The sequence below is a fragment of the Myxocyprinus asiaticus genome, chromosome 32, assembly GCF_019703515.2.
Source record: "Myxocyprinus asiaticus isolate MX2 ecotype Aquarium Trade chromosome 32, UBuf_Myxa_2, whole genome shotgun sequence".
In the NCBI taxonomy this organism is placed as follows: domain Eukaryota; kingdom Metazoa; phylum Chordata; class Actinopteri; order Cypriniformes; family Catostomidae; genus Myxocyprinus; species Myxocyprinus asiaticus.
Genome location: NC_059375.1, coordinates 4,123,782 through 4,195,870, shown reverse-complemented (window position 1 = coordinate 4,195,870; position 72,089 = coordinate 4,123,782). Strand labels below are relative to the sequence as shown.

General features: G+C 38.4%; 1 protein-coding gene across 2 annotated transcripts; it reads left to right on the top strand.

Moving 5' to 3' along the window:
* Positions 1-29,560: 29,560 nt before the first annotated feature.
* On the top strand, positions 29,561-70,156 carry LOC127422987 (mediator of RNA polymerase II transcription subunit 1-like). 2 transcript variants are annotated; one of them, XM_051666945.1, is made up of 16 exons: positions 29,561-29,861; positions 30,374-30,480; positions 30,564-30,642; positions 31,125-31,179; positions 35,075-35,207; positions 35,338-35,366; positions 41,205-41,276; positions 41,374-41,448; positions 45,430-45,593; positions 45,690-45,801; positions 45,909-46,033; positions 46,319-46,443; positions 48,652-48,853; positions 53,394-53,489; positions 53,601-53,706; positions 64,935-70,156. In XM_051666945.1, exons 1-16 carry the CDS (start codon positions 29,762-29,764, stop codon positions 68,680-68,682), a joined length of 5,328 nt encoding a protein of 1,775 aa, XP_051522905.1. In that variant the 5' UTR covers positions 29,561-29,761; the 3' UTR covers positions 68,683-70,156. The 2 variants fall into 2 exon arrangements, with proteins under 2 accessions (XP_051522905.1, XP_051522904.1); XM_051666944.1 differs by having other exon boundaries at positions 53,391-53,489.
* The last annotated feature ends 1,933 nt before the right edge of the window (positions 70,157-72,089 follow it).

Genomic DNA, 72,089 nt, shown 5'->3' with positions numbered 1-72,089 from the left:
TCCAAGGGCCTGAAAAGGGAAGAACAGAGGACAAATTAAAACTCTTGGCCCATGCCTAGACAATGACTTGTGGGGTTGTACCAGTAACCTTCAAGGCAACTTGGACAATTACAACAGCTAAAATCTTCACCAGTTAAAACATATGACTCTGTCCTTCAAACCAGTTTTAGAAACAAATATAAAAGCTTAGGTATTGGCAGCTTGATGCCATATCCAATCATGAGTCCATACCTTAAAATGGCTCCAAAAACTACAATACAGTTGTGCATTTGCGACTTAATGTCATTAAATGACAAACTCAAGACAATCTTAAACCCACCCAATACAATGTTTCAAGAAACCACCATGACACAGCTAAGACATTGGCTACACAATCAATCCTGACCCCTATTTCACGGTGTTTCCAAGAAAATACAGTACAGTTAAACATTGGTAGCTTGACGCCATAACCAGTGACAAACATTAAGTGTAGCTTGACCCTTCAACCCCGAACGTTTCAAGACACAACTGTGGTATAGTGAAGGCATTGGCTGTTTAATGACAAAGCCAATCCTGACCTCATACACAGTGTTCAAGAAAATTTGCTCTGGGACGTAGACACAAGTGAAATACGCATATACAAAGCAAGGCACATAAACCACCCTCAATAAAAATGATAAGATGATATGGGTAAAGAATAGCACAGACTCTTAGTTTAATGGGTTTCCCACCCAAACAAGGACTCTACAGTATAATGTGAACCAGTCTGTACAACACTACCTTTTAATGCTCCTGCAGGGCTACATCAACTAGAGAGCACCAGTGACTGGCAAAATCCTTTTGCACCCCCCATCTACTTTATATACCAGTAATACCCATCTACTTACTCTAGGTGGAGCTGGGGTCCGGTATCACAACTGGTGACTTGACACAATCTTTCATTATCGGCCATAACTACAGGCCTCAATAAAACTTACCAACAGGTGGGGAGCAATGCAGAGGAGGCCACCAACGGACACAAGGGGACCAAAAAAGTAATCTCCCATCCAAAACCATACACTGCTGTTTTGCTTCCAGTGCCTACAGAAAAAAAAATATTATTTACCCACACAATACAGTGAATCTGATCTAAATTTATCGAGTACAAACACACACAAAAAAATGAATACCCACGTCTCAGCCTAATGGTGGATCCTGCCGACAACGCCAGATTGTGGTGGAGTGGCATGAAGAGTTTCTAAATTAGATAATATGAATAATTCCAACTACGCCACCCTGGGAATTTCACCCAGGGAATATACACAGATTTGGAATTAAATCCATGAGCAAAAAGGTCACACAGGTCCATTTCCATCAATGAAAGGCAAGAGACGTGGATACCACTACAAAATTATATTCCATTTTTATTTGTCACACAATAAAAACAGTAAAAACATTGAAAAAAAAACTGTGGCACTGAAGTTTTGGAACTGCTGGAATTCACATCCAATAACAATCACTAATAACATACTCAAATACACTCTTTGACACCCATACAACACTAAACTAAACAGAGTTGAGGCTTACCAGAGGCTTACATTAGCAGGGAGCAACTAATTGCAGAGGTTATCTGTCCTGTAAAACACCACAAATCACACGTGCATTTAAGTGCCTAAGAATGATATGGTGATGAGCACAGCACAGCACGTAGTGAAGAAAAACCTCCACCAGGTACAGAATGGATGCCAGTCTCCCTGCCCCAAGAACTCAGCTCCTGCAATGAATGAACAAAAACAAAAATCAAATTAACATTCAAATACAAGCAGTTGGAATGAGAATGATACAATGATGGGCTGAGAAACCCTCAAAACAGGGCCAGACACAAATCAATAACAAGCACAATGTGGAGGTGAGTGCATCTGGGGGAGTAAAGACATCCACCTGAGATGAATTGTGACTAATTACCATTTCTATGTTCACAGTGAGAGTCGGGGAAGATAAATGATGGCCCAGTCCACAGAAAGAGAGAGAGAGAAGAGTGATATACCAGAGACTGTGTATTTGTGATCAGAAACTTTTTATGATTATTGCTGAAAAGCTGGACTTTGTTTCAATTTATGCTGAAAAGCAGTCTTTTGTTTGATATACGCTGGAAAGCGATTTCTGTTTTATTTTAATAAAATCTGACTTACTTGGATTGTGGAAACTGGCTCCCGCTTTCTCTTTTATCTGCCCGACAACAAATCTTTGTTACAAACAGTTTAGTACCCACACAAAAGTTTGCATATATCCGTGCAATCGGATTTCAGAATCACTCGAAGAAAGGCAATCACAGTCAAGACCAAATTCATTTGACACCCTTAAAAGAAAACCCAAGTATACCAGATTGTATGAACAGCTGACATCCAGGGCGATGAACAGTGATAAACCTCTGAGATGAAAACACAATCCCACCAGGATTGAAAATGCACTATTGTAGCACATGTTAGGACTCGGCCCACTCTCCATAAACAAACAAGAAGAAAACAAACCAAACAGAAACAAAACAGAAACGGAACAGAACAGAACAAAACGCTGGTTAAGAATGTAACCATGGTTCTATGACTGAGTGGAAGACCGCCAGAAACAATACTGAAAGCACTAGTGGAAAACTCTTGCACTTGCGCTTTGACCGAGAATTGAATCAGAGTGTTGTCTCTATATGATCTCTAGATCATTCTCGCGAATGGTCTTCCACTCAGTCATAGAACCACGGTTACATTCGTAACCAGCGTTCTATTTTTTTGTTTCGTTCCAGAATGCCAAAGGCAGTACTGAAAGCACTAGTGGAAGTCGAATACCTACGCAGGCATGAGGAATCCCCTTGCAATGTATTAATGCAGGTAGTGAGTACTGCAGCATACACTGCTGGCATGGGAGACACATTCAATCTGTAGAAATGAGAAAAAGTGCAGGCTGAAGCCCATGTTGCTGCTGCACAAATTTCAGAAAGAAATACACCTCTGAGCACTGCCCAAGATGTTGAGTGTAGCACATGTAGAGTGACAGTGAATAGATGAGGGGACAGGATGCCCTGAAGACTCATATACATGAGAAATTGCCTGCGTCACCTAGTATGCTAGTCTCTGCTTGGAGAGCGCAATCCCTTTGATTGCATCACCAAAACAAACAAACATTTGGTCAGTATTGTGCCAGGCTGCTGTTCTATCAATGTAAACCCTCAAAGACCTACCTGGACATAGCTCAACCCGCATATCAGCCTGACCTTGTGGCAAAGCAGCCAACACAATGGGCTGGTTCATAAATTGTGGAGACATTGTCATGGGTAAAAATGCTGCATTGGGCCACAATGAAACATTATTGAAATCAGGCCCCCAATGCAAACAGGGAGCACTCACTGATAATGCATGGAGCTCACTCACACGCTTCGCTGTTGTAATGACCAAGAGGAATGCAGTCTTCAAAGACAGCCATTAAAGAGAGTCCATTATAGGCTCAAATGGTGCTTGACATAAGGAATTGAGCACCACACTCAAGTCCCACATTGGGCTTCGCACACCCTGTGGAGGGCACAGATGATTAGCCCCTTTCTCCATATCATCTGCACCACCTCCGGATGTAGTCTCCAATCTCCCTGTAACACCCGTGAGAGAGCGTCCGTGGCATGGTTGAGTCGACCGGACAAGTACGCCACTCGAATGCAAAGAAGGTTTGCTTGAGCCCATATCAGGAGATTGTGAGCTACTTGAAGTGTGCTCCGTGACATTGTGCCCACCTGATGTTTGATGTAGAAAACCATTGCCACATTGTCTGTGTGCAACAAGACATGCTGTGTGATTTTGACTCTTGCATATTTGTCCCTGTGACTAGGAGGAGGGCGTGGTGGGGCTGTGATAGAGCACGGCCGTCCGCCAGGGGCTGGAGGACTCGCTGCCTTCCGCCGGGGGAGGCGCGATCTGGCATCCACCAGAGGGCAGAGGAGTGGTTAAGGACCGGGTGACAGCGCATCCGGGAGCCGGCGAGCAAGTTCTTCTCTCTCTCCTCTCTCTCTGTGTGTCTCTGCTCGCCCTTTCCCTCTCCCCATGCCTCCCCTCAGCTGACAGAACGGCCGGAAGGACAGCGTCTCCCCTCCAGAGATGGTGGGGGGAGTTAGTCAGACCAGTGGTGCCCCGGCCTGAATCTGGCGGAGGAGGAGTGTGATGAGGAGGAGGGCATGGCCGGGCCATGATGGAGCACGGCTGGCGCTGAATCAGCTGATCAGCGGGAGAGCAAGATAAAGGGGCGGCCGGAGACGCCGGTTCGAGAGAGAGAGAGAGAGACGCACACGACCGTATTGCTTGTTTGTTTATGTAGGTTTTAAGTTAATTTATATCATTAAAGTTTATATTGACTGTTCAGCCAGTTCCCGCCTCCTCCTTGCCTGTCCTTATACTGTTACAGTCCCACACTGGACACAGCTGCTTCTGAATGAGCCACCATTGGAATGGTCTCAGCCATAGCAATCCCAGTGGCACCGCTGCTGTTGCTGCTATGAACTTTCCTAAGAGCCTCATTAAAGTAATGTAGTATTGAGTTTGGCCCACCCGAAGATGCTTCACCACTGTCAGAATTGAACAGCTGGATCTCCATAAAACAGCCCACAGTCGACCTTACCATGTCAGTGCTCCTGTCTGCGCTTGTCTGCAGAGATGGGGGGGGCGACGATGGGGGCCTTGGTGTCGCATGTGAGACTGATGCCCCTGTAGTAAGGTACCACCAAATCTGGCTGGAGGAGGTGGAGATTGGGGGTTCCAATGGCGAAACTGACGAGGAGGCTTAAATGTAGTTTTTGCACCAGCATTCTGATAGCGAGCAACAGAGGTCACTGTAGGTGCCCTGGGGCCTGAAGCTGTCCCTACATGACAGGAACAAGTCTCAAGTAACAAGTATGTGCGCCAAAGGATTAGAAATACAACCAAGACATTCTGTAGAGTTGTATGCCCATGACAGAAATTCTTCTGTGAGTCTGCACTCGGCGTTGGGGCAGTGCATGTTCTCATGGAGTGCCTCATCAGAAGACCCACTGCCTCTGGGTCCTGCATCACAGCCAGTGTGCGGGCCAGTTGATCAGGACATGTGGCATTTGATGAACTCTGTAATGCAGGTACCAATACTGATGTAAAGTCACAGCACTAAGGCATCATAAAGGAGGCTCTTTGTGTACAATGCAGAAAAATATTCTCAGAGCCCACTGCTGGTTGTGGGGGTCCAGATTAATATGAGCAAGCATCACTTTCAACGTTCCCTCTAAGGACGTTACCACTGAAGCTGACCCACCCGATTTCTCAGACACATTATCACTGTCAGAGCGGTGTGACTGGGCCACAGGCAGACTTTCACCAATCACTGAGGTTGCAACTGGATTTGCGCCAAAAGTGAGTCAGAGGCCACTTACTTTGCATCTAACTCCTGTTCTGCATGCATTGCTGGGGACAATGGCATGCATGATTCAGGCTCCACTTTGTCCTGTGCCTCTGTTGTAGGCTGAGCTCTAGCCAGGTGCGGCAGTAAAAAGTTCTACGGCAGAAGACAGCTGTTCCACTTTGTCATGCTGAAGTGTTTGCTTATGCTTACGATCAACCATGTGGATGCTCGAAGAAAGCAGAAAATCCTCTGCACAGGATTCCAGACCTGCCAGTCCCATTCGATGCTGTAAGAGGCATTATGGAGCACTCAGGGCATGGGTCAGACATGGCCTCTTTAAGATGGTCCACATGAAGACAAGCAGGTCACAGATTCTGTCCATCCATGATATCCAACACATTAGGGCATGTAGTACATCTAGGTGTATCCATACAGACTTCAATACTCACCTAAGAGCAATCCAATGAAAATTAATCCAGCAGTCATTAACGAGACTCATTTAAGTTTCAAGTCCAGCGTGAAACAACTGTTTTTTACCAAACACTTAAAATACCTGGGTATTATGATTCTCCTCATGGGAAACATCCTTTGATTCACTGCAAGTAAACTTTCACTGACCAACACAAGCCATGAGGACTCAGCTAAACAGTTAACAGGAAGTAATGCTCGGATGGCCTATGTGATACCAGAAAGAGGGCGGGGTTGAAGGCAATGCATCCCCAGGTGGCTGACAAGATCTTTTAAATAGACTGGCTGTGACACTGATTGGCAATCGATCACATTGTTAATTTAAAAACAGAGAAGTGACAGCCTATTCTGCTACAATCTACCCCCTGCTTTTGAATCGTCACCACCTACGAAGAACCATAGAAAAGACACAAGGAGACTCTCCAAAGCCTGAAAGGGGCAAAGAAAGCGCTGGACAGAACTAAAACCTTTAGGCACCAGCCTAAAAGGAAAACATGAAGGGTTTCAGACACAAAAGCCAGCAAGTTAACATTACAAACCAGTTTTCTAAAAATATTGGCTGCTTGATGCTACCAGAATGATGATAATCCTGAACCCACTCTGTAAAATATTTAAATGAACAGCTATTATACAGCTAATGTATTGGCTGATTGTTCGCCAAAACCAATCCTGACCTCATATCTCACAATGTCCAAAGAAACTACAGTTAGATGCAATAACCAAGCATACGGGCTGAGGCTTACCAGCAACAAGGGCAGGGTAGCAAGGGACTCAATGAGTCCCAAAGAAACACCATTCACATGTGCACGCACACAAACACACACACACACACTCACACATAAAGATGAATTCAGGTGATGAACACGGCATACAGTAAAGGGTAGAACACCACCAATATAAAAAAAGAGCTAGCCTCCCTGCTTTTGGCACTGGACAATACCAGTTAACACAACAACAATGCCAAACTGCCAGACAGAAAGATGCCCATTAGGATCAAATTAATCTTACATAGGCCTAACACAGCGCAAACAGCTAGGACTCAGTACACAAGCACAAACAGGACAGAAATAGATCCAGCAAACACCCCAAATGGAGGCCACAGTACTGTTAGGGGATATACTGAATGAATGAACAAGTCAAAATGTAATGGGATGTACAAATAAAATCCAAGTGAATAAATAAAAAACAGTTTCAGGAGATTGCCAAGTTTGAAGCAATATGTTCTAGTAAAAGCAAAACAATGACATGCTTCAATCAAAGCAAAACTCAGTTGCAAACAAACATGCTAAGATTAGCACACATCTACATAGAGACAATGGCTGTTTCTCAATGTGCATTCATTTGTGTTCTTACATTCTCGTGGACTCGTTCTACGTCATCACCCACTGCCAAAGTTCGATTCCAATCTTCAAGAATGCAAGTATCGAGAACGCAGGAAATTACCCGGATGTGCCCTTGAAATCGAGGATGCATTGGATGGTGACTTGTGGGCAAGAACTCAGTACTATGGTGGTAGATGAAGGACATTTATCGTTTCGTTTTTCCTCAAGAGTTTCCCATTGTAAGCTCACAAAAGTCTGACAGCTCTGTCAACATTTGTTGTTTTTTGGGGGATCTTTTTAATACAGTAATAAACATGGAGAAAACAGGTGTTTACAGACTTTATTCTTTTAATGTGTCACTAGTACTGCAAAACCTCACTGGTGTGATGATATTAATGCTGTCACTGGTGTGATAATGCCAGTAGTTCAAATGTGCTGTGATGGTTAATTGCACAACAGGACGATCGCAGCACATCTCAAAGCCTGCAATATATACGCAAAAATACGTCCAGGGTTGGGAGGGTTACTTTTGAAATTTACTCCACTACAGATTACAGAATACATGCTGTAAAATGTAATTTGTAACGTGTTCTGTTAGATTACTCAAGGTCAGTAACGTATTCTAAATACTTTGGATTACTTCTTCAGCACTGGTAGATTTTTTCACTTGTTTTGACTATAAAAACTCTGACAGTACAGTAAGACAAAATACACATGTTAAAATACATTCTCTGAAAAACCTAAATATCTTATGTAGTGTTGTTTCTAAAACAAGATAAATCAAACTGATCTTGTTTTAAGGATTTTTAGATATTTTTACAGGAAAACAATAAAAAAATTGTCAAGAATACAATATTTGCCTTAATATCAAAAGTCTTACTAGAAAAAAATAAATTATGATTCAACATGAATTTTCTTGATAAAAAAATATGATCGTGTCTGGTAACATGTGCATGTAAAATGGCTAGAAATAGCATTTTAGCTTAGCGTAAACTGACAATTTACACAAGGTTTATTTCTATTTCTTCTGCTCCAAACTTACTTCAAACTTACTTCTCCGTCTGCTCGTATGAATGTAACACATCATAAGAAAGTGTTTCACTGCTGTTCAAATACACTTTGGATCACATCATTTATATGTATAAATGTTTTCCATCGGAAAGGACTAAATATTAAATGAAACAAATGACAATAAAATGCAAAGTAATCTCTTCAGTAATCTAAATACTTTTTGAATGTAACTGTACTCTAAATACCAATTATTTAAATTGTAACTGTAGTGGAATACAGTTAATTATATTTTGTATTTTAAATAGTAATCCCATTACTTGTATTTCGTTACTCCCCAACCCTGTCTACGTCCTCCTGTCCTTCCGAGTTCACTCTTCCACAGTAGTTTGGCAAGAAGGGTCTTCATAAGAACACAAGTCTGTTCTCTGCATTCTTTGAATTGAGAAAAACCCAATAGTTTGCACACTAGCCAAACTGCTAACTGCAAGCTAGTGAATGACACATACATTTCTGGTGGTAATGTCCAGCCCTTGGTCAACCAATCAATGCAACAAAAGAGGTGTGTCACAAATAAGGACTACAGGAAGATGACAGCCTGTTCTGCTACAATATTATTATCATGGTTATTAGTAGTAGTAGTAGTAGAAGTAACTGGGTGAATTGCATGACACAGTTTGTCATAAGATGTCAACATAGCAGCGCCCAGAAGGGGGTGACCTGCTCAGTGTAAAATTAAACAGCTTTTATTAAACTACTGACATGACTGGAATCTTCATCTAATGAGAGTGTACATCATTTTAAACATATTTATAAAAAGTGATATTTATGTGTTTATTTTTTTAAACAGTGACAAGCTGTAATCAAACTGACACCTGAAACACAACCGTATTTTCGGCAGACCTGTGCTGTGTAAACTGAACCACACCGGACAACTAGTTGTCAATCACGTCATATAATGCGAGAGCCACGCTGCACATGCGGATGTCTCTTGTTTTTCATGTGGGGCCATAATCAGACTCATTTATTAAATAACAGTGTATCAGTTGTGATAAAACTTTCCATTGTTATGGAAGTCGTCATCTTAAATATTTACTTTATTCACTGTCACACACGCTTAATGTCCACCCATTCTTCCTTCGTCTTCCTTTGTAAATAAAACATTGCAAAAAACAAATAATATTATATTAAAAATGTTACAATATATTGTCTACTTACTTTCCTGCAACAATAAAACAAATACTTTAAAATATTTATTCTTGTATTGAGCCAAGAGGTCAGCGTGTGACGTTTCGATCTTCTATTGGTCACAGGTCCTCTAGTCGTACGAATTCACAGTTCAGAGTTCACCAAGCTTGAACTTTGTTACACAGCGTCATACTAAATTTCTTCACATGAGCTTGCGTTTCTGGTCTCCCTGTTCTGATGCATTTGAATGGGAGTGAATGTTTTTTTTTTTGGTTTTTATTTGGCACCATTCTGAGTAAATTCTAGAGACTGTTGTGTGTGAAAATCCCAGGAGGTCAGCATTTACAGAAATACTCAAACCAGCCTGTCTGGCTCCAAAAATCATGCCATGGTCGAAATCACTGAGGTCACATTTTTTTTCCCATTCTGATGGTTGATGTGAACATTAACTGAAGCTCCTGACCTGTATCTGCATGATTTTATGCATTGCACTTCTGCCACATGATTGGCTGATTAGATAATCGCATGAATAAGTAGATGTACAGGTGTACCTAATAAAGTGGACGGTGAGTGTATTTTGCACATCCATAAATAATATTTTTTTTCATATCTACATCCCATTTTATCATTGGTTGTGTAATCTCTTTGATAGGTGAAAATGTAAAAATCTAAATATAACAAAATATTCCAAATGTATATTACATGTCTTGAATATGTTTTGAAAATTTTACACTGTCTGGGCATTTTTATATCCATTTTATGATAGATATACTGTATGTGCTGGGTCGTTAAAAAAAATTCCTATAACGTGACAACTGCTTCTAAACAGACATTTACAACACCACAAAAATGCTGATTTAGAAATGTTGTGGTATCTTAACAAAGAATAAATGGCATAGGCAAAGTGTTAGAAGAGAAATCATTCATCTTACTGATACTCCATCAATCAGCAGAGAGCTTTATTTAAGATCTGGACTGAAACCAAAAGCACAGATTTACCCCCTTTATCTCTGGCAATGGAATACTAGCGCATTACACAAAAAACATTTCAAACAGAATTACGCTGCATTGTTGTCACATGACCATATTATGTTCATGTTTAAAGTGCAATATGTAACAATTTTCATGTAATATTCGCCTTTTTTTTTGCCAATGTGTGAACAGCTTGTAACGCAACTTAAAAAATTAACCCTTCCCGGACTTCCTAGGTTGCCTATTAAAGCCTGTAGACTGATTTTCATGCGAAGGGAGCGGGTTGTATTTGCCAGGAAAATCCAAAGGATGTGACGTTTATGCGTGCTCCCGAGGATATAATACGCACGCATATTATACAGTAATAGCTTCTCTTCCACTATTCAACAGCGACAACAAACTGCAACACTAGGTAACGTTATCTTAGAGATGGAATCCAGCAAACGGCCGGCTCCCAGCACAACACCAACTCCTACACAAACTCAGAGTAAGCCAAAAAAAAAACGTAAAAAAAAAAAAAAAACATTTATCTACTGAATCCAGTCTGGCTAAGTGGAAACGTGATCGTGGTTGTAGGGCTTTACTGGTTGTTTAGATCAGTGTTACTATCAGAAATAATTGGTAATTATTTCTTTAGTTATTAATTAATATTTAAATTAATTAATTGAATCTAACTCATTAAAACCTCATATGGGGCTCCAGTAAATGTAGTGCACTACGTTTAGGAGAAAGTTTGGTTATTAGCAATAATTAATAATTATCAAAGACAATTATCAATTATTAAAATCAATAGAACATTGATGAGAATCAATGTTAGCTTTTTTTAATCCTTTAAATCAACAATTATCAAAGATAATCGTTAATTGTTAACATCGATGAAACATTAATTAAAATTAACACTAGCTTATTAATCATTCAAATTCAATCAAAGATAATTATCAATTATCAAAAATCAATAGAATATGAATAAGAATTAACATTGACAGGGCACCACCCTGAAATCAGGGACTAATAACCAGATAGTATAACAGTCTCAATATTAGATTGTTTTCTTAGGAAAATCGACATCCGAAGAATATCGATTTTCGGGAAAAAAACAATGAATGAAGGCTTTAATCCGAGCACTGACATCCCGTCAGCATGACACAGGTGTATGCAAAACAAACCAAAACACTTCTCTTTGTAATATAAACAAAGTTTATTTATGCAGTAATATCAATTAATAATTAGTACAATGCAGTCAATAAACTTCCGACTTACAACTACAAACTAAACTACAAACATAATGATAAGATTAGATACGGAAATCAAAATAATCCTATAACACTAGAGGGTGTGTGTGTGTGTGTGGTTAGTACGAGAGAGAGAGAGAGAGAATTTAGTGACAGCCCTAAAGCCGATTTCGCGATCGTGGGAGAGAAAGCAGCTGTTAGTTTATCGCTCAGAGACATGGTGGATGGCTCGTAACAGTCCTGCGTTCTTTGACTCTTTAATGGATGAACTCAGTTTGCCGGTCTCACCCACGATGGTGAAAATGCACAACAGTCCAATTTGGTTGGACCACAATACAGCAAAACAAATTTGTGATAATTAATACCCTGAGTATTAATAATGAGCAGACATGGTGGTCCATAAACTGTACAAGCAAAAACCTTGAAACACAAGAATAACACACTATAATGTTCTATCTCTGCCCAGACGTAAACCTCTTGCTTGAATCGCATGAGGATGAAGAGTGTGTGTTCATCCGTCCTTTAATTCCGACCCAGTTCCTTGAGGCTCGGGTGATGACGGGAGGCCATTTCCTTGCTCTGTCAGCGGGCGTACGGCTGACTGTTTCTCGGCGGGCTGGCGGAGAAATCAGAAATATCGACTTGATTGAAGATGGAAGGGAAATCTTGTATCTCTTCACTTCTGTAGGCAAATGGATGAAGATGCGAATTGCTCGGCGGTCTCCTTCGGATCTCGTTAGAGTGTTCGGTGGAACACAGAGTAATCTCAACTCGTCCAGCGAGATGGAGATTGTATGGCCACAGTTTCAAGTCGGATGTTACTTCCTTGTGCCACAAGGTTGCACCTGAGAGCAGCGATGAGCTACATCTATACTCGACGAACAAAGTTGCTGGAAGCAAATCCCGGAAGCATTTCAGAGGTATTTCTACTCCTGATGATGTCATGGTTTGAGGGACATTCTGTTGTGTGCCTCATCCAATAGGAGTTGAGAGTTCGATCCTTTAGTGAGCAAGACTTCATGGGATTTGTAGTCTGTTTTGGACTACCTTTGTTTGATTTTGGCATGATTTTTATCAGTATAATTTATGACCTGGTATGTGGGGGCCTGAGTTAGGTTTTTACGACTGTGTTAGGCCTGCCTTTGTCTTCTATCTGAATACATGAGGCCCAACATGGTCGAGCGAGAACTAGAGTGAACATCAGCAGGACATTTGATTCCTGGAGGGACCTTCGTTCGGTTTTGGGGATCAAAACCGACCCTGAATTGGCGTTCTTCTTACTGGACAGGTAAGCTTACATAACTGCAAAGCATGTGAAATATAGTGCCATAAGGATTGATCTGTGTGATTTTAGCTAAACTACAATAACACATGAAATGAATGCTAGACAATGTTCAAGATAATGCAGAAAGACCCATTCATTAGTGTAACGTAACTTGGTTATACAGAAAATATATACATTCTGTTATATAAAACAATAGCGCATGGATATATCAAAATGACAGTTGTGATGGATTCACATCAATACTGAATTGTGTCAACATATTTATAATGTACAGTCTATTTTATAAACAGCTACTGTCATCATCCACCAAATTTAGCTAACAGCTATTGATAAAGCTGGCTAGCTAGCTAACGCCGACATAGGCTATCGTATAAATGCAGTCAATGTATCATGCAAAGAAAAGTGATTACTTCAAACTACAGTCTCGCATAGTCAGACCTATATCCACACTTTGTTTTGCCCTGTTCCAGCACTGGAGAGTCAAATATAATATACAGTCTCAAAGTTTGTAGTAAAACAATCATAACTGTGTCATTTGAATTATGCTACCTCATCTGTCAGCATGATGCTGGTGAATCACATTGTCTCTTTGTACGTTACGTCATTGTTTTGAGTGATGCTTGCATCCCTATGGAGTGTGTGCACGAGTGCGAGCACGAGCAACAGGTAGCTGGCTGCAGTTCACTTAATGGCCACAGGTATCATTAATAACAGGGTTTCTGAATCTTACATACTGCACATTTAATTAACCAAGTGGCATCCAGTTGTCATCTCAGAAATAAAAATGATTATTTTGCATTTTTTATCTAATTTGGTGTCAAATGTAGTAACCTTTGTCAAGAAAAAGATGTTAAAAAACATGACTGATATTATATAATATAATATTATATAATTCTGGTTAATATTGTGATATTAATTCTGGTCATATTTGGAAATGGAAGATCAACTCAAGTGCATTACATTGTGGGATACAGTATTCTACACAGTGTTCTGGTTGTATACTGCACATTTTGTAAAATGTCTTAGATCTGGGTATTTTATATATACAGAAAATTCACATACTGAACACATTATACATAAGCCTACAATACACTGCAGAAATTATTATAAGATAGTATGCTATTTTTAATATAGCATAAAGCTATTTTTCAATTGTACCATTTTCAGAGGTGCTGGTATCATACGAAATTGTTTCGTAACCTATGTATCTTGATGAGCATCTTCTTGATGTATTGAGCTTTTACAAACAACACATGTATTCAATTCAATCTATAAATAGCTTTCAATACTATTACATGAGACATATAAATGTATAGAGGGAGAGATAACTGGCATGCAACTTTGGCAATTCAGAATGCTCAGAAGATAAATAAAATATCTTGTTCCTGTTATGTGATGTGCAACATGACCAGGCTGTTAAAATTTGCAATTTGGCTGACAAGCTTAATTCACACCAAGAGCAAATATTCATGGTGAAAAAGACTTTTAACTAAAACACTGCATTCCTGGACCTCTTCACACCAGAGACAAAAATGTATCTGACGACAGGCAAAAAAGCCCACCTACCAATAAGATATGAGCTTTTGGGTCATGTCTCTGGAATCAGCTTTACAGTGCAGGGGCGGATCTATGAGGGTGGCATGGGGTGACAACTGTCACCCTAAGAATAAGCATTGCCACCCCATCTGCCACCCCAGCATTTGGTATCCCAATGTATAAAATATGTCTGGGCATTTTTTAGATCCATTTCTGATAGATATATGTGCCGAGTCGTTAAAGAAAATTCCTGCTTCTAAACAGATATTTACAACACCACAAAAACGCTGATTTAGAAATGTTGTGGCATCTTAACAAAGAATAAATGGCATAGGCAAAGTGTTAGAAGAGAAATCATTCATCTTACTGATACTCCATCAATCAGCAGAGAGCTTTATTTAAGATCTGGACTGAAACCAAAAGCACAGATTTACCCCCTTTATCTCTGGCAATGGAATACTAGAGCATTACACAATAAACATTTCAAACAGAATTATGCTGCATTGTCACATGACCTTATTATGTTCATGTTTAATTAAGCAAGTGACATCCAGTTATCATCTCAGAAATAAAAATAATTATTTTGCATTTTTAATCCAATTTTGTGTAAAATGTTGTAACTTTTGTCAAGAAAAAGATGTTGCAATAAAGCTTGGTATCTTAATCCAGAAGAACTATGCATAGGGCACTTATTTTGGTGTTGCAAAGTCCCCATGCCACCCCATAAATCATTTTCTAGATCCGCCCGTTACAGTGATTGATTTTGTTGGTCTCTGAATACAAGTAACATAAAAGTCAGTGGTAACAAGCAAGCAGAGCAAAAAGAAGTGAAAGCAACTGCTAACTAAATTGGAATGTGTTTAATAAATATTTATACTATACCTATAGCTCCATTTTAACGGCTGTACTACTATAACAGTGCATTTCTATTATTGTCACTTTACCGTATTGCATTGAACCAAGTGGCATCTGTATTATAAAATCAGGTGAATAACCTGAGTGCTTTATCATAGGGCTGCACGATTATTTATAATGTAATCGTGATTATTAATTTCAATTAATATAATTTTTTTATTAGTATTTGGTTTAGGGCAACTGCATGCCATATTCTTTATTTACACCACACATCCCAAACAAGATAAGAACTGTGTTCATTTTAAGGGAAGATGTCACGAGGAATCCAATTTTCCTTGATATTTTGACATATAAGAAGTCTTTCAACTATAAAAACATACATACTGTAAATTTCAGAACTCAATACTTAATCTCCAATGTAATAAAAGCATTTATTGAAACCAAGCTGCAAAAATGCCTTGCTCTCTACTTTCGCAACTACTCTACATCACTAGGAGTACATCAATTCATGACCGCCTTTACAGCGAAAAAACATCAACGTCTACTTAAAATCATCTCACCCTTGGCCCCGCCCACTTGTGTTTTAGTTCATACTCAGAGAGAGAGCAGGCCTCACTATGCTTGAACACCAAAGGGGACCCATCTGGACTATTTTGGATTATTTTGGGGTATATTCATGCACTAGGCAGACATCTTTGATCGCTTGATACATATCTCATGCTGCTTTTAAAAGATGCAGTGTTAAGTTACAACTCTGAAGAGGAGACTCCATTCGGTTTTATTCAGCTGCTGTCTCTTGCTGTTTTGAGCACAAAGGCGCCAAGTTCTTTCATCCATCTGCACTATTTTTAATTGTTGGTGTATGAAAACCTGCGCTGGAAGGACGTGTTTGACTGTTTTGATATGTTTCCAGTCTAGTTCACATCATTTTTTGGACTATGTATGTGTGTCAAGTGGATGTGTCTTCATCTGATTTTTTTGTCTTCATCGGATTGTGTTTTTTGACTTTTATTGAAGGATGGGGCAGTTAAAAACACTTGGATTCGATGCAAAACAGTAAGTAAACTGTTTCATTCATGAATATTTCAAATATCATGACTGTTTGATAGTTTATGGTGCTGAGTGTTAACAGTTGTGCATGAGTGAACAGTTTAATATATTCTAATGCAATGTGTTGTGTGATGTGAGGTATGTTATGTGTAAACCCTTAAATTTAGATTTATAATGTTGTGGGGTTGTTCATTCTCTTCTGATTGAGTTTAAAAATGGCTGATTTTGAGGGGCTGCACACTGTTAGCCAATCATAACAGTGGGCATTTACGTTGAAGTTTTAAGGAGGCGCTGAGGCCAAAACCGAGCGTTTCAGTCATAAGGGCAGAGACAGGATGGAAAATGATCATATATTACTGAATTATGACTGTTTTGGTCCAAACAAAACGTAATCACATTATCAGTGGACATCAGGGAAGATAATAAAATAATAAAACAAAATAATAATAATAAAAAAGAGCATTTTATGGCATATTTAAGACATAAAACATGCATTAGGCTGTGCTAAACTCACTCTTTAGGACAGTTACTGACAGCCATATGGAATCTGTGAATGCAGAATTCCGCAGAATTGGAACATGCATCATGTGCAAATTTCCACACATTCCTGCACCTTGTAGGTTTGTTAATTAAATATTTGAGCTAATTTAATAATACTTTCAGCAGCCATAAATATTGTACTCTCAACTCAGTTTAACACATTTGTCCATGTGTTAACAACTGAGTTCAAAATCAGCACAGAAAATGTTTGTGCCAGGGTCAGAATTTGAGGTGGGGTCAGGGCATCAAATACCACTAAAAAAAAGACAAAAATGCTAATCAGAACTATGTAAATTAATGTATTAAATTTAAGTATTTAAAATTAAATGATGACACACATTACATATACTGTATATATATTTTTAGAACAATAAATGCCCTCATAAAATTAAACATGCCCCTGAAAATCAAATCCAGGGCAATTATTGCCCCTTGATTTTTTTGACATTGGTCTGGGCTTAGACTGACCTAAGCACTCTGATTCATCATTGCACAAAGGACATGTCTCTGATTGGTTACAATACTCAATGTTGCAATAAACAAAACAGAAAAAAAAAAACACACATATTGTAAATAAAACATTTAGACACCACTGAAAGGGAATTCTGTAGTTGACACTTTTCTCAGTTAGTTTGTTGTGGCAGCCATTAATTGTAATCTCAATTATTTTTTCAATACATTGTACAGCCCTAAAGTAGTTTTTCATTTCATTCTGGTTGTGAACTTTTATGAGATAATAGCAAGGCTTTTGCACAGCTCTTTTCAGTTAGTGTTGCAAAAGTTCAGAGTAGAACAGAAAATAATTTCTGAAGGTATCTGGCATAAAGATGAGAATATAATGAGAAATAAGGCTTTAGAGTCAGGTTGCACATGCATAAGCAGTTGAAGGTTTGCACATGTGTTTATATACTCTAGAGAATTTGAGCGTCAGGGGTTTGTGCACTTGACAGGTGGCCAAATTGAAGGTCTGTCAGAGAGAGAGAGAGAGAGAGAGTGTGTGTGTGTGTGTGTGTGTATGTGTGAGTAAGAGAGAGAGATAGACAGATAGCGAGAGAGAGAGAGAGAGAGAGAGAGAGAGAGAGAGAGAGAGAGAAGGCAAGAGAGAGAAAGACTGAGATAGAGGAATGAGTGTGAGAAACAGTAAATGGCCTTGTTCACTGTACATTCAATTACCGATTGGTCCATATTCTGGTTAAAGTCAAAATGAAATAACAATTGATTCTATTTACATTTTCAATACAATTTCATGGTCTTCTTGTGCACAGTTCATTGGTGCACATTGTTCCAAAGAAAAACTGTTTGTCATCTTTCATCACAGTATAATTACTTGATCCACCTCTAAAACGACTTTCCTTTTCCTGATTTCACCAATCTCTCTTATTTTTTCCACCCCTTCCCTCCAACCACCTGACATACAGTGACCACTTTTCACCATCCAGTCAGTTCCCCTTGGATGTAGTCAAGTCCCACCCTGTAAGTCCCTTTTCTCATTGAATATTCTGTTTCACTTGGAAATATGTCACATTATGGTGGTAAAACATTAGTGGGTGTAAAATTAGTATATTGAAGTTGTATCATCATTTTCTTTAAGGAGCAGGTAACAGTTTAAGTCTGAAGATATTTTCTGAAACTTGCCCTCTGCCGAAGCTCTTTAAACTTATTTCACCTCCATATATTCAAATCTGGCTCATCAAAGTCACGGCAGATTATGTGACACCAATGTCATTTAGTATCATTGAGGTCAATTTCGGTTGCAGGACATTGCAATGCCATTGCTAAGGTTTTCTGGGTGGCTTTAGTGTGTTGCTATGTGGTTGCTAAGGTGTTCTGAGTGGTTGTTAGCATGTGGCTTGCTAGGGTGTTGTTGGTGGGTACTCTGTCATTGCTGTGTCATTTTATACAAATACAATTTGTAGTAAAATCTGACAAGTCAGATTCATCAGTTGTGCTTCATCTCAGAACACGCTAAATAACACTGTTTCTAGGGTGTTGTGAATGGTTGCCAGTATTTTTCAATGCGGTTGCTTAGGAGTTTTGATAATACTTTACATTAATGTTCCCTTTGTTTAGGGTTTGTAAAGGGATTCATTAATATGCAATAACTCATTTACAAATGCATCATAAATCATAGATATTTGGTTATACCAACATGAATAAAAAGGGCGACTGTTATGTAATAGTGAGCCATTTTACCTCATATGTTATAAATGCTTAATAACACTTATGTAACATTAGTAACCTAATAAAATGTACCTTAATGTAAAGTGGACACATATGAAAGAGTTGCCAACATTAAAAACCTGTAAATAAAAGTTCAAAATGGTTAAATTGTTATCAGGCTTTATTATATGATCTATTGTCTTGTTAGCAGGTCCCAGGGTCAGATTGGGTGTCGTGAGAGTCTGGACTTTTCCCATTGGGCTGGAGGGCCAGTGGGCCACTAGCAGGCCGATGCACATTATGATATAAAATAAATAAATTAAAATGAACCAATTAAACAAATAAATCTTTAAAATATTTTATTATTGCTGTACAATATAATAGAAGACAATATATCTGTTCAGTGGGACGCAAGAATCCTGAAATTCTCAAGTGGGTATACAGTAGCTGCACATGGGTTTGGAGCTCCCTCTCCTTTTTGGAGCACTGCCTGCAGCTATATCCTTCTCAAAATTCCCAGTAAAATTGTTTCCCCCAATCCAAACCTGTCTGTTATCCTGCTGGCAAATGATGGAACTAAAAGAATGCTTCTCCATTGACAGCCCTTCAAAAGTAGCCCTGTTTTCTGACAAAATAAAAACATTTCCAAGGAAGATTTGAATTGCAATTATTTCATTACATTGTAGTACATCTTTTTCCAGGGACATTGTTTTTGAAGGGCTTTAAAAAGTGTAAAATGAACTTATATTTTATTTCCAAACTGTCGCCATTGATGAGAGATTGATCATATGACACCTGATAGATGGCACCCTTCAGATTGCCATTGAAAGGAATAGTAATGAATATCTCTCTCCAAATAGTTTAGAGCTCATTGAAGGACAGTGCCAGAAGAAGTAAGTCAATACATTACAGTAATTAATACCTAAACACTAAGTGGACTGAAACCAAATGACATAATCCCTCCTTTTAATCTCACAATAATAATGTATTTTTGCTGCAATGTGACATAAATCATGAATTAGGGCATTTTATGTTTTTTTTTATTAATGTAAGTATAAATAATTTTGTTTATTAAGCATTTATAACATGTAAGTTAAAACGCTCACTATTTGGCAAGTGTCTCACATTTTATTTCACAGATTCTTGAGATAAGGGACAAAACCTGTCCTACTTACAAAAGTCCTCTTTATGTTAACAAATCAAGAAATTCATAATAATAAAAATACTGAAAAAGATACATCTAAAGGAAATATGTATGCTCAGGGCATTTATTACTTATATTTTTAAACAATTTCATTAGATTTTTTTTAAATACTTGGAAGCACATGTAAATTAACCTGTCCTCAGCAAGAGGTCACAATGTTAAACTGCCAAACAAAGTGTTTAAAAATGCAACAAAATCATAAATATAAATATCAACTGAAAGTTAGGAATCTGTGAGATATCAAACAATACATAAAGTACATTTCTAATGAGATTTTCCATAAACAAACTGTCTTTCAAAGTTGTGTCCTCACTTTGTGTCAGATTTTTTAATAATCCTGAATAAATCAGACAATGTCATGGTCGGCTATAACTCTGAGTACATCTTTCCTACTTCCTGCTCATGGTAGATGCAACAGTTGGACGCATGGTCTGGTAAGTTTTATATTTTTATATATTTCAAAGAAGAATGTTTAAGTCCCTGCGGTCACAGCTTTAACATGTCAACACCATCATAACATTGTGATCATTTCTGTTTAGACTTGCAGAATCATTTTGGCATTTTAGTTTAGGTTATAGAGGCAGCTTCAACTGAGGAAAAAACTAAAAGATGGAAAAATATTTAATTTTTGTCAACTCCATCAGAATAATGTGAAAACTAAAAAATAATTATAGAATGTATTTTATCACTGAACACAATTATTAGATAATTAAAGACTTTACACTCTTGTTGGATGTATCAAATTAAAATAGCATGCTTTTAGTGTGACTGACGGAGTTGACCGATATTACAGTAAGACGTAAATTATAAAGTGAATAAATGTCAATTTTCAGAAAGAAACATTTTTATAAAAACCTGTTCCCTTACATGGTTCGAGGATCAAGAATCAGTGATTTATATTGTTATAACTGCATATCAATGATTTATAATGCATTTGTTAACAAGGACTAAAATGGTAACAAATTACCAACTGGTAACCGGTTAGAACAAAGTAAAAGAACGGTTAATAACATAATATTTAAAATGACAGCACTCTGTTGGTGATATACCAGTTGCAGTGTTGCCTCTCGCAATAGAAACCAGGGACCTCGTCTGGCAAAATGAGCTCAAAAATAAGGGACTTGTCTCACCCAAAATAAGCGAGAAATAAGCAATGAAACTTTTTCCTGTGTGGGGGAATTATCAGCATAGAAATCATAGCAAGCTTATAAAATAACATCTTCTCAATTAATGTATTATTAATATGAAATATATCCCCAAAAATATTTCACATATTTCCAGCACACATACACCCACTGTATGGACACGTTTGAACAAATTTCACCTTATGCGAGTCAAATTATTTTTATAGTTTGCACAGAACATGTTCATCTGGAGTTAATAAAGACCTGAACCAACTTTATACTGCTTTAATAACCAACACTGGGGTAAAACAGAAGTGTGTGTGCCCAACACACACATTGCTCTTGATTCTTCAGCTTTAATAAGCCATATGAAACTGAACATTATCACAAAGTAAGGCCTAAGTAAATAAAAATAACTGTATGACCCCTGAAACTCTTTCCTCACTGCCTTTGAATTTGAAATTCAGGCATATGGTGTACAGAAACTGAACTTTCATAACCTGAAAGGTTTACCCTCATTATACTGTATCTTTCCTTACCATTAGAGCAATCATGTGTACTACTTTTTTATTATTTAATGACAGCAGGTACTCGATTCATGTTATCCCAGCATGATTTGAGAATGTTCCAAAAAGAATCTTGTGGGCTTCAATGGAAACAATGAAAGCAGACCTTTTGTATGAAGTTAATATGGTCAATGTCACAAATTTGTTTATTTGATTAGTGACCTAGAAAAAGCACAGAATCTTAAACATTTTCTAATTTTGCATCCAAAATGTTCTTTTCTTTGAGGAATGAATACATATTTACTGTATATTTAGGTCACTTGTGATGTCCTCAAAAGAATGTATGTGTCCTTAAGGTGATAGTTCACCCAAAAATGCTCACACTCATGCCATCCCAGATGGGCTTGACTTTCTTATTCTGAACAAAAATGAAGATTTTTAGAATATCTCAGCTCTGTAGGTCCATACAATGCAAGTGGACAGTGCCCAGAACATTGAAGCCGCAAAAAGCACATAAAGGCAGCATAAAAGTAATCTATAAGACTCCAGTGGTTAAATCCATATTTTCAGAAGTGATATGATAGGTGTGGGTGAGAAAAAGATCAATATTTAATCCTTTTTACTATAAATCTCCACTTTGACCAGCCCTACTATGCACGTTTATGAGAGGACTGACAAATTCTTTTTCTTTTTTTTTTTTGGCAATTCAAAAAATCTAGGTATAAAGTAAAGGAAAATAATGAATAAATCATATTTTCACAACAGCCCAGTAGGTGGTAATATGCACAAAAAATGTGAATTGGCAAACAAACAAAAGAAGTCCTCTCTTGAACACGCATAGGAGGGCTGGTCAAAGTGGAGATTTATAGTTAAAAAGGACTCCAATTTTAATCTGTTTCTCACTCACACCTATAATATCGCTTCTGAAGATATAGATTTAACCACTGGAGTCTTATGGATTACTTATATGATGCCTTTTGTGCTTTTTGGGCCTTCAAAATTTTGGTCACGATTCACTTGCATTGTATGGACTTACAGAGCTGAACTATTCTTCTAAAAATCTTTGTTTGTGTTCTGCAGAAGAAAGGAAGTCATATATATCTGGGATGGCATGAGGGTGAGAATTTTCATTTTTGTGTGAACTATCCCTTTATGTGGAAATACATTTTAAAAACCCAGTAAAACTCTGGCAGCATTAAATCTGTATTTATGCATCATACTGTATCTAACAATAATTCAGTGAAGACTTGGAAACATTGCTATGTGAGTGCTATTGGTAGGTGGTTGTTAGGAGGTTACTTAATGGCCCAAGTCCCAATAGCCCACCCCAAAGTCTCTATGATATTCTGATGTCAAGATATATGTCAGGTGCAAATGGAACTTTTTTTTTTTTTTCCCATTTTATCTTCTGCCAGGTGAAAACCATCAACAAACTTTCCTCAACAACCACATGATTTGAGGCATCATGTCCATAGCACAAACAGTGCAAGGGTTAGGGGCTTGTTCAAATTACTTAGAGCAATAGTAATAGTAATGCTTGACTTATAGTTAACACTACTAAAGAGAGGGAGAGCGAGAGAGAGAGAGAGAGAGAGAGAGAGAGAGAGAGAGAGAGAGAGGTAAGGGGGCAGGGAGACAGAGCAGCACTCAGCAGCTGTCGACCTAATTCCACTAACAGAGTACTTGTGGTCTGATTAAGGAAGCGCTCTGACCTCTAATTTACTCATGACACCAGTTAATGCTGTATATCTCAATCACACACACACACCGCAGGCCTGATCAACAGAGATCCGTTCTCTAGACGGACAGGAACCATGGTGTCCGGACACAATCCGCCGTCTGACGTTGCCGACACATTGCATGCCGTGCCTAGCAGGGATGTTTGGAGCAGACCGCAGTTCTCTCTGTCTCTCGCTACCTCTCTCGGCTTTGTCCTAACTGTATAGTCTTGTGTTTCTCTTGTGTTTGCACTCCTCTCTTTTATTTTTTTGTCATTTTCTTATCTTTTTTAATGGAGAATGGTGTGAATGTTGTATGCAAATGAGATGGTTATTACCCCACTGCTCATCAAGCAGTGCGTAGGAGACATTAATAGGCTGATGAATATGCATGTGAATTTGTTAATTAAGTTAATTATTCTGCTGAAAATGCATTCGTCTTCTAAGGACATCTTCTCCAGCATCCCAACCTGCTTCTCTCATTAGTCATGCGATATTTCTCAGGGAGCGTGTGTGTGCGTGTGTGTGTGTGTGTGTGTGTGTGTGAGAGAGAGAGAGAGAGAGAGAGAGAGAGAGAGAGAGAGAGAGAGAGAGAGAGAGAGAGAGAGAGAGAGCATATTTGGGTGTGAAGAGATTGCAGTTTTGAATTTGAGAAGGTGCGTAATTATTAAATAATAATTACCTAATAAAAATAACTGTAAAAGTTTTAAAATAAATAAGTCATTTTTATTTGTATACTGATATTCACAATAGACATAACTTCAAAGTAGATTCAAAGAAAATCATGCGTTCTTGTCTTAAATGTCTTTAAGCCTCCAGTAAGCAAGCCAAAGGCCTCTGTGGCAAGGAAAACTCCATAAGAAAATCAATTACTTATTATAATAATTACTAATAATTAATTAATGAAATAAGTATGTAATAATTAAATAAGTTGTATATACAGTATATACACACTCACTGAGCAATTTCTTAAGAACACTATGGTCCTAAAATAGCCCAACGTGGTCTTCTGATGTTGAAGCCCATCTGTCTCGATGTTCAATGTGTTGTGCATTCTGAGATGCTGTTCTGCTCACTGCAATTGCACAGAGTGGTTATCTGAGTTACCATAGCCTTTCTGTCAGCTCAAACCAGTCTGGCCATTCTCCGTTAATCTCTATCATCAACAAGGTGTTTCCATCCTCAGAACTGCCCCTCACTGGATGTTTTTTGTTTTTGGCACCATTCTGAGTCAATTCTAGAGACTGTTGTGTGTGAAAACAATCATGCCACGGTCCAAATCACTGAGATCAAATTTTTTCCCCATTCTGATGGTTGATGTGAACATTAACTGAAGCTCCTGACCCGTATCTGCATGATTTTATGCATTGCACTGCTGCTACTTCATTGGCTGATTAGATAATCACATGAATAAGTAGGTGTACAGGTGTTCCTAATAAAGTGCTCAGTGAGTGTGTGTGTGTGTGTGTATATATATATATATATATATATATATATACTGTATATAAAGGGGTTGGGAAGTAACGGAATACATGTAACAGGATTACGTATTTAAAATAAAAAATATAAGTAACTGTATTCCACTACAGTTACAATTTAAATCATTAGTAATTAGAATTACATTCAAAAATTATTTTGATTACTGAAGAGATTACTTTGCATTTTATTGTCATTTGTTTCATTTAATATTTAGTCCTTTCAGATGAAAAACATTTATCCGTACAGGAGGAGCTTTTGAACAGCAGTGAATCACTGTGTTTCATTCATACGAGCTTAACAGAGTAGCTTGATCTTGTTTCTACAGCTTATCAAAATAAAGTTAGAAACACTTTGACAGATGAAACATAAATCCAATTAATACACGATTACATGCCTTGTCAATGTTTTTTATGTGGTTAGGGTATTTTTTTACAAGAAATTCTAATCAATATAGTCTTATTATCATATAGAAAGCTACAAATAATATATTTTCTGCCTCATTCTATGAACAGAATCCACATACGATCAGAAAAAGATGTGGGTTGTAAACACTCTGTGGAGTTTTGAAGTTTGGAGCAGCAAAAATAGTTAACCTTGTGTAAACTGTCATGTGAACATACAGCTTTATGCTGTACACTTGCCTTTACATACATCTGTTATCAGGTGTGATTATATTTTATAATGAATTCTATGATGAAAATGCATGTCGGAGCATAACTTTTTTCTCTAGTAAGACCTTTGATATAAGGGCAAAGATCTTATTCTTAATGCGAATTTAAATGTTGTTTTCCTGTGAAAAATATCTAAAAATTCTTAAAACAAGATACATTTACTTGAGTAGCAAAACTGCATGAGATATTTTGGCATTTTTCAGAGAATGTATTTTTACAGTGAAGTGTATTTTCTTACTTTATTTACTTGTTTATAGTCAAAAGTAGTGAAAAAATCTGCCAGTGCTCAAGAAGTAATCCAACGTATTTAGATTACGTTACTGACCTTGAGTAATCCAATGGAATACGTTACAAATTACATTTTACAGCATGTAATTTGTAATCTGTAGTGGAATAGTTTTAAAAGTAACCTTCCCAACCCTGTGTATATATGTATGTATACTGTACTGTATTTATTTGATGAAATCTCTGAATAGTGATATGCATTATAAGTGTCAATATTAGTGTTGTATACAATTCAGGTACCTCTAAAAATGTGCTTCATGTGGTAATGAAGCAAAACCAAAAATATAATTTAATTTGGCTTAATCTCCATATGAATCAATTTGACTACATTAGGTGCACCAACCAAAGTAAATCTGACAAATCAGAGCAGGTTTAAATAGCTATATAAGGTAACAACTGCACATTTTCACTCTTTCTGCTATACCCTCCTGAAATGTGTTTTTGGCTTGTGGTTTTTCTCTGCCGCTATCTCTCTTACCGGTTATCTCCTCCTAATTGTTTATTAAAACCCCCTTAAATGAACTTTTTGTGCCAACTTTTTAACACATTAATTAATTGTTGTAGCCAATTAAGTACCGTTGTGCAAATGAGCCTCAGCATAAATAGTCCTGTAAGGCTGCCCATAACCCCCATCAACCCCCCTCCCCTTCATCACACACACACACACACACATTTGTGGATCCTCCTATTCCAAGGACACATTAACACATTACTTTCCCACTTTAGATTAGTTTCCCAGTTGTCCGATCTAAAGGAGTAGTGAGATGCCATGGTAACTTGTGACTGTGTTAGAAAAGTGGATTCAGTATGTAAGCCTTTGTTAAAAAAAATATACAACTCTTTACCCCACATGTACAATTTTATTCAAGAGCAAAATGGCACTGTGAAAAATTTTGATAATTAAAATATCACTAATAAAATTCCCTTAACAGAAACAAACAGACCTTCAAACAATATCATTTAAACAAATCTAATCATCCTATAAATTATCCCAATTCTAAATGACATATGACATTCAGAGCTCAGTTAATAAACTGACATTTCAATTCTGCTCTAAAATACAAAAAAGGTGCACACTCTACATTAGTCATACATGAGTAATAACTGAGTAATAACAGTGACATTTACTAACTACACATTGACCCTTTTTTCATTGTAATCCAAAGTGAGAAAAATACAAGCGGAAGCAATTAATGCAAATAAGAGCTGCTAGTGATTAGTCATACTTGTTTTTACACATTGCTATTATTATTATATTCTAATATAATTACACGTCATATGTATAACATGAACACTGTAATGTAAAGTATTATCAAAAATCAGATGTTTTAGACATAACAATTTATACAATACATGTTATTTTAATTTTAAGTCGTATAAGCCTTTATCGTAGTCTTTGGTAAATGGTAAGTAAATATATGTTATTATGAATGTGTTATGAACAAAGTAATGTGGAATGTAATAATCATGAGCAAAGAGTCCAAAGTCATAGTGTATACCGAAAAAATGTGTATGTGTGTGTGTTTGGGGTGATAAGATTATTATTAATTAACATGTACCATTCGATATATAGAAAACTTATGAATATAATTTGACATCAGGTATGTACTTTCCTCATGCATAATGATTTATGTATTCAATATCAATATCACAGATCCAATCAACAAACGTGAAGTTCAGCACTGAAATGAATCAATGAAATGCACTTCAAACATATGAGTCTGACTTGGCCATATAGTGACTGGGAAAACAGAATTTAAGAAGAATATTCACAGACATCCAGTAAGCATTCAAATTCTGAAAATGTATCACACCTCTCACAGAAATTGAAACACTTAGAGTACAACTAAATAAGACTAGATTGTGAGATAATCAAAGACATATCAATACCTGAGCAAAAATGGCGTCTAAAAGCTATGAACAACCACAGTGAAGCAGACTCAGAACCAAAATGGTGGATCATTGACGATCTTAATGACACAGAACCAGAATAAGGGTAGATTCTCTTTTGTGCCTGACTGTATAACAGGGGGGCAGAAGAAGGTTCTTTACTGGCATCTAATGCCCCCCTCTACTGTCCCACTGCCAAAGGGGGTCCCTGCTGGCATGGCAGGGTGAAGTAGTGCCTGATTGATGGCACGGCTTAGGTCTGCCTGTGTGCCCATGTGCCACGTGCCCCTCTGTCTTTATCACTGACATATCTGTACTTATAGCAAAGCATTGCCCAGCAACTCTTTATAGACACATTTTAAAAATACACACACACACACATTTAAGATGGTCACAGGTACAATTTCTCCCTTTTCTTTCTTTCTTTCTTTTTTAAAAAACACACTTAAAAAGACAAAGAATGTACATTTTTTAATCAAAGAGGTTTTCTTGCATCTTTCTCTGTATTTTATTTCCATGATCACCTGAAATTGTGTGATTCGGTGTGTAATTAAACCATGCAAACTCTTGATCAGAAGGCACCCTCTGGTGTTATAATCGTGTTATTACTGTACAATAAACTTCAGAGTGCATATATTGAGAGAACTCTTTAAATTATCAAAATCGTGTGTATTGACTTGAAATAAAAAATGTAGTAGCCTAATGTTGCAATATCACAGTACAGTGAAGGTTTCAGATGTAAATACCATGGTAATTACCATACTAAATGATTAACATATTCATCCACCATGTCCATGCTATTTACATGGTACTCCGAGGAACCTCAAAGAATACTATTAAATTACCAAGGTACAGAAAACAGGACAATTACAATGGTACCATGTCCAAAAATATGGTAATACCATGGTACTTTTTGATAGGGTTTGACTTTTTAGTCAGTGGCTTATTAATAATAAACAATTCAAATTATTTGGTTTTACAAAACTAATCACTTGGAGTCAAACGGAGACACTTGTGTAAGTCATCAATACTTGAGTTAATATGGGAAAATCGGTTTTAGAGACTGGGGGAGAATATTTGGGTTTCTGAGAAAGGGATTTTGTTTGTTAAGATTGAGAGCTTTATTATTTAATTCTACTGTTTTCAGTTTAATAAAAATCGTTTTTCTTCTTTTCAACTTTTATTGAAATTCGAAAAATTGAAATGAACATCTTAGTAATATTTAGGCCTATAGTACAAATACAATATAAATCAAAGCCTAAATACAAATCATAGCCTAAATAAAATACGTAAACATTATAAAGACTAAGTATTATTAATAATGTTAATACAATAATTATTTTACAAATAAATAGTGGACATTTAGCAGATATTGTTAAGCTAAGAAGTCAAATACATTATGAAATAAAAAAACAGATACAAAACTATGTCCATACATATCAAATGTATGTGAAATGAGAGTTATATTATTAATCTATGAATGCTACATTCACAAAATGAGAACAGCAAAAAAAGCCTTTGTATAACTGTATGTTGCTATACAAACTAACATATGAAAGGTACAAAATAACTGAACCTCAACTCGTTAAGACTATTTTACTTATTAATTAAGGCTTCTTGGTTTTTCTGTTTTTAAGTGTGTGTGTGTGTGTGTGTGTGCGTGCGTGCGTGCGTGTACGCGCGCGCGGAGTCGCGGACAGATGACGTCAGCAGACACCCAATCCAATCGTCTCTCATTGTGCCGAAGCTGCAGATAGTTTCAGCGGTTTAAAGTCCCTTTTATTGGCGGTCTGTGTTTATGGAGGCTGAACTCTGTATCATGACAGAAGTCTGATGTAAATATCAGTGTTTCTAGCGTCTCTCTGTGTTGTTGAGGTATTTTAAGGTCTTGTTTGTAAGAGCGGAAGATGGCGGCGGTGTCTGTGCGGAGCAGCAGTCCAGGCGCGGAGTCCACTCTCAGCGGCACAGCAGCGACCACAGAGCGGCTGCGAGCGGAGGAGGGATCTGGTACAACACACATATCGCTCTATTCTCTTATATTCATTTCTTTTACCCGAGTAGAGCGTTATAGACTATTATACATTCGTTCTTTCCTGGGTGTGTACACAAAAAGTACCATGGTAGTATCATGCATTCTGCACATGGATCATGACAGTACCGTGGTTTTTGGACATGTACTATCATGGTAATAAATGTGGTAGTACTATAGTAATAATTTTTTTGGAACATATACTATGTTTTTGCACATGATGCCATGGTAACTATTTTATTTAATAAAATTAAACATTTAAACGTAAAACATTTTTTTTCACCATATATAATAAACAGTATAATTCAGTACAATATAATAAAACAGACACAATAGCTTTGCCTCGAAACGTATTAGGCATTATATGGACGTTCCAAATCAGCTGCATTCTGAGTCAAATGTTGACTTGTCAGTTTCTTCTGCTAAATTCAATGAAGCTGTTCCATCTTCCCACATTAAACTGAATTGTCATTATTTTTGTTTGTGACAGAGGCAGAGAAAAAGAGTCGTGTAACTGCACTACTGGAGAGACTTCATGCCAAACACAACTCATCACGATCCTGGCAGGAGACTAGTAAAGTGGTCCGGCAGGCGATGGTAAGACCCTCAAACAGGATCTGTGTTCTGGAGAGATCGTTAGATGTTTTTGGTACATGCTTTTATTAATCTTGTCTGTTCAGGAGAAGCGTGGTGTGACGAATACAGCTGGACATCAACTGGTGCTCAACTGTTTAGAGACATTGCAGAGAGCACTGAAAGGTACATTGTTTAATCTATACATTTCGCTCTAGATATAGTTCAAATATATGTAATCTATAAATATAGAATTAATGCATAATATGTGATTGCTAAACAATAAGCATAAATATAATATAATTAATTTCAGATAAATTGGAAGTAGATAAAAATATATTAGCTAGTCATGGGCAATATACAGTTGAAGTCAGAAATGTACATTCACTTAGGTTGAAGTCATTAAAACTCATTTTTTAACCACTCCACAGATTTCACATTAGCAAACTATAGTTTTGGCAAGTCGTTTAAGACATATACTTTGCCCATGACACGAATAATTTTTCCAACAAATGTTTACAGACAAATTGTTTCCGAGTTGTAAATATTCATCATCACCCAGCCCTAGTTATAAGCATATAAACATTAATGTTATGATACAAGGAACTAAACTAACTACTGTAAATGTTGAATATCTATTTCTCTTGCAACATGTCTCTGTTCTTCAGTGTCCTCGCTGTCATCAATGACAGATCGTCTGGAGTCCATCGCTCGCCAGAACATGTAAGATTACACTTGACTCAACTCTCACACCTTGACTAAACTTAGAGCTTGAGTCTGTCTACATCGGACACATCAAAATGTACTTTCTAAATGATGCGCAGCAAACATGGACCAATCAGCTGTAAACTCAAGGCAATATGTGAACAACAGTTAAATGGGTGAACAATCTGTATCCTACTTTATTTTCAAGGGAAATCCATATTGGATATTGTTTTTTACATAATTATTAATATAATTATTATTGCAATAACTATGTATAGATACGATTAGAAAAAAAAGATGTTTTAAATAGCAGAGAAATAACAAGCGGACGAAACCAGAAAATGCCTTGAGATAAAACCATGAATGATGTCTTAAGGTGTGGTAACGCTGCATGTCGTGACCGCATTACCACCTCGGGTGTGCATTATTTTTCAATAATTCAATGGTCCATCGGCAGTTATTGCATATATATATATATATATACACACACACACACTGCTGGTCAAAATTTTGGAATAATGTACAGATTTTGCTCTTATGGAAAGAAATTGGTACTTTTATTCACCAAAGTGGCATTCAACTGATCACAGTGTATAATCAGGACATTAATAACATTAATGAAACTACTTCAAAGAGTTCTCATCAAAAAATCCTCCATGTGCAGCAATGACAGCTTTGCAGATCCTTGGCATTCTAGCTGTCAGTTTGTCCAGATACTCAGGTGACATTTCACCCCACACTTCCTGTAGCACTTGCCATAGATGTGACTGTCTTGTCGGGCACTTCTCACACACCTTACAGTCTAACTGATCCCACAAAAGCTCAATGGGGTTAAGATCCAGAACACTCTTTTCCATTTATCTGTTGTCCAATGTCTGTGTTTCTATGCCCACTCTAACCTTTTCTTTTTGTTTTTCTGTTTCAAAAGTGGCTTTTTCTTTGCAATTCTTCCCATAAGGCCTGCACCCCTGAGTCTTCTCTTTACTGTTGTACATGAAACTGGTGTTGAGCGGGTAGAATTCAATGAAGCTGTCAGCTGAGGACATATGAGGCGTCTATTTCTCAAACTAGAGACTCTGATGTACTTATCCTCTTGTTTAGTTGTACATCTGGCCTTCCACATCTCTTTCTGCCTTGTTAGAGTCAGTTGTCCTTTGTCTCTGAAGACTGTAGTGTACACATTTGTATGAAATCTTCAGTTTATTGGCAATTTCAAGCATTGTATATAGCCTTCATTCCTCAAAACAATGATTGACTGATGAGTTTCTAGAGAAAGCTGTTTCTTTTTTGCCATTTTTGGCCTAATATTGACCTTAAGACATGCCAGTCTATTGCATACTGTAGCAACTCAATAACTAACACAAAGACAATGTTAAGTTTAATTTAATGAACCAAATATCTTTCAACTGTGTTTAATATAATGGCAAGTGATTTTCTAGTACCAAATGATCAATTTAGCATGATTACTCAAGGATAAGGTGTTGTAGTGATGGCTGCTGGAAATGGGGCCTGTCTAGATTTGACCAAAAATGACTTTTTTCAAATAGTGATGGTGCTGTTTTTTACATCAGTAATGTCTTGACTATACTTTGTGATCAGTTGAATTAAAGTACCAATTTCTTCTGAAACAGCAAAATCTGTACATTATTCCAAACTTTTGGCCGCCAGTGTGTGTATACTGTATATATATATCTATATATCTATATATATATCTATATATATATATATATATATATATATATACAGTTGTGCTCAAAAGTTTGCATACCCTTGGAGAATTGGTAATATATGTACCATTTTTAAAGAAAACATGATTGAGCAGGTAAAACACATTTATTTTATTTCTTATGGGATTCATATTCAACTGTAGGTTATAACAGAATGGCACAATCATAAAACAAAACATGGCAACAAAGAAAAAAATGAAATGACCCCTGTTCAAAAGTCTGCATACCCTTAGTTCTTAATACTGTGTAATGCCCCCTTTAGCATCAATGACAGCATGCAGTCTTTTGTAATAGTTGTCTATGAGGCCCCAAATTCTTGCAGATGGTATAGCTGCCCATTCGTCTTGGTAAATGCCTCCAGGTCATGCAAAGTCTTTGGTCGTCTTGCATGAACTGCAAGTTTGAGATCTCCCCAGAGTGACTCGATGATATTAAGGTCAGGAGACTGTAATGGCCACTCCAGAACCTTCAACTTTTTCTGCTGTAACCACTGGAGGGTCAACTTGACCTTGTGCTTAGGGTCATTGTCGTGCTGGAAAGTCCAAGAGCGTCCCATGCGCAGCTTTCGTGCAGAAGAATGCAAACTGTCTGCCAGTATTTTCTGATAACATGCTGCATTCATCTTGCCATCAATTTTCACAAGATTCCCCGTGCCTTTAGAGCTCACACACCCCCAAAACATCAGTGAGCCACCACCATGCTTCACAGTGGGGATGGTATTCTTTTCACTGTAGGCCTTGTTGACCCCTCTCCAAACATAGCGCTTATGGTTGTGACCATAAAGCTCTATTTTGGTCTCATCACTCCAAATTACAGTGTGCCAGAAGCTGTGAGGCGTGTCAAGGTGTTGTCGGGCATATTGTAACTGGGCGTTTTTGTGGCATTGGCGCAGTAAAGGCTTCTTTCTGGCAACTCGACCATGCAGCTCATTTTTGTTCAAGTATCGTCATATTGTGCTCCTTGAAACAACCACACCGTCTTTTTCCAGAGCAGCCTGTATTTCTCCTGAGGTTACCTGTGGGTTTTTCTTTGTATCCCGAACAATTCTTCTGGCAGTTGTGGCTGAAATCTTTCTTGGTCTACCTGACCTTGGCTTGGTATTAAGAGATCCCCGAATTTTCCACTTCTTAATAAGTGATTGAACAGTACTGACTGGCATTTTCAAGGCTTTGGGTATCTTTTTATATCCTTTTCCATCTTTATAAAGTTCCATTACCTTGTTACGCAGGTCTTTTGACAGTTCTTTTCTGCTCCCCATGGCTCAGTATCTAGCCTGCTCAGTGCATCCACGTGAGAGCTAACACACTCATTGACTATTTATACACAGACACTAATTTGAATTTAAAAAGCCACAGGTGTGGGAAATTAACCTTTAATTGCCATTTAAACCTGTGTGTGTCACCTTGTGTGTCTGTAACAAGGCCAAACATTCAAGGGTATGTAAACTTTTCATCAGGGCCATTTGGGTGATTTCTGTTATGATTATGATATAAAAAGGAGTCAAACAACTATGTGATAATAAATGGCTTCATATGATCACTATCCTTAAATAAAAATGTTTTGCATGATCAGTCATATTTTCAAAATCAATGCCAAAATTTCACAATTTCTGCCAGGGTATGCAAACTTTTGAGCACAACTGTTTATATATATATATATATATATATATATATATATATATATATATATATATATATATATATATATATATCACTGGCGGCCAAAAGTTTGGTTACCATGGTTACTATACAGATGCTACAGTATTACTGTAGTAAAACTATGGTTAATTGTATCAAAACCAAAATGCCACTCTCATCCAATGTTGACAGGGTTTAACTTTCATGTATTTTACAGTGTGCTTCTTCGTCACTCTTTCAGTGCAGTAATTATTTCATTTGCAGAAGCATATTGTTTTTAGGAGCAGTTTGTTTTTCTTGTGATAATTGTGATTACATTTTTGTAGTAATTACTCATTCATTGTTTCATTACTACTTGGTAACACTTAGAAAGATATTCTTATTAGATTCCTGTGATTATGGAAACAAAGTATATCTGCATTGTGGTATAGCTCAATATTGCAGTTTATTTAACTACGCCTTACTTCTCGACTTAAGCACATCCAGTTGAAACGTGTGCTTGTTCTGTCAGCTCTTCAAAGTTGTTCTAATGGTCCTGTGCACATGCAGGTTGAGGTCGCACCTGAGCCCCTCACGGACTGAGTGCTACATCACTTCAGACATGTTCTACGTGGAGGTGCATCTCGATAAAGCAGGACAGCTCGTGGATGTTAAAGTGGCCCATCATGGTGAAAACCCTGCGGTGAGGAGAAAGTCTCATGTGCTTATTGAGGAAAATGTAGAGGAGTGGATAACATTATGTACATATGAATACAGCAGTCTGTCTTTGTCTCGTGATCTTATTTCAACTTGTTCTTCTTATTCTTGTTTAGAGTTGTCCAGAGCTGATACTGCATTTAAGGTATGCAAACTGTTTTACATCTTACAAAAATGTTTGGCAAAGCCAGTGACTAGTTCTTTCTCAAAGCACTCATATTAACCTGGTACCTTGTAAACACGACTGATCAAAACTAGAGATGTACCGATACATCAGTCAAACATCGGTATCGGCCGATAAAAGCAATTTTCTGCACAGTCGAACATCTGTCGTTTAAAAACAATCGATTATCAGGGCTGATTATTTCCAGTTGAAAGGGGTGGAAAAAACATGTTGGACAATTAGCCTACAACTAATCCTTGTGTCTCTTGTGTGGAATTACTTTGAATTGGGGACACTAACAGCAGAGTTGCAATTTGTATGCTTTGTACTGGTAGATTTTCCTGAGGTGAAACAACTTTTAAAACTTTTAACACAACTCATTTCATTACTCACCTTAAAGCTTAACATAGCATGGCATATGATCAGTTTGTTAAATTAAAGTGGAGGCTGCTTCAACTAAAAATGAACAACCTTCATCATTTAGAAATCCATTAATATAAAATATCAAGAAATCTTACCAATTTAATTTGAGCCTAACAAGAGGCTTCAAATTCAGTTCAGAAATTCAGAATTTAGATAATAATTGGCTTTTTGTTTCAGTGTTTTGTTTATAACTGAGACCAGTTACTTTGAAACATAGAAGACATGTAGAAACAGAGTAAAGTTATTATATACATTTCTTTCGAAGTTGAGTAATTAATTAACAGTGATTTGAAATGAGATAGCATAAAAAAGCAGAACCACCATACTATCTGTATCGGCAGATGTTGCAGTAAATAATCGGAAATCATTATCAGCGCACAAATTTGTATCGGTGCATCCCTGATAAAAAAAACTTGTGCACCCTGACTCCTGGAAGTTGTGTAAATCCAGCCAATCAGATTAGAGCTTGCTAGATCGAGAAAGTGATGTAGAACTACTTCCTTAGCTCTGATTAATTATGCTGTTTAGAAAAAGCCAGAGGTGCTGTTACTAATTCAGGGTATCCACGGGTCATTAGAAAGTATTAAAAGGTAATAAATAAATTTGGTGAAAATGAAGCCATTAAAAATTATTAAAAAGTCTTAAATTACATTTCCCGAGGTATTGATTTTTTTTGTTTGAACATTTTCCTTCTTGGGTCGTAAGGTTGAATAAAAACCTCACGAATGAACACCTTCCACACCTCGCAGATATTAGAGAATAGAGTGGGCGCGCCATTTTCACTGGGTGTGTGTGTGCGTTCAGTGTACATAGGCGCTGGGGCTCGAGATATTCCCCATTCATTTTCCTCTTTGACATTTCAACATTAACAGATGGAGCGATTAAATGAGAGGACACATTTCAGTAAGTTGTAGCATATCTTTCAACATGCACTCAGATGTTCATGTTTTTTCCGTGCTATAAGTTGGAGAGTGAGAGCGTTGAGCTCTGTTTGAATGTCCGCAATAACAGACCGCAATCTGTCACAAGCACCATTAAAGAGCATGAATACAACATTTATTGTTTGAATTTCAAGATAAAAGTGACAATTTGAAAGCTTAAACTAAAATAGAGTTTCTCCCAAAAAATATATCTGACTCAAATGATGGAACGTGTCACAATTTGTGCATATGTAACTGTAACTGGCGGTGCTGTCCTGTGCTTTCACTCTGCATTGGTGCGTGTGTAGATAATGAGACGAGATGCTAGTGACATCATTTTTCAAAATAAAAGTCCCACTTTGAATGAACAAATTTTGAACATTAATTACAGTGTAGAAATACAATATTTGACAACACAGATTATTTTAGTATATCCCATAATATGGTGGGATTAACTTTACACTCATATGCTTTTTTATATACAGTTGAAGTCAGAAGTTTACATACACTTAGGTTGAAGTCATTAAAACTAATTTTAACCACTCCACAGATTTCATTTCAAGTCGTTTAGGACGATTACTTTGTGCATGACATGAGTAATTTTTCCAACAATTGTTTACAGACAGATTGTTTAACTTTTAATTGACTATATCACAATTCCAGTGGGTCAGAAGTTTACATACACCAAGTTAACTGTGCCTTTAAGCAGCTTGGAAAATTCCAGAAAATTATGTCAAGCCTTTATGCAATTAGCCAATTAGCTTCTGATAGGCTAATTGGAGTCAATTGGAGGTGTACCTATGGATATATTTTAAGGCCTACCTTCAAACTTAGTGCCTCTTTGCTTGACATCATGGGAAAATCAAAGAAATCAGCCAAGACCTCAGAAAAATAATTGTGGACCTCCACAAGTCTGGTTCATCCTTGGGAGCGATTTCCAAACACCTAAAGGTACTACGTTCATCTGTACAAACAATATTACGCAAGTATAAACACCATGGGACCACGCAGCCATCATACCGCTCAGGAAGGAGACGCATTCTGTCTCCTAGAGATGAATGTAGTTTGGTGTGAAAAGTGCAAATCAATCCCAGAACAACAGCAAAGGACCTTGTGAAGATGCTGGAGGAAACAAGCAGACAAGTATCTATATCCACAGTAAAACGAGTCCTATATCGACATAACCTGAAAGGTTGCTCAGCAAGGAAGAAGCCACTGCTCCAAAACTGCCATAAAAAAGCCAGACTACAGTTTGCAAGTGCACATGGGGATAAAGATCGTACTTTGGAGAAATGTCCTCTGGTCTGATGAAACAAAAATTGAACCGTTTGGCCATAATGACCATTGTTATGTTTGGAGGAAAAAGGGTGAGGCTTGCAAGCCGAAGAACACCATCCCAACCGTGAAGCATGGGGGTGGCATCATCATGTTGTGGGGGTGCTTTGCTGCAGGAGGGACTGGTGCACTTCACAAAATAGATGGCATCATGAGGAAGGAAAATTATGTGAATATATTGAAGCAACATCTCAAGACACCAGCCAGGAAGTTAAAGCTCGGTCACAAATGGGTCTTCCAAATGGACAATGACCCCAAGCATACCTCCAAAGTTGTGGCAAAATGGCTTAAGGACAACAAAGTCAAAGTATTGGAGTGGCCATCACAAAACCCTGACCTCAATCTGATAGAAAATTTGTGAGCAGAACTGAAAAAGCATGTGCGAGCAAGGAGGCCTACAAACCTGACTCAGTTACACCAGTTCTGTCTGGAGGAATGGGGCAAAATTACAGCAACTTATTGTGAGAAGCTTGTGGAAGGCTACCCAGGTTTGACCCAAGTTAAACTATTTAAAGGCAATGCTACCAAATACTAACAAAGTGTATGTAAACTTCTGACCCACTGGGAATGTGATGAAAGAAATAAAAGCTGAAATAAATAATTCTCTCTACTATTATTCGGGCATTTCTCATTCTTAAAATAATGTAGTGATCCGAACTGACCTAAGACAGGGAATGTTTTCTATGATTAAATGTCAAGAATTGTGAAAGAGTTTAAATGTATTTGGCTAAGGTGTATGCAAACTTCTGACTTCAACTGTGTGTGTGTATATGTATTTATATATATATATATATATATATATATATATATATATATATATATATATATATATATATATATATATATAAAGGGTCAGAGTCAATTATTCCGCTTATACCACGGTTACCACACCTTAAAACATTGTTCATGGCTTTATCTCAAGACATTTTCTGGTTTTCATCCCTAAAATGCTCCTGTGATTGGAACTACTTTCTTCCCCCACGGATTCAGCGTCTTTCTCTGATATAGTCCGAGCCTTCATTGCTAATTCGAAAACGTCACTTTAGAACTAGCAATGGAGGATGTGCATTTGCGTGTGTGTGTGTGTGCATATGTGTGAGTGAGAAAAAGAGAGAAACTGAGAAAGATTGTGTGTGGAATTGCCTGTTTGAAGCTGCTCTTGTCAAGAATAACATTGCTTCAAATTGCCAAAGTGTAAGTTTAAGTATACTTCTCAGCAGCAGTGAGTGTCGCCATTCTTGTACAAATTTTGCTTTGCAGCTATTGTGTGTGTGTGTGTGTGTGTGTATGTACATGTGTGTGAACTTCTGTAAGTGAGGGTGAGATGAGAGTGAAAAAAAGAGAGAGAGGGATCCCAAGGATGCTTTTCAATAGAAATTGAAATAAATGTAGGATTTTCTAGACATTGTTTGTCATTCTTATCCGATGTACTTAATCAGTGTTTTTTTTTAATTGGTTATTTTATTGTTGTAGCCTGTACGGCTCTTTGAAATAACTGAAATAATGTAGCAAAGTGATATGGAACGTTATGCGGTCAAGGCCTATATATATATATATATATATATATATACACACATACATACATACATACATACTGTGTGTGTGTGTGTGTGTGTGTGTGTGTGTGTGTGTGTGTATATATATATATATATTATGTTATTCCATAGTTTTGATGACTTTGCTATTATTCTAAAATGTGAAAAAAAAAAAAAAAAAAAATTATAATAAAGCATGAGTAAGTGTTTCAAAACTTTTGACCGGTAGTGTCTATATACATATATATATACACATACACACACACACACACACAAGTAATTGAAGAAGAATTTAAAAATCTGCTACATAGCTAATGGTAAAACTGTACATATTAAACGCAGTCTATATGCAATTTGGAACAAAAGACAATTATGTTTTTGGAGAATATATACAGTATCCAATATCTAATATTCAACTGGGTTTAAAAAAAAAAGGTGAATGAAGTTGTACTGTAATTTTTGCACATCCTGTTACTTCCCAAAATGAAAGTTCCACTCATACAGGTCAAAAGAAGATATTTGCCAGCTTTTTCAAACAATGTTTCCCAGTTATAGCAAAAATATAGCTCAGATAAAGCAAAAAGTTTTACGTGTGGCACGACGACATATATAAATCGATTTGTTCTAGTTCAAGGAGAAGCTTATTAGTAGTTTTAATAATGCAGGTCCATTTGTGCTCATGTTTGACCAGATCCTCAATGAGTGCACTAAAAAACAAAAACAAATGGATGTTTATGTAAGGTTTTTGGAGTGAAGTCCAGTCAAGGTACCTTGGGTACAGTATGAGCATAAGCATAAGTAATGAACTTTTAATAACTACTGCAGATTGTTGCATCTATTGGTGGGAAAGTATTATATCCATTAACCCCTATAGTGATTGAAGGGACGTGCAGGTCTAAATATTTTCGAAAAGGTCTTGAAAAGGGTATTTAAAAGTATTAAATTGGATGTGCTGATACCTGCAGATACCCTGTAATTCAAAAGTGTCTGTAACAATTCAGACAGTACAGTACTATGCAAAAGTTTAAGGCAGTTGGGAAAAATGTATGCCATGAATAGTTTTTAGTTATCAAATTATTCATGCAAAGTGAAGTAAACAAAAAAAAACTAAATCAATATTTAAAATAGCACCAATTCTCTAGGTACACTTTCGCACAGTTTTTTAAGGGAATTGCTTCAGTCTCTTCATGTAATCCCAGACTGACTCAATGATGTTAAGATCTGGGCTCTGTGGGGGCCATATCATCTGTTGCAGGACTCCTTGTTCTACTTCTATTTACAAAAGAAATATTAAGAAATCTAAAATTAACACACTAAAGCAGAAGATTTTAAAATAACCGTCTTAAGACAAATGCTTTTGTGAAACATCTAATGTGCCTTTGACTTTTGCACATTACTGTATGTTGTGAACAACAAACCTGGAACTTCTTCATTGCCGTACATTTATAGAAAATTGATCAACATCCTTGTAGTGTCTGTCAACCAATCAGAATCAAGAATTTAAAAATGCTGTGGTATGTGATTATTATTATATGGTAGCAATAATTGTATAGCCTACTAAGTAGTACATGTCTTTGGCATAACTCAAACTATTTTTTTTTTTACAGAGACAAGAACTTTGATGAGTTTTCCAAACACCTGAAGGGTTTGGTGAATCTATACAAGCTCCCCGATGACAGGTTCATTTTGCTTTCTTTGTGTTATCTATTATTACACCAAACTTTACAGTTCACTTTGTATTCATCATTAAGACTGTTATCTTATTTCCCTCCTTAGCAAATTAAAGACAAAGATGTACCTGGCGTTGCAGTCTTTGGAGTTAGACCTCACCAAGATGATGCACATGTTCAGGTACTCTAATCTTTATTCTGAAGTTGACATATTTCTCAAAAAGTACCATAGTACTACCATGGTTCGTTGGACATGTACCAAGGTATTCTTTGAAATAATGTGAACACCATGGTACATGAATACTGTAATCACACCCAAGAATGCCTAAAGGCCAAAGTATACTTCGGTTGTCCACGTTGCTGATTGCTCCATACTAGGGCTGTAATGGTTAGTCGGTGTTGTTATTCGACAATAAAAAATTGGCAACAACATTTTTTGTTGTCATATAGTCGTTTGATCTCATTTAACGTAACATGAGATCATTTGAAACTCTAATGATGCACAAGAGCATTGCAGAGGAACACTGCAGCTGATAGAGGTTAGCAGAAAGGAAGAAGACACAGCTCACAGTCCAGACGCACTCCAAACTTTCCAAACAGCTTGTGTTGGGTGATGTAGATAGTAAAGTATGAGGGAATTATGCAAAATAAAAAATAAGTAAATACAGAAGCAGTGTTGTTGTGAAATAAAGTGGAGCTAGCGTTCCGCTGGAGCAAAACTTGCATGTCAGAGAGTCTAAAAAGGAAACACCCTATCGTTATGTCTTTAATGCATCCTTTGTTAAAGTTCAAATAATAAGAAAGCGGGTCATGTAAATAAGCACAAACTCTGAAAACTCATGTCTCTGTGCAGTCAGCGCGGCTTCAATGAGTCACGTGAAGTGACCCAATCAAAGGGGGAGAGAATGAAACTGCACCCGGCTGATGCAAACTCTGGCGTGGAGACGCTCGTCCCTCCTGCGTGCTGACTCGCGAAGTATTGAATCATAATATATGTGTCGGGGTGTGTATATTATCATGAACAATTCGCCGATATGCAGCTCTAAGAAGAGAGAGTTTGTTCTTTTGTCAGTTAAATATGGATCGAAATCAAGTGAAAAAAAAGGTGAGAAGGAATCTTAGCCCATTATACACTACAGCAAAATAAGTTCTGGTTACAGTACATTTACTTTCAGTATACTTACAGTGTACTTACACAAGAAAGTACTGAGTAATATTAGGTAACTACATATACTTAATATGGGTTAGGTTTAGGGTTAGATAGGGTTAGCTAAGTAAGCTGGAGCGGGATAAAAAAAAAAAATGCCCCTTGCCTCTGCTGGGTCCATAATGGCCAGATTGTTATATCACCGGGAGACAAGGAGAGTAGAAAAAAGTACAGAGTAACTAAAGAAACAAACAAACATGAGATCTGACTGAAGCAGTACAGCATTACAGGAACCAACTGACATGGTTAACACACAAAACAATCTGACATTTAATCGTAGAAAACATTCCCTGTCTTAGGTCAGTTAGGATCACTAATTTATTTTAAGAATGTGAAATGTCAGAATAATAGTTGAGAGAATGATTAATTTCAACTTTTATTTCTTTCATCACATTCCCAGTGAGTCAGAAGTTTACATACACTTTGTTAGTATTTGGTAGCATTGCCTTTAAATTGTTTAACTTGGGTCAAATGTTTTGGATAGCCTTTCACAAGCTTCTCACAATAAGTTGCTGTAATTTTGCCCCATTCCTCCAGACAGAACTGGTGTAACTGAGTCAAGTATGTTGGCCTCCTTGCTTGCACATGCTTTTTTCAGTTCTGCCCACAAAAAACCTCGGATTGAGGTCAGGGCTTTGTGATGGCCACTCCAATACCTTGACTTTGTTGTCCTTATGCCATTTTGCCACAACTTTGGAGGTATGCTTGGGGTCATTGTCCATTTGGAAGAACCATTTGCGACCAAGCTTTAACTTCCTGGCTGATGTCTTGAGATGTTGCTTCAAAATATCCACATAATTTTCCTTCCTCATGATGCCATCTATTTTGTGAAGTGCACCAGTCCCTCCTGCAGCAAAGCACCCCCACAACATGATGCTACCACCCCCATGTTTCACGGTTGGGATGGTGTTCTTCGGCTTGCAAGCCTCACCCTTTATCCTCCAAACATAACAATGGTCATTATGGCCAAACAGTTACATTTTTGTTTCATCAGACCAGAGTAAATTTCTCCAAAGTAAGATCTTTGTCCCCATGTGCACTAGCAAACTGTAATCTGGCTTTTTTATGGTGGTTTTGGAGCAGTGGCTTCTTCCTTGCTGAGCAGCCTTTCAGGTTATGTCGATATAGGACTTGTTTTTACTGTGGATATAGATACTTGTCTGCTTGTTGCCTCCAGCATCTTCACAAGGTCCTTTGCTGTTGTTCTGGGATTGATTTGCACTTTTCGCACCAAACTACGTTCATCTCTAGGAGACAGAATGCGTCTCCTTCCTGAGCGGTATGATAGCTGTGTGGTCCCATGGTGTTTATACTTGCGTACTATTGTTTATACAGATGAAAGTGGTACCTTCAGGTGTTTGGAAATCGCTCCCAAAGATGAACCAGACTTGTGGAGGTCCACAATTATTTTTCTGAGGTCTTGGCTGATTTATTTAGATTTTCACATGATGTCAAGCATAGAGGCACTGAGTTTGAAGGTAGGCCTTAAAATACATCCACAGGTACACCTCCAGTTCAGTACACCTCCTATCAGAAGCTAATTGTCTAAAGGCTTGACATCATTTTCTGGAATTTTCCAAGCTGCTTAAAGGCACAGTTAAGTTAGTGTATGTAAACTTCTGACCCACTGGAATTGTGATGTAGTCAATTAAAAGTGAAAAATCTGTCTGTAAACAATTGATGGAAAAATTACTTGTGTCATGCACAAAGTAGATGTCCTAAACGACTTGCCAAAACTATAGTTTGCTAATATTAAATCTGTGGAGTGGTTAAAAATGAGTTTTAATGACTTCAGCCTAAGTGTATGTAAACTTCTGACTACAAATGTACATGTTTATTTTGTCTTAATGCAATTGCATATGTATAAACAAGTGAAAAAATACACTTATATACTGTACATAATATACTTATATTTTAAGATCTATTTTCTGAAAGCAAGTCTGAATATCTTAAATGCTGCTTCTCAGTTAAATGTATCTTGTCTTAAGGATTTTTAGATATTTTTAACTGGAAAACAAGACAAAAACAATCAATATTAATATAATTGTTTTGCAATTAATTTTTTTCCTGAAATTCAGTGAAGGTCATTTAGGGTGCTTTAACACTAGCACTTTTGGAGTTCAGGCTCATACCTTTTCATACCTGTTTGTCTCCAAATGTGGCCTCTAGAGAGCAGCATTCTTCAAATCTCTTGCAACGCCTAACCTTTTTCACACCATGACGAATTCAGTGCATCTGCGGTAGACAAAGTGTCATTCTGTGCATGTAAAATTTTGGTGGTAAATCCAAACAGACGAATACTAAAATAACACAGTGAAGCTGATGTCTTCTTGCCTAGTTACAGTGATAAACAGCTGCCACTTGTACTCACGTTGATGAAGTAATTGGACCACGGTTCGGACCAAAATAATATGATGTAAACAGAAACCAGCGGGGGCAGCGGGAGGGGGAAGAAACAAACTCTGGTTCGGTCCAAGCAATCGAACCAAGTGTGAAAGCACCCTTATAGGTATTTTTTTAAATATGCTTTCGTCCTTTTTTCATATTTTTAGTACGCACATGTTTAATATAAGAGAAAGCACACCTAGGTTTCTCCCGGAGAACGTGGCTTAATGTGGCCATGTAAAACACATAAACACATGGTCTTCCTCAGATTATTATAAGCGTCACTGGGAAATTACGTTGCTGTGTAGTGGAGCTGCTTTCTGATGGATCCACTTGTATTCGGGAGTAAAGAGTACACCACTTAAACAGTGCATGTAAACTGCCGCTTACTGGTGTCCATATAAACATAGTCAGTGACTACATAACAGTCCAATGTAAAAGTGCAGTATCAAGAGGATTATGGTATTACCCTGGTTTTACCATGGTATTACCATCTGATATCACTGTACCATGGCATCACCACAGTACTTTTTTGTAAGGTTCGGATTACTGAAGAACTTTCTGCTACAGGATAGCCACGAATGCCAACACTGTGGAAACAATACTTCACGGCAGCGTGGGTCTGCTGACGGCGAGGAGCGGCAGTCATCTAGTGTCTCTACAGTGTTACGTGTCTCCATATGACATCTTTGAGGAGGGAACAGGAACCCAACTCAACTTCACTGATGCCAGTAGTGAGGAGATCATATTTTACAAACAGATCAAGAGAAATTCATTTGATGAGTAAAATGCAACATTTATGCATCTATATGTCATCTTGTGTTCTACAGTTCCTCGTACTCTCGGTGTGAGTGTATCAGTGACTGTTGAGGGCACCTCATCAGTTTATAAGCTTCCCATCGCTCCGCTCATCACAGGATCCCATCCAGTCGATAACAAAGGGTGAGATTTACTGCAAATTCAAGGGGAAAATCACCCAAAAATGAATCAGGGGACAACTAGGGGAACGTAAATGAAACATACTCATTTATTTCTTTGATTTTTCCTAGGACTCCGTCATTTTCTTCAGTAACAAATTCAAACTGTGTAGATTTACCAGCATGTTTTTTCTTGAAGATGAATCAGCCAATGCCTTTCTCTTTATCATTTATTCAAAGGATGGGTAGTACCACAGGTGAGAAAATATGCCTTTTACAGAACCCATTTACTGTATGAAAATTCATATTTAGATCGACTATGGTTGTTCAAAACAAGATAAGTTTAATAGACTTCAATCTAAATAAATGTAGCTGTGATTATACTTCAATTAGATGGCCTAAAGTAGTTTACAAAGCCATTACTTAAACGTATCACATTTAAAATATTAAAAGTTAATAAAGTGATCATTGCTAAAACTACTGTCTTCTAACAAATAAATGATTTCACCATGTAGTTCTACCTCGTGATTTGATCTTTTCAGGTATTCCTGTGTTCGAGACTGCACCCACTTTGTCCCCGCTGTATGACCTCATCATTAAGAGCCAACTGCATGAAGAGGGAGGGGCCACCCCTCCTGCTTTGGCCCAATCAATGCGTTTCTATGCGGTAAGTAATGGATAACAAAAACCCTTTTGGTTTAGTCACTTTGGCTTTGTTCAGACTGCAAATAAATTGGTTTTGTTTTTTTCAAATCCAGTTTTTAGGACTGACTGTTTACTCTGTCATTTTGTAAGTGATGAAATCGGATCCGTTTGTTCAGAAAGTGTTGTCCAGAGGTATTTAATTAAAGTTCCAAATCCCTTCATTTCCTCCCCAGCAAAGGTCCAGTCAATCATGGACACTGTTTCAGTAGACAATATGACTTATAAGGCAATTAAATGATAAAATAAAAATGGGCATTTTCTGGAATACTGTAAATTTCTAAGTTGGCATCTATAGTTATTTTTAAAATAAAGAAATACTAAATTCTCCAAATAGTACAGAACTGCTGCTTTGTCCAGTATATACCAAGGTCTTTACTATATGAGGACAAAGGGGGCCAAGAGACACAGCAGCCAATGTAGAGGCGTATGAGGGATCTTCTACCAAAATAAATGTATTAGTCAGTGTTGGAACTGAATGAGCAGTCCATTATTTATGTTTGAATGCATTTAAAGATATTATTCAGACACTATATTTTTACATTTAGATAATGGGGGAATTCCAGTGAAAATTGATCATCCCTATGCCCTACTTACTAGTAAGGAAGTGAGCATGGCAATACAGTTTGAATATACCCGTCACTTAAAGTCTTGTGAAAGGGCCCTTTATTTTTGTTTGGAACAACCATTCAGGTTGCATCCCCTTCCCGAAGTACCCTTCAAGGCCGCAAAAATGACAACTGGAAAATGCCCAATATTTGGGGCATAGGAGGTTTTGTTGCTGAGGAAAGAGACAGCATTCCTTGGAAGAAAAAAATGTGAAAATGTAAAAGTCTGAATGAGCCATTTTTATATTTTACTTTAAGGAATAGTTCAGCCAAAAATGAAAATGATCTCATCATTTACTCACCCTAATGCCATACCAGATGTGTGTGACTTTCTTTTTTCTGCTGAAAACAAAGATTTTTAGAAGAATATCTCAGCTCTGTAGGTCCATACAATGCAAGTGAATGGTGACCAGAACTTTGAAGCTTAAAAAGCATATAAAGGCAGCATAAAAGTAATCCATAAGCCTCTAGTGGTTAAATGTATTTTTTTTTTTTTTTTTTTCAGATTTATATGATAGGTGTTGGTGAGAAACGGATCAATATTTAAGTCTTTTTTTTTTTTTTACTATAAATCTCCACATTGAGTTCTTCTGTTTTTTTTTGGCGATTCACAGTCTTCTTGCATATCGCCACCTACTGGGCAGGGGGGAGAATTTATAGTAAAAAAGAACCTACATATTGATCTGTTTCTCACCCACACATATCATATCGCTTCTGAAGACATGGATATAACCACTGAAGTCATATGGATTACTTTTATGCTGCCTTTATATGCCTGTTGGAGCTTCAAAAATTTGGACCCTGTTGACTTGCATTGAATGGACTTACAGAGCAGAAACTCAGTGGGTAATCCATATGACTCGATTGGTTTAGAGCACTGCTCCACTCTGTCCAAATCAATTCACTACCCTTTCTCTTAAGGGCATTGAGTGGCACTGCCAGTTCTGCAAAGTGTTGGTAGGATGGTATTACTGGAGGCTTTTGAAGTCAGTGGGAGTGGGAAAACACTGGTTTTGTCTGGGTCAATTTCCACCCTCTTACCTGGCACAAAATGACACAAAAATTGCACAAAATGGCACTTTAGTTGAGCTTTTAAAAAAAGTGACACTTTTTCAGGTTAAGAGTCAAATTTGCAGCTTTAAGTTTGGCAAAAATACTCTCCGAGTCCTTAGTGTGTTGCTCTGGACTGGCAGCGAAAACAATAATTTTGTCTATTAAGACAAAACAATTGACTTCCCGTAACTCGCCCAACACTTTTTCAATCAAGCACTGATACGGCCAAAGGATGCATTCCAAAAAAATCGAATTTAAATCGGATTTCAAACCACATATGGATCGGCTTCATAAAGATAGAATTTTGTGTGTGTGTGTGTGTTTGTGTATCTTTTGATTCTGGTATATTGAATCCATATGATGTTAGGACATGGAAAAAATCCTGCCATCATTAAAAACACTGTATATCATTTTAACAGTTTCTTACCATTTCCATCTGATTGATTATTTTGTGGAATATAATTTAAACTTTATGCAACCAATGATTCTCCAAATGGGTTGTCCTTTTTAAGTCTTTGCCAGGACAGCAGCATTGTTATTTCGTGAATGGTGATGCCCCAGTCCAGGAGGGAAGGTCTCTTCAAGGAGCTTTGGTTTCCAAGATTGCGTTCAGACATCCTGCTCAGGTGCCTGCTCTCCTCGACATCATACGACACCAGGCTGCTTACAACACACTGATAGGCAGCTGTGTCAAAAAGACCTACATTAAGGAAGGTGAGTATATCTTCTTTTTAACATAATAATTGTGGCAGTTAGAGTTGATAGATTATCAAAATAAGTTTCTATTCTTTATTTTTATTCAAGGTCATTTAAGTGATGTTAAATTTGTACACTGACATGAAATGAAGTCTGAAGACATGAAATGGTGGCCGCCGTAATGTGATCACATGACCAGCTGAATACTACTCACTTCTCAGACACTTTCAGCTGTGGAATAAATTCTGTGTGGTTGACAAAATCTGTGAATAGAGTATTTCTAAAATGACATTAGTAATGAAAGCTTTTTCTTTTTTGTGATGTTGCATGCACACTGATATTTGTCAGTATAAAGTTGGTGTGCTCCGATCGATCAGCTACCGATTTAAATCAGCCGATCTTCGTCTTAAATCTTTGATCAGTCGATCGTGCTAAGATTCAATGCCAATGTTTTTTATAGCATGCAGGGAATCACACATACACTGCTACTCTAATAAATGAGCACTTGCTCAGCCCTTGAAACATGACAGTGTGGCCTGTGGAGCATGAGTTGTTGGGAATTCTAAGCATTCACGAATTTAAACTTTAAGACATGCTGTAATTCAGATGAATGTGCCAGTTTGTTTAAAAACATTTTTTTTTTAAGAATTACACGTGTATGAATATTAAGGTAACCATTCAAGAGTCATTATTACGGTAGTAATTCTGACCCGCTGCACAGTTAAGAGCACGGAGAGGATAAAGAGACTGCAAATGGGTATAAAAGCGAATTAAACAACAAATAAACTTGCAAATACAAATCTGAGTATAGTACATGATGTAATGTGAGTTGTGACAATCAGACATTGTGTGGAGCAATAGAGACTGTTTGAGCGAACATGAGCACTTTCAGCTTCACTCGCTTCAACATGCAGTGCTCTCTGTGTTAATCAAACAAGTGCGCTCTCCAGGTGCTTTTAATATCTCATCATCAGTCACTCTCAGCACTATTCTGTGAGGATCCCAACTGATTAATGTTGGTCACAAACCACTAATCACAGCAATTTACATTTTAACCATAACGGCACCGCGTCTTCACGCATTTGTGTAATAATTAGTGATTTGTGTTACAGCAAAACACCAAAGACAGTAAAACAAATCATAAATATTTATGATTTCTGACTGGAGCAGTTTTAGAGCTTGTAATGGATATATTTGTCTTATTTTTGAATGTTTCTCTGCTGTGTGTGATGCTCTCATGGTTTTTACTGCTTACCAGTATGTCACAATGACCTTTTGATATTGACAACAGAATTATTCATATACTGTTTCAAAACAAATAAATATTAGCAATTCACAATTAATGTCATTGTTAACGAATGGAACCAATGAACAATATATTTTTTACAGCCTTTATTAATTATAATGTTAATAAAATTGCAATTGTTCATTGTTAGTTCATAGTGCATTAACTAATGTTAACTAATACAACTTTTGATTTTAAAAATGTAATAGTATATGTTGTAACTAACATTAAGTTCATTAGTTCATGTTAACTACAGTAATGTTGTTAAATAATGATAACAAATGGAACCTTTTTGTGTTACCGTAATTTTACTGTGTGGGGCATAAACATATAACTGCACAATATAACTTGCAAAAGTGTGGCAAAGGGAACTTTTTAAAAAATTGGCATCGGTGTCGGACGATCTTAGTGTTAAAACATCGGAGATTGGTATCGACCTCAAGTTTCCTGATTGGTGCACCACTAGTTAAACCCTCCAAAAGTTGGCTAATCAGCATTATGCCACAAATGCTGTTGATTGAGCTTAACTTATATTGAACCCAGAATATTATTTTAATGGTATGTAATTTTTTTTCTGTGTGGGGCATAAGCATAGAAATGCAGCATATAACTTGCAAAAGTGTGACAAAGGGCACTTAAAAAAAAAAAAAAAAAAAAACGTTGATCGGTATCGGCCTCAAATTTCCAGATCGGTGCACCACTAGTATAAAGTCCAAAATCATTGTCATATTGAACTGTGAACCAAACATTCTGTTGGTTGAGAGACATCAGACCAGTGTTCAAAGAACTGAAAATACATTACGCATACAGAGGAGAATATGGATTTGATTGCATTTACATTACATTAATTCGTTTGGCAATTATCCAAAGTGACTTACAAAAGAGGAATAATACAACATAAGTGATTCATCTTAAGGAGACAGTAGTACTAGTATCATAAGCAATTCATTATTATGCAGTTATTTGATATATTAAATGGTAGTTGTATTTTGCAACAACACAAATATTCTTATCTCCGTGTGACTGCAAAAAAACAAATGGCAACCTGCTAGCAACTATAAATACAGACTGAAAAATCAAAGTGCTTCAGCAGTAATGTAACAGTGAAACCTTCCACAGACTTGCATGTATTTTGCTACATAGATAAAGTTTTAAATTGTTAATTATTTATCTGTTTCTTCACTGAAAACAATATTACTTCAAATATAAATGGTTTCAGATTCTCAAACTTCAAACCCAAACACTGCCATAAAGTTTGAATCACTTAATGTGTTAATTAAAAGAATATTCCGGCTTCAAAACAAGTTAAGCTCAATCGACAGCATTTGTGGCATAATGTTGATTACCACAAAAATTATTTCGACTTGTCCTTCCCAGAGTTTTACATTGCAAGAAAATGCGAGTGCAAAAACTGCGTGTGAATGTGGAAAATTATTTGGCCGCACTGGTGCAAGTGACAACTGATCTAACACAGCAACTTATAAACTTATACTGTAGCCTACCATCAGAATAAAAACTTCCTATTGCATCTAACCTCATATGCAAAGTGCTCCAAAATGTGGCATGTTAGTTATTTATTTATTAAGAGCACCGTTTCTCACTATCACATGGCTGCAAACTCTCTCTCTCTCTCTCTCTCTCTCTCACACACACACACGCAGAGCCACAGTCAGATATACCATGTAAAGATGGGTTAAGCATAGTTTCTTGCTTAGATTATTTTAAGTCAAAATCACGGACAGTGTTTTGAATTATGATGGATTAATGGTTGTCTTAAAAAATGGGGCCAATTGTTGGAGGGCTTAAAGGCAGAAATGTGAAGTTTATAATTTTATAAAACAACTTACATTAATTTGTTAAAACTTGTGTATTATTTGTGTATTATCTGTAAAGTTGTTTAAATCATAATTTTTATGGTCATTTAATGGTTAATGGCATTATGTCGTCATGGCTTTACATAGAAAATGTAAGCGATTTTATCACACTAAAGTCATGTTAACACTAGGGCTGGGTATTGATACAGATTTCCCAATTCAATTCTGATTCACAAGCTTTCGATTCTATTGGGATTTCGATTAGATATTGATTCATATGGGTATATTTTAGTTATAATGTCCCTTTTGCTTACATATGAAATAAATTCTCTCCCAGCTAATGCTGTTAATTATACAGGGGACCTTCAAACTAAGTAAAATATGAAAATATAAATTTTACTATTTATATTTTATTCATTTTTCATTATTTTGGTCACATTTTAAATGTATTTAAACAATAAATATGATATTATATTGCATATATTATATTTTGTTACATGTTTATTGTTTAATTGCATAATTTGTACTATTTACAGGTATTTACATTGATTTGTTGAACATGTGCTAAAAACCGGTACTGTCTCTTTAAGGAAACCCAGCATTTCTGTAAACAGCATCTTTATATTAGCGCATGTTAACGAGAGACACTTGAATGGCTTTAACCCATCTGTGCTATGCCTGATTAGAATTAAATGTTATTTTTTGTTGTTTTTGATCAACAACTGAATGTAAAGAACAGAAAAGGTATTAAAAGAGATATTATTCAATGACAAATGGGTTGCGTGGATCTCGTCTTTGGACACACATTATACGGAACAACTTTTACTCTCAACACGCAGTGAAAGGACCCTGCTGCTGAACACTCCACCACTATACTACTCAATTACTAGTGAGTGAAATGTAAACATTTACCAGCCAGTTGCCAAATATATACATTTTTAGTCGCATAGCGTAAGGTTTGGTTGCAAATGCGAGTGATTTCCTCTCATTGTACTGAAGGGTTGCACATAGAGTAAACGATCGATCATGGGATTTAAGAATCAATATCGAGATTGTTCAAATGAAGATTGTGATGCATTGGGAAATCGATATTTTTGTCTTTTTGCTATACGATGAAACTATGTGTATTGTAATGTTTACAGATTGGCCCCATTCACTTCCTTTGTAAGTGCCTCACTGGAACAAGGATTATTTTTTTTATTTTATTAGTTTTTTTTTTTAAAGAAAAAAAGGAGAAACGAGTGAAATAATTTTTGGTGGTAATCAACATTATGCCACAAATGCTGCTGATTGAGATGAACTTGTATTGAACGTGAATATTCCTTTAAAAACTCAAGTTGAAGGAACTGAGCTTTTTTGGTTTTGAGCTAAAGCTACATGAAAATATCTTGTTATTAACGGATGTACAAATTAATGGTGTACTGAGAGACATTATAACATAATTTCCTGTTTGTAGCAGATACCCCTGGACTGCTGCAGTTTGAGGTGTGCCCGCTAACAGACTCCAGCTTTAGTGTGTCCTTTCAGCATCCTGTCAATGAATCACTTGTCTGTGGTAAGAAAACAGTTTACCCCTCTCACACTATCTTTCAAAAAAAAAAAAACATCATATAATGTCTGTTACAATAGATTTGAATCTGATCTCAAAATCTCTTGTTACTCTCAGTGGTGATGGAGGTGATTGACTCAAGGCAGGTTGCCTGTAAGCTGTATAAGGGTTTATCTGATGCTCTGATCTGCACTGATGACTTCATTACCAAAGTAGTCCAGAGGTAGGTGTAACACTGTATACAATGCTAACAGATGTCATTGAACCTATGCTTCAAGAAAAAAAATAACTGCACAGCTCATCTTCAAAATGCAGAATAGTTTATTTACAGACAGAAAAGTTGGTAAATAAACAAATCTGCATTTTGAAAATGAGCGGTGCAGGCGATATGATGATTTTTATTTTATATACTGTATGTGCCATGACCTGCACCACAAAATTGAAGGTGTGCATTTACTTCAACTAGTTTTCAAAATTATTCAAAAATACATGTCCACACAATAGATTCTTCTGCAAACATACAGATTTGTACAGATATGGAAACATAATGCAAGTCAACATAGCCTTCTTCAGTTGGCTGCAAGTTCATCAGATTGTATGTTCTGGTGATACACCTGGGGAAGAATCTCTTGGCATGCCAGAGCCATTTCTGACAGCCATGTTCACATGATATTACACTACAAAGATTGCCTCTTGTGAATAGATGGTAGTGAAACTGATACAGTAAAGCAACTCAGACTATTCTGAACAAGTGGCGCCCTGCCATAGGCGTGCATATCATGTGCATATAAGCCGGGCCATAACACCACATCATTAGAATTTTTTGACTGAAGAGAGGAGAGCGCATCTCTCAGTCCCTTAACAGAGAGAAATCGGTAGTGCGGCAAAGCTACATAGCAACTCGTTTCCTCCTGGTTCAGAGAATCAAGGTTACATCAGTAACCGAGATGTTCCCTTTTAAGTCCCTTTTCAGTCACTTCGATGCTGCATCAGTAACTGATGCTATGGGAGCCATTAGGGATGGGATTAGGTACTGGAGTACTCAGAAGTGACCACAATGTTCAATAATGAAAAAGATGATCGGTAATGATCATGCGTGATGTGAATTTGTTTTACTAAATTTGAAATTCAGTGATAACTATACACAAAAGTGTCACAGAGGGGCCTTATTTTTAATTTTGAGATTGATTGTCATGATTTTCAGTGGTACCCTTGTGGTCTGAATCATCACAGCAACAAGCTCCAACAGTGCACTTTGACTTTCTTTTCGGGGCAGAGACAGCGCTCAGCATTCTGGAGAAGTGCACACGCAGCAAGCGAGTTCTTTCTGTTAAACTGCCAGATGGAACACAGCTGAATGGAACAACGCAGGGTCTTCAAAACATTTTCAACTTAACACATTGTATTAAAAACTTGATGGTTATGGAGTATCTGGTCAAACCAACCGCAGTTTGAAAATACATGGTTCAGCTGCCAGGAAAACAGAGGTGCACGCTTAAGATAATGATGGTAACCTGAAGGGAGAGCAGAGAGACACGCTTTCTGAGGATTCTTTCATTAAGTTGGCCAGTGAGTCTTCACATACTGACAAAATATGAAGCACTTTATTTTTATTTATTTATTTATTTTTTACTTTTTGTAACAGACTATGTTATAACAGCCTTTAATAAGCACTGATTTAAACACGTTGACAATGCCTACAAGCCAACAGGGTAGTAAAAAGCATTGAAATGACCTCCCTTTTGTATTGAAAAATGGGAAGGAAGAGGGACAAGAAACTAACCATTTATTTTAATAGTATAGCAATGACACTAACTATTCCAGATAGTGGAACATTGCATGAATAGCTCTGCTTCACACATAGTGGGAAGAGAAGAGACAAAAATGGCCACAGACGGGAATGCAATACAGTGGCACTAACAGGGTTGTGGACCAATGAATAATAACACTCTTCGCTACGTAGAGTGGTCAAAACCAGTCTGTCCACATAAGCAATGACACTAGCCATCTTGGGTAGTGAAACATGATAACATATATTTATCCTTCTTTGCAGCCAAAACCTGGGAAGGGAGGGAGCAAACATCCAAGTTATAAAACATGGCTAAGTTGATGAGGCCGATTTATACTTCTGCTTTGAACCTGCGTGGCTATGGCGCTTACGGTGTAGCCTACGGCATAGCCTGACATGTACCACTTCAAAAATGTAACTGCGCATCGCGTCAACGCAGACAACGACAGCTGTGATTGGTCCACTGTGTACCAGAGACTGCCCCTAGCATGGCAAGAAATTATCTGTGGTAGCTTCGCATTTTATTATTTTATCTATGCATCTATATCCACTGATCAGTGATCGTGTCACATTGTGTTTGGACCCGTTTCGTTTTCTGTGACCATTTGCTGTTTTTTTATTCTGTTTTATATGAACAAGCGAAAACGCGACAAAAGACACTGTTTACGTATAATAAACTATTCTCAGGTCTTTAACTATCAGGTACGTGATTGAAACAGTACTTGTCAAATTCTAATCCAGAACTTTCCGATCTGTATGATGTTTTGACTGTATGTTTGACTATGGTGTATAGTAAATAATCATATTTCATAAGTTATAAAAACGGAACACTTCTAATTTGTCAGCTGATTAAAAAAAGCATCTGTTAAGAGTTGGTTATTTTGCCTAAAAGCATAGTGAAGAGTTTAAGCTTTAAAATGACACCCACTGTGTGTTGGTCATGCAAGCAGTTATTGATTAATTTGATAAATGTTTTTCAGCATGGAGCGTCAAAGTATGCCACATTATTTATTTTATTATTATTTAATGACTCAAAAGCAAGCATTAAGTCTAGACCTGATTTATCGTCTCTGCATGGCAGGCAACATGTATAATAAATAATATGTACCTAAATACTACATACTTTTATGAACTTGTTTTAATGCTTCAGTAATTTAGTAAATACTTTTGAATCCACGAATACCATTGCATTGCTTAGTTATTTCAGGAATTAAGGCATTTTTGTCCCAAAACAAAAGCATTTTGGCTCTGTACTCACCAAATGACACAGACACACCAACGCAGAACTATAAATGCAAACCAACGCGTTGACCACTATGCGAAGCCTGTGCCGTATGTTTGACGCAGAAGTAGAAATCAGCCTTTAGGGGAAGCCCAGCCTGCAGCTAGACAGATGTCTTCTACGGTCACGCCCTTTGCCCATCCTCCTTGTAGAATAAGCCCTAACACCAATGAGACACTATGTGCCTGCGACTCATAAGTGAGCGCAAAGGCTTCTAAAGTCCATGGGAAATTCTTTGCTTGGAGATGGCCAAACCCTTTGAACAGCCTCCAAAGCATACAAGAGCTGTTCAGGCAGCCTCAATTGACTCGTTCGGTCTATGTACATGCTTAATGCCCTCACAGGGCAAAGCATATGCAGTCTCTTAGCCTCATCCGAGAAGGAGAGAATGCTCGAAGTGTAACAACCTGTGCTGCATTTCCCAAAAGCATCATAAGCCTAAGTAGATCGTAGAAACCATTGGTGCCAGTGGTCTCTATGATCAACTTAAGCTTGTGATGCTTTTGGGAAATGCAGCCCTGAACCCTAAAAGGGTTGGCCAGCATTTTGGGCACATAACCCTAATAGGGCTTTTAATTAGCCAGGTCCCAACTCTAAAGAGTCTTTGATCGAAAAGGTAATATCCCCAACATGTTTGACTGAAGCCAAAGTGATCAGCAGCACAATCTTCAAAGAGCGTATGCATAAGCTTACCGCCTCTAGTGACTCAAACGGGGAACCCGTAAGCATTTTCATTCCGGCTCCGTTCCAGACAGGGACGGTAGCGGGGTGAGAGGGTCTTAGCCGTCTCGCACCACAGAAAAAATGACTGACCAGGGGTTGTTTGCTTACAGACAAACCACCCAAGAGGTCATGATTGGCTACACCACAGCTCCGACTAGGGATGCCAGATCGTGCCTTGTGCTTGTGAGAGCAGTTCCCTCCTCAAAGGAATTTCCCATGGGAGAGAAACCAACAGCTGTACCAGCTCCGGAAATCAATCTCTCTCTCAAACACAAAATAGTAATTTTTAAAATGAAAGGTTTTTTTAATAGGCCTTTAAAACGAGAGGGCTTACACCAGGGGTCGGCAACCTTTATAACAGTTTGAGTGAAAAATCTTGCATGTGAATTTTTACAGAGCATCTTGTGAAAGTACATTAATGAAAGAAAACCTGTCCTTTTGTAAAAAATGAGTTAACAGTTAATGTCACAAATTTGCTCATTTTATTACTGATCACGAATCTTAAATTATGTCATACATTTTTCAGAATCACACAAAGGGGTAATCACTAGGACGCAAGCAACAGCGAGAGAGGAGCAGGCTATTTTATTTATATGTTTTTCGCACCTGACTTGCATTCTAATCTATATCTTGATGTAATCCTCATGATCATGCAGTGTGTTTTCTTCAGCTGAATGGGAGACTAAACACTATTAAAGTGTGATGAGACTCGTGCTGCACGTGCAAGCCATTCGCGCATCACAAACCGATCAACTATTTAGCCCTTTTCAGTGAATCGCACCTGCAAAATCCTAAAACTTTATTTCCAGGTTTAATTTATATTTTGAATAGACTCAGATTTTTGAACCCCACCATGTGGGTTTATGTTTTCTCTTTTAATCTTTTAATGTAATTTTGAATTTGACCATGGTTTAAGGACAGTATACCTGTATGCTGGGTTGGAAACCTCAAGGATTAATACTGGTGTTTTCCTTATTACATCACATGTTGTTCTGAATGCAAAAAGAAACAAATGAAACACGGAATGTAGGCTGTCATCTGCGCAGCCTGACCGAAGCAAAGCGAGTGCATTTACTCACGCGATTAACCGAAAGTGAAGCGCTGCCGCTCCTGATGCACGAATGGCTTACACGCGCTGCACAAGTCTGTTGGGTATACTGCAGTCTCATCACATTTTAACTTTTTGTTTAGCCTCCCATTCAGTTCATGAAAACGTGCTGCGTGATCATGAGGAAGGATTACATCAAGATGTAGATTGTAGATACATCAGGTGCAGAATTTCATATGAATAAAATAGTCTACTCCTCTCTAGCCGTTGCTGGCGTGCCAGTGATTACCCCTCCGCGTGCCAGCATAGGTTGCTGATCCCTGGCTTACACAAAATATTCTCTATATTAGGATAGATAACCCTATAAAGAATGAAGCTTAGTGTCAAAATTAAGTCAAACTGGTAACCCATAGGTACATTTAAACATAATGGGACATTTTTGGTTATTTATTTATTGTCACAGTTTCATTATGTTGGCTTGACAAAGCCAACATACTGATCTACTACATAAGCTTATTATTATTATTATTATTATTATTTTTTGACCCAAAAATTTCCAAGAGTATGTCCTCCTAGAGCTTTCAAGCTACAAACACCAAACTCACCACAGACCTTCAGACTGGTCTGACTCGGATTGCTTTATCTTTTCTAACTGATCGGACTTCCAGTATTCCCGTATCGGACTTCCGAACAGGACTGATTTTAAATTGACTCCCATTCAGGGTGTGAAAACTTTTCCCTGTAATAAATCCTTTAGAGGATTCAATCTACTTCCAATCACTCCACCACTCATACTTTCTATCACTCACTCCATCACTCTCTGTTCTATCTTTCCATTACTCCACTCTTTTTATTCTTTCTTTCACTCCATCACTTTAACACCCTAGCAACTGCATACAACCTAGCAACCATTTAGGGCACCCTAACAACCAAAACCCATTGACTGCCATTCAAAAAGGCTGAGTGTGATATCTTCAGATCAGAATGTCCTACAGACATGAGAGTTGGCTTGTTTGAATTGGGTGAACAATCAGTCTTCAAGTATCATCATGGAAACTACTTAGCCATGCCCTAGCAACCATTTAGAGCAGCCTAGCAACCAAAACCTTTTGACTTCCATTCAAAAAGGCTGTGTGATATCTTCAGACCAGAATGTCCTACAGACATGAGAGTTGGCTTGTTTGAATTGGGTGAGCAATCAGTCTTCAAGTATTATCATGGAAACTACTTAGCCATGCCCTAGCAACCATTTAGAGCACCCTAGCAACCAAACCCCACTGACTTCCATTTAAAATCAGTTAGAAGGGTATCTCAGGATCAGAATGTCGTACAGACTTCATTTTTGGCTTGTATGACTCAGAACAGCAAGCAGCCTTCTTGGTATCACACTGGCAACTGCCTAGCAACCACATGGGCTTACCCTAGCAACCAAGTAACAAATCACATATCTCTGCACCAGAACATCGTAGAGACTTCCGGGTTGACTTATTTCACTCAGGATGGAAAGGAGCCTTGATGAGTATCACCCTGGTAACTGCTTAGCAACCAGATGGGGTAACCCTAGCAACCAAGTAACAAATCACATATCTCTACACTAGAACATTGTAGAGACTTTTGGGTTGACTTATTTCACTCAGGATGGAAAGAAGGCTTGATAAGTATCACCCTGGTAACTGCATAGTAACCAGATGGGGTTACCCTAGCAACCAAGTAACAAATCACATATCTTTGCACCAGAACATCGTAGAGACTTCCGGGTTGACTTATTTCACTCAGGATGGCAAGGAGCCATGATTAGTATCACCCTGGTAACTGCTTAGCAACCAGATGGGGTTACCCTAGCAACTAAATAACAAATCACATATCTCTGCACCAGAACATCGTAGAGATTTCCGGGTTGACTTATTTCACTCAGGATGGCAAGGAGCCTTGATTAGTATCACCCTGGTAACTGCTTAGCAACCAGATGGGGTTACCCTAGCAACCAAGTAACAAATCACATATCTTTGTACCAGAACATCGTAGAGACCTTCGGGTTGACTTATTTCACTCAGGATGGCAAGGAGCCATGTTAAGAATCACCTTGGTAACTGCCTAGCAACCAGATAGGGTTACCATAGCAACCAAGTAACAAATCACATATCTCTGCACCAGAACCTCGTAGAGATTTCCGGGTTGACTTATTTCACTCAGGATGGCAAGGAGCCATGTTAAGTATCACCTTGGTAACTGCCTAGCAACCAGATGGGGTTACCCTAGCAACCAAGTAACAAATCACATATCTCTGCACCAGAACATCGTAGAGACTTCCGGGTTGACTTATTTCACTCAGGATGGAAAGGAGGCTTGATAAGTATCACCCTGGTAACTGCATAGCAACCAGATGGGGTTACCCTGGCAACCAAGTAACAAATCACATATCTCTGCACCAGAACATCGTAGAGACTCCCGGGTTGACATTTCACTCAGGATGGAAAGGAGGCTTGATAAGTATCACCCTGGTAACTGCCTAGCAACCAGATGTGGTTACCCTAGCAACCATGTAACAAATCACATATCTCTGCACCAGAACATCGTAGAGATTTCTGGTTTCATTCATTTGACTCAGGGTAGCAAGGAGCCTTTTCAGTATCACCTTGGTAACTGCCTAGCAACCAAATGGGGTTACCCTGTCAACCAATTTGCCATTCATAAAAACAAGCAAGGGGTAGGGTTGCATAGGACTTTTTGCAGCTGGCTGTCTGTCTGTATGATGTTCCTTCTGTCTGTCTGACTGTAAGACCTTCAAACTTCCAACTCTTCAAACTATTTTAAACTTTCAGACAAGGCTTTGTCAAGCCAACATAAAGTTTGTCTTCAAACTTTACTATCTAGTTTAATTATTATTATTTATTAGGGACGAAGCACTAAAGGTTTCAGTACCACAACGATTAATAACACTAATTAATTTGTTTATTATTAATTGTTTCAAATTCTTAAGTAATTCAACATCAGTTAACAGTCCTAAATAAAATAATTAAAATAAATAAATTTAATAAATAAAAAAAGAATAGAACAAAATATACCAATTAAGAAAACAGCTTTAAATGTTTTTAACAGCAGTATCAAGTATTTAAGTAAACATTTAGAATGAAATGCGACATAAATCCTTATTATGATTATTTGATTAATATTAATGACACACTAGACAGCAGCTGGTATATTAGGTTATATTTACACTTATGAAATGTAGTGGAACACAAATCTGAAATTTTTATACAAATCCACTTGTTCTCCACTGTTTATGTTTACTTAAGACATAACTCACTGTGTTTACATGAATATCCCACCAAGACGGGCATTTTGGTGGAATTTTGAAATGTATTTGACGGTGCAGGCGCATATCCGCATTACTATGAGCGATCTCGGAGCACACACACGTGTTCAGCACACACGCATAAGCCGCCTGTCAGTCAAACAGTGTGCAGCTATTACGAATTATAAAATTTCGTGCTCTGGATTATTTTCAACAAGTGACACAGGCCTAGGCTCTATCACAAATATAGCCAGTTATTTTTTCGTTATTGATGTTTTAATCAGGCTACTTGTCCAGTTGAACAAAGTAAAATTCTCTTTCACTTGCCCCTTCATAAATCCTCTTGTCCCGGACAAGCGTTAATGTCAAGCCCTGTGTCAACTGAGTGGCACAGTGTGTAAAGTTCTGGGCTATAGTTCCAAAGGTTGTGGGTTCTTGAATTTCTGTTGTATTGGAGGTCTTTGAATTGTGCTTACTGAACAGTTGCAAGGCTTGTCCCGGGTCATTTCTGCTTGCAGGTATTCCTATTATCCTTTTTTGTCTTTCTCACCAAGGCCCAAAGCAGTCTTGTGAAGTAGTGTGGGGTTGCTTTGCACATCATATACAGTTCATGCAATGTGTTGTGCTTGCCATTTTGGTGTTTGGCCATGTAATTTTTGCTTGCAGCAATGTTTTTTTTTTAATTTTTTTTAATGATTTATTAAATCATATAATATCTAAAGACTGTACATAAAATGATAAAATTTATAAATATGTTCAATTTAGTTCATCTTTTACTTGTTTATAAAGAGTTGAGGAAGAGTGCTTGTTTGTGGACTGAACATGTGCTACTTTTAATACCATTTGCTCGGCCGCTACTGAGGATGATAATAAAGACCATTTCACAGAACTGCATCATTCTTAACTGCTGAAAAAAAGTGTTGCTTTACAACATTCTGCCCATGTTTCCCACACTCCAGTGATGACATGACAGTGACGCTGAAGTTTCAAAAGAAACGCACGACTTGGGTGATCATTTTATGCGATCTGCCAATTAAGAGACTACTGATAGGTGGCCGATCGATCGGAGCTTAATAACTAAGATAAAGACTGCAGAGTTAGGATTTGTCACACCCATTTCAGGTCTTGGAGCTTCTACTAATGATCTAATTAGTTTAACCAGACAAGGTCTGAATTTAACAACATTTTTGCCAAATGCTGGTCTGTGAATTTTGAATTCTCTGGCAGGAATAATAAAATAACCTAACACTAAGGATTTTTTGCGAAAATTTTTAGCGCATCAAAATAAAGCTGATGGAAACGCAAATTATCACTAATATTTCACAATTGTCGACATAATATTTTTCCGTTTAACTTTCCATTTAAAATAATAGACGGCAGTCATGGAATTAGCCCACAATACAAAAAAAACATATTCATTTCTGTGCACAAAGAGGTTTTAAATTAAAAATAAATACACAATAATAGAATAAACGATGTTCTGGAACACTAACATAGCCCAATTATATTAAATTATTGTTTAGCTTACTTTTGAAAAAATGCTGGCAAAATTCCCTGTATTAAATTAATGTATTTAACGTACCCTGTTCTGTAGACGAATAAAGTCGGCTGAATGACATTTTCACTTCAAGACTATAAACTATCAGAACTATTTGTCCAATGAGTTCACTTTCAGAAAACAAGCTTTTGAACATTTTAAAACTTTTAAATATTTTAAATCTAACCCTCTTTACCTCGGATCACATTTGCTGAGCTTCTTCAGAAAATGTAAATTGCATTATGATGCTAAAATTAATTTTAGATGATAATCAAGTTCAGTTGGTCGTTAAAAGTTGCTGGACAAATATGCGGGACATAATGCAGTTGTGATGGTAATGCTTTAGATTAGATGATTGTTCAAAATAGCCTATTGAATATCAGGAATGTATCATATGTAAACCCTGATATTACACCGCATAAATGTTTCTTTAATAGCTGTGCACACAGCATATACACATCGATGGATGATCCTTATACTAAGACCGAAAGTTTCCCCTGCTACTTGGTGCAGGATGCCAGCTTGAACAGGGCCATGGCGATTCGCTTTCGGGTCGGAACCGGTGGCAACCTGCAATAGGCGCAACATCAGGACCAATATTACAGTCCTATCAGAAGGGCAACTGCTCCCTTTTGATTGCAATTCCTCATCTTCTGATTGCATTTATTTGTGAAATTAAAATGACAGTTAGCTGGTTAATTCCAATGAATTGTCTCAATACTTTCCCCATTTTACCAAAACTTAGGGACATCTGGGAGGCGAATTAGCGATAAAGACACATTTCTGTATGGAAACGGCTTAAGGGCAGATTTATTTTGCGATAAACCAAAACTTATGCGACAAAGTGTTTTTTAGGCATGACGTCATCACGCACACCATTTTTATCGATAAAAGGCCATTTGAATGGAAACAGGCAGAAGACGGCAAATTTCGCAAAAACATTTTTACGCATTTTCACTTTGTCGATAACAAAATAGCACGAAAAGTGGATGGAAACTAGGCTACTGTCAGGTTACTGCTTTGTCTTTTCTATCAATGGTCTGTATCAACTTATAACCCAAACATAATGCATCATGTTCCAGTTTTGTTCTCAAAGGTGCTCTGTTGGTCTACATTCAAGGTCACACGTGTTTAGATAGAGCGGTTATCTAGGTTTCCGCTATTCTTCGATAGCCTCAGTCAGCGGTAGATGTAGATGCCAGACATAAAGCGCGACCAGTGCAATCTAATTCCCAAATGATTCTTTAGAGATGGTCCTTTTTAGTGATAAAAAAAAAAAAAAAAAAAAAAAACTGTCTGAGCAGTGTCTGGATGAATCTGATTAATTGACTCACTTGAAATAAACCAAGAACTGTTAGCATGAGATAAAGTTACTGACTGGTTGGTCATTTAGTTTAAAATACACATAATGAGTTTTTTGTATTAAGTAATTACATCTGAAAAAGAATATGTACTATATATAACTCTATATGAACTTTAAGGCAATTTAATATTTTTTAAAAAGCAGTTAAGTTTTAAATTAGCTTACAGAATTTTTTTTCCCATCTACCAGCCACCTTGGCAAAAAGGTTGATTTCGGACCCTGGACCTAGGTGTGTCAAATAAAAGAGACATCCAAAATGTGCTGTGCTGCTGGGGTACTTTAGCACCAGGATTGAACACCACTGTGCTAAAAAAAAACTACATGTTCAGAAACAAAGAGCAAAATATGATCTTAATTGTACCATTAAGGAATCTGAATCCCTGTTATGTGTTACATCTTTTTTTTTCTCCCTAGATGTATGTCCATTCCCGTGACAATGCGTGCCATCCGACGCAAGGCAGAGACCATTCAGGCAGACACTCCAGCATTGTCCCTTATAGCTGAAACTGTGGAAATTATGGTGAAGAAGAACCTGCCCCCAACTGGCAGCCCAGGTTACATGGGAATGGGTACAGGGCCTGATAGGAGCAACCAAATTGGTCTCCCTAGTCTAAGTGGTGGGGCCACCTCTGCAGGAAACAACAGTATTGGGGGAAGTGGGTCTTTCCAAGGCTCAATGACCTCACTGTTTATTATGAGTCATACAGGTCAGGGAGGCTCAAGTATAGACAGCATGGGACAGGTTAGTGGTCAGCAGCAAACATTGCAACAGCAACAACAACAGCAGAGCCATGGTTCAGATGACTTCAGCAAAGTCACTCAGAATCCCATCCTAACCAGCCTTTTGAAAATCCCAGGCAGTGTCGGGTCTAGTCCTACTCCCCAGGCACCTCAGCCTCACCAGACCCCCCCACCGACCACCTCTCCCGCAAGCAACACCAAAAACCACCCCATGCTGATGAATCTACTGAAGGATAACCCCTCACAAGATTTTGCTACATTGTACGGCAGTAGCCCTCTAGAAAGACAGAACTCATCTGGTTCCCCCCGGACAGATAGCCAAGGGCAGTATTGCCCTGGCAGCAAGGGCAAGAAAAAGCGTCCGAGAGTATCTGAGAAAGGAGTAATGGGAGCAGGAGGTGGAATGGGCATGAAGCAACAGTTTCAGCAGCAGGTTGGGGGCATGACGCAACAGCATCATCACACTCACCACTCTGAAGATGATTTCCACCGAGAGCTTTTCTCCATGGATGTTGATGCCTCCCAGAACCCCATCTTTGATGTCAGTCTACCAGGCGATGGACTTGACACCCCTCACAGTATCACCCCAGCACCAAGTCAGTGTGGGACTCCACCTTCAGTTCCTGGAATACCATACCTTTCACAGTCTCATGTTCAGCCTCAGTCACAAATCCAGTCTCAGACACAAAGATCTGTACCCCGTATGGTGCGACTCTCCAGCTCTGACAGTATTGGTCCAGACATTAATGACATTCTGTCTGATATTCCTGATCAGGCCAACAAAGGAAGCAATAGCAGTCATGGTCAGCATCTCATGGGTGGTGAAGAAGGTGCTTCCTTAGGAACTCCACTCCAGGATTCCTCCAGCTCAGGCCAAGGTAGTGCAGTGTTTGAGGCCGACCTGTTTAATGCAAACAGCAATGAAAATCCCTTTACTGATGCAGCAGACCTGATTGCAGAGGCTGCCACTGCAGCAACACCAAATAGCGATTCTTCCTCTACTAATTTCTTCCCAGATACAGACTTCAACCCAGAGCTTCTGGGAACTGGACAGGGAAGCTTTGCACAGAATTATTTTGTAGACAGTTCACCCAGCCCTGACCGAGATCTTGACCTGGTCAAAGGTTTCAGTGGGGGAAGTCAGCAGAACACCCCTACAGGCACACCTCAGAATCCCACCTCACATGGTCAAAATACTCCAGAGGCCTCGTTGAAAGACCCCTTTGAAATGGGATTTTTTGGTGGGAACAGTAGTGGAGGAAAGCCAATGCTGGGTACAGCATCAGATATGGGAGACTCACACCCTTCTCATGTTGGTGGGGGCCAAAGTCCACTCATGATGGGCATTGGGGCAGCTGTTAGTGATTTTAAAACCAGTGATTCAAAGATTAAACAGCAGCAGCAGATGAGATCAAAGGAGGATAATGGAGGAGAAAACTCTGGAATAGGAATGGGTGGGACAGGTTCTTCTGAAGTGAAGCAGGTGAAGCGCAGTCGTACTCCTTCAAGTGAGAGCAAATCGAAAGACAAACCACCAAAGCGTAAGAAGCTAGATCCTGATGGCAAGTCCCCTTCACACAGCTCAGGGGGTCGACCTTACACACCTCCATGTGGGAGTGCCGGTTCTGGAGGATCCATGAGTGGTGGTGGATCCAAGTCACCTGGGAGCTTGGGTAGGTCTCAGACCCCACCAGGAGGTGCTACTCCACCAATCCCCAAAATCACAATACAGATTCCCAGGACTTTAACTGGAGGGAAAACATCTTCTCATGGAGGTTACACATCAAGTAGCTCAACAAGCGGAGGTACTAGTAGTACAAGTGGCACAAGCAGTAGCAAAAGTCACCATTCCCACTCTTCTTCCTCAGGGAAGATTAAGAGTGGTAAACTAGAAGGCTCCAGTGGGCAAGGCAGCATCTCCAAATCATCAAGCATTGGAGGGGTTGGAGGTGGCATGCATCCTCAGTCCAAAGGCTCCTCCATGGGAATGGGTGTAGGCAAGCCATCCTCCTCCCCCATTACCAAGCATGGTATGTCAGGCTCAGGCAGTGGTGGCAGCAGTGGAACAGGAAGTGGAAACAAAATTAAGCCCCAAGGTGGTAAGCCCCCTGGTTCCCTCATGAACCCTAACATCAAGCCCAACATCTCTCCTTCACACTCTCGTTCTGGCAGTTCTGACAAACTTTCCTCTCCGATGAAACTTCAGCAGAGCCAGGTCCCTGGGACCCCACCCTCTTCTAAAGCTAAGTCCCCTATTGGCTCAGGCAGTGGGGGATCAGGGGGCTCTAAGTCCTCTTCTAGTGGTGGAATGGGTACTCAAAAACAATTAGGCAGTAGTTCATCTACAGGCTCTTCTGCATCATCATCTTCCTCTTCAAGCTCCTCCTCTTCCTCTGGCTCCATGCCCTTTTCTTCAGGTGGCCAGTCACAGTATGGGAGTAGTGGAGGTTGCAGTGGTGGGGGTGGGAACAACCCTAATGCAAAGGGTAAGTCACCAAGCCGAAACAAAAAGCCATCTCTTACGGCAGTCATAGACAAACTGAAGAGTGTTGGTGGAGGTATTGGTGGGGAGGAGGGTGAAGGTGGTGGTGGCAGTGCAGGTGGAGGAGTGCCTCCAAATGTTGGTCCTACATCCTCCAAGCATGGAATGTCCTCCCAGGGAGGAGAGTTTATGAGCAAACGAGAGAAGATGGACAAAGAAGGCAAATCTAAGGTGTCAGGGGGCAACTCTGGTGACAAGAAGTTGATTGATCCCAAAAGTGGCACGGTGAGTGGAACTGGTGTGGCAAAGATTATTATCAGCAAGTCTGATGGGGGCTCTCCAAGCATTAAGTCTAAAGTAACTCTACAGAAACCTGGAGAAGGTTCTGGAGATGGCTCCATGCGCTCTCAGCATCCAGGCCACAAAGCGTCACCCCTTTTCAGTGGCTCTACACCAAAACATGACCGCAGCTCTCCAAGTCACAGCCGGTCCCCTGGGTACACCCCCCTAAACCCAGACAGTGAGAGCGAGTCTGGCAGCAGTTCTGTTGCAGAAAAATCACACCAGAACAGCCCTAGCTCAGATGATGACCAAAGTATGAGACCACACCAACCCCCACAAGACTACCTGAGTTCCATAGCCATCAGCCAAGGTGAGAAACACAAGAAGCATAAAAAGGAGAAGAAAAAGCAGAAGGAGCGGGAAAGGGATAGGGACAGAGACAGAGAAAAAGAAAAGAAGAAGTCAACAATGTCTTGTGGGCCTTCCTCTCACTCATTGAAGACAGACAGCTGGTCTAGGTCCCCTATTTCCTCAGAACCTTCAATGTCATTGCTTAGCTCAGAGCGCACCTCACGACCAAGTCCTGTGTATATGCATACAGAGGATGACGACCTCATGGACTCTGCCTTAACAGGCAATCTAGAACCATTTAAATAGACAATGCTATGCTCTGTAATTTGGGGACTGGTTTTTTACATTGACAAAACAATATTTTAAGTATTTTATGAAGATTATGTTGTATTATTTTATGCCACATGCCACTCTTAATATTATGTATTGCAACGGGAAGTGCTTTGATCATTTAAGGAAAAAATATCTTTGGATCCTTGAAGCCATCCTTTTAAGGATTTTTGTATTATTATTTTTTTTTTTTTGTATTATTTTTTTTTATTTTTTACTTTTGACAGAAAATTGGGTGCACGATTTGAAATAGATATTTCGTAGTTATGTTATTTTTAATTGAAAGCCCATTGTTTTGTGTCTGTCTCAGACCTACATTATAATATTCACTGTGAAATTCAACTTTAAAAGGGTAATATTGTCATTTGTAAAGGGGTCATTTAACTTTCAAGATAACTTGACAAATCCATATTTAAATCCATATTCATGTTTAAACTGTCTTTTCATTTAAGTCTCTTGTTGTCAAAGAAAAGAAAATAACATCCACTTTTTAAAAGAAATGTAAAGCATTTTTCCTCTTGTCATGCTATTCTCAGAATGTTTCACAACCCTTTACAGTATCAAATGCCTTAATATTTGTTTAAAATATTTTTATTTTATATCCTTTTATTCATAATTTTTAATATTTAGTTAACAACTGGAGATGAGCATAACAAGAAATCATTTTGATGTAAATACAGATGTAGTTTTACATAACTAAAATAAATATGCTGGTGCCAATTTTCTGTTGCTTTTTGAATGCCTTGCCCGTAACTTCAAGTTACCATATGTCATTAGTGAAAAATCAAAAGATGTCCCTGGTATCTTATAGTTTAAAAAAGGTACCCTTTAAAGAGTGCTGGTTACATTAGTTATGAAAAGATGTACAATTTGTGCCGTATAATTAATTATTCATGAGAAGGTGTGGCATAAACCTAAAAGGAGTGCTTTTCTGTCATCCTGATTGCATTGTGCAAAAGCACAAAGTTGCATGTGACCGACAACTCTGAAATGTTTGTTTGCAATGTGAATTTTACAGAAGAAAGAATTATGGAGAGGAGGACAAGGGCTTGTTTGAAATGCATTATTTTTATGTAGGGTGCAAAAACAAACAGTTTGCCATTTATTTGCATTAATTTAGACACTAAATCTGAAGAAACCAAATGCCCTGTGTGTATTTTTGTATTGTTTTAAGCACTTTCAATGCAGTGTATCAATTTCGGAAACGTCCTGGTTACTTGCATAACCTCCGTTCCCTGATGGAGGGAATGAGACGTTGTGTCAGTGTAGTGACACTAAGGGTCACTCTTGGGAGCCCGAGACACGTCTGGTCTTTGATAAAAGGCCAATGAAAATTGGCGAGTGGTATTTGCATGCCACTCCCCCGGACATACGGGTATAAAAGGAGCTGGTATGCAACCACTCATTCAGGTTTTATGCTGAGGAGCCTAGACAAGGTCCGGCCATTTCAGCGGGCAGTTCAGCGTTGTGGCAGGAGGGACACAATGTCTCATTCCCTCCATCAGGGAACGGAGGTTACTCAAGTAACCAGGACGTTTCCTATCTGTCACTCACTCGACGTTGTGTCGATGTAGTGACACTAGGGGTCCCTATACAAAACGCCACAACTGGCTGAACTGTATTACGTGAACTGGCGGTGTGTGACGGGCAGACAACTGTGTGCCTCGTAGCCAGCGCACCAGGCCGACACGTAACCTCCCCCAACATAGTTATGAGTGTCGAATGGCCCTTTGGGGACAAGTCGACTACCCAAAAGATAGAGACAGGCTAACCCAGTCATGGCCTCTTTTCCCCTTCTTTTTTTCACTCCCTAAAAAACAAGGGGAATTATCCAACTGGGCAACCAGGTCTAGTCGGGGGTGTCCCTCCCAAGGAAAGAAGGTCCTTCCTCAGGGGAATTTGCCGGGGGGGGGGCTGTCGCGAGGAGCGTGAGGTCCGAGAACCACGTCTGGGTGGGCCAGTAGGGTGCTACCAGGGCGACCTGCTCCTCGTCCTCCCTGACCTTGCACAGAGTCTGTGCAAGTAGGCTCACTGGGGGAAACGCATATTTGCGTAGGCCAGGAGGCCAGCTGTGTGCCAGTGCGTCTATGCCGAGAGGTGCCTCAGTCAGGGCGTACCAGAGTGGGCAGTGGGAGGATTCTTGGGAGGCGAACAGGTCTATCTGTGCCTGTCTGAATCGACTCAAAATCAGCTGGACCACCTGAAGATGGAGTCTCCACTCTCCCCTGTGGGTAACCTGCCATGACAGTGCGTCCGCTGCAGTGTTGAGGTCGCCTGGGATGTGAGTGGCTCGCAGCGACTTGAAGTGCTGCTGACTCCAGAGGAGGAGATGGCGGGCGAGTTGTGACATACAGCGAAAGTGCAGACCGCCTTGGTGGTTGACATATGCTACCGTTGCCGTGTTGTCTGTCTGAACTAACACGTGCTTGCCCTGGATCAAGGGCCGGAACCTCTGCAGGGCGAGCAGAATTGCCAACAACTCGAGGCAGTTGATGTGCCAACGCAGCCCATTGCACCCCAGCCCGTTTTGGAGGTGTCTGTTGTGACCCCGACGCACCTGGAGACCTGCTCTAGGGGAACACCTGCCAGTAGAAACGAGAGGTCGATTCAAGGGCTGAAGAGACGTGACAGACCGCTGTGATGACCACGCGATGTGTCCCGCGGCGCAATGCCCATCTCAGGATTCGAGTCTGAAGCCAGTGCTGAAGCAGTCTCATATGCATCAACCCGAGCAGGGTGGCCACTGCTGAGGATGCCATATGCCCCAGGAGCCTCTGCAAGAGTTTCAGTGGAACCGATGTTTTCTGTTTGAACGCCTTCAAACAGGTCAGCACCGACTGTGTGCACTCGTTCGTGAGGCGCGCTGTCAATGAGACTGAGTCCAACTCCAAACCGAGAAAAGAGATGCTCTGAATTGGGAGGAGCTTGCTTTTTACCCAGTTGACCCGAAGCCCTAATCGGCTGAGGTGCGAGAGCACCAAGTCCCTGTGTGCACACAACATGTCCCGAGAGTGAGCTAGGATTAGCCAATCCTCGAGATAGTTGAGAATGTGAATGCCCACTTCCCTTAACGGGGCAAGAGCTGCCTCTGCAACGTTCTTGAAGACGCGAGGGGACAAGGACAGGCCGAAAGGGAAAGTAACTTAATCCAACCAATGAATGTACTCCCGAACCCATACATTTCTAAAATCTTAAAAAGATAATCCCATTCTACCATATCAAACGCCTTTTCGGTGTCAAGTGAAATGGCAGCGACTGGAGACTGATCATTCGCTACTGACCACATGATATTAATGAAACGCCTGATGTAATCAGAAGAGCTGCGGCCCCGAATAAACCCCACCTGATCTATATGTATAAGAGATGTCATAACCTTAATTTGA

What these genes read in the sequence shown, in the direction of transcription:
- LOC127422987 (XM_051666944.1), top strand. Translation starts at nt 29,762, where the DNA reads ATGGCGGCGGTGTCTGTGCGGAGCAGCAGTCCAGGCGCGGAGTCCACT. An exon ending in GCGAGCGGAGGAGGGATCTG is followed by an intron (nt 29,862 to 30,373) that starts GTACAACACACA and finishes TGTTTGTGACAG; the next exon opens with AGGCAGAGAAAAAGAGTCGT. An exon ending in CAATGAATCACTTGTCTGTG is followed by an intron (nt 53,490 to 53,600) that starts GTAAGAAAACAG and finishes TGTTACTCTCAG; the next exon opens with TGGTGATGGAGGTGATTGAC.